The following is a 62395-nucleotide window of genomic DNA, read 5'->3' as shown; positions in this document are numbered from 1 at the left end:
CCACAGAAAATGTAAAATATCAATGGCCTCCTGGGGCACCTTAACTTGATGATATATGGCTTCTGTGTCAGACTTTAAGGCAACACGTTCATGGCTGAACCTTGTTAACACTCCACACAATGTACTTGTGAGGTTAGGACCTTGATCTGTAGCAGTTCTGAGTTCAAAGATTTGCCTTGATGTTCATCAAGTACTTTAACTGCAAAGCATTTGTTGAGCAAGTTCACCATAAAGGCTTGATATTCTTTATGGAACTCCTTATTCTTAATGAACTTGTATTTCGGATTTGTTGCTCGATGTACAGCTATATTTCGACTGTTTGACATCACAATAGATTTATTTCTCAAGGGTAAGCCTATACTGTAATGTCCATCAGTCTTTGTAACTGTACTGGAAAGAGAATCCATGAACATAATATCTTCTTGAGACACTTCCTGTTTCTCTTCACTGCCTCTCTCTGGAAAGTCATGGTTAAACCGTTGTAGCAGCAGGATTTCAACATCGGCAATAAGAGATGCGTTTGACTGAAATGTTTGACAGTAGCTATTAAAGTTTTCTCCTTTAAGAGCCTAGACCCAACTCAGCCTAGAACTGTCATACTGCATATGGATCATCATCTTTACTATGAATGATTTCCTATGGTTCCATTACATTCCACTAAGTGACCAACATCTGTATCTATGCGTGGCAACGGACTTCCATGCAGATGAGGCCAGTTATCTACATTCTGATTTGTCCTTCTTGCTTCCTGGAATATTTGAGTGTGTGAAAACATCAGATATGTCCAGCTAAGTGTTCTCAGTTACACCACATACCTCCAAATCTGACAACAAATAACTTGGCACTGATTTCTCCGGTTCTCCATTGTACAAAGCGAGATGTACATTCTCCTTCCCTGAATCCTAACTTGCTTCATTATACTCTATCGCTTTGTTATTCTTTGTTGACTTGATGCGTACAGGTACCATTGGGTCCGCCCTGAATATATCAGGGTTCTGACAGAAAAAATAATATACAACTCTATATCAAGAGAGATACATTCCCAAAAACACAGAGCTTGAAAATTTCCATCCTCCCACTCCAGTACTTCAAAGTACTTCAAAAGAGCAGATCCAAATGGATTTGTAATGCAAATTTGTCCAAAAACTCTAATTCCACTAGTGTTTGATACTTGCATAACAAGGTGATTCTCAGAGACGTGCTAGTGGAAATGAGCACACTGTAAAAAACTAATAATAATAGTTGCATACAGTAAATCATGATGTACACCGTGTGAACAATACATCTCTTCAGTTTTATGTCACTCTTCAAACTCGGCAAGGCCTTTACTGAACCCACCCTTCAGCAGCCGAAAACCGAAGCAAGCTGGAACTGTGCTGTAACTGGTGTCTCTTCGCAGTATGGCGTTGGCTTTCCTGTACGCCAGTGGAAAGCGGCGTATGAAAAAGGGGACCCTAGACTGACAGGTGGAGTACAAAACAGGAGGGTGGGAGGAGCTGGTAGGAGGGACTGGGACGAACCTACACACAAAGAACAAAGCAAGGACCAGCACTACAACAAACGCTACCTAAACTAATATCCACAATGACTATCACTTTATCCTAATGACAACCACGATGACAGATCTGGGGAAGGAGGCAATGACAGGCACATACGTATATACAGCAAACACAATTAACAAACTCAAGACAGGTGTGGATGGTTAAGACATTAGGGCTGGGAACAATCCTATGATTACGAGGAGGCCAGCGACCTCTGCTGGCCAAACGGAGACATGAGGGAGGTGGATCATGACAGAATCAAAGCAGCTGGGTCAAAATAATCCAGATATCCTGTCCGATATTGATCTAGCGCTGGGTTGTCAGTTGACTCAGGTCAGGTTCTTCTTAACCCAGATTTTTTTTTAGAGTATAGGTGAAAGATTCTGTGAACTCTTTGAAACCTGGGTTAATGACCCGGTGGCAGTACAAACCGATAGGACACTTACCTCTAAATGTGTAATCTGACCTAATGTGGTCTGCTGTACACAAGTCAAGCTCCCCTGACTGAAGTAATCAGAGTCAGGGCCCGGTCTTTTCCAAGTATTTTCCCGGAGTTATTCGGATGTAAGATATAACTAACACTGGATCTAAGGGGAGCATCGCATCATGAATGAAATTAGTGACGGACTCTATTAGTCATTGTTTTGTTCTCGGTCTTATTGAGAGTAAACTGTAGATAACGTAAGTATTTCTTTGGCATATTGGATTTTTTTTTCCAATATTTGCGAGTTTATTTTTCATTTAAAATTTTTCATTTTGTTTTATAAAATATATTTATAAAATATATAAAGGAACAATGCCTGGATCAGTTACCCTACGCAGCATCAAAAACGTTGGGCAGGATAACAGAGCTTACAACGTGTCTGATCCAGGTAAGGAATCAGCTATTTATTAATAGTGCTGCTATTCGTAAGGAATGTTCTAGAAGATTTGTAAGAAGCTGCCTGCAAATCATTTGTCCTATTGTCCATTTTATCTCGGCAATAATAACAGAAACCCTACAGTAAACTACATTTTACATATAAAATTGAAAGAATTTGATTTAGGCGTCACACTGTGGGTTCAACTTCCAGCTAACTTGCAGTTAGTTCAGTTTCATCCCACGAATTACCTTTAATATGCAATTATCTGTGAGTTCTGTGATATTCAGGCAGATCAGCCAGCAGGTCCCTTGCATCGTACCCTGGCCCTTTGGGATAGATTTCAGATGCACTTTAACCATGTAGTGGAGGAAATGCATGCCAAACGGTTGATGACTATATTATAATACCACTGGTACTGAGTTAATATAAACCTAATACAGACAAAATATGCATGAATGGTTTAAGCATTAACACCTGGGTAATATATCTTTTCATTTTTGTTTTTCAGTAACAGAAAACGATGGCGTTTACATGTAAGTTGAATGATTAATTACATAACCGGGGTACTATTAATTCCGCATAAAGTGATCAGATTTCAAGAGTGTATTCCCTGTATCCTTCCACAGGACAATGAAAGGCCCCGGAATTAATAAAACGTAAGTGAAATACTCTTTCTTCCGTTATTCGGTTTTTATTGTTGCGTTTAAAGATACGATTTTCTCATGGTAGAACAAAAAGGACGAAGGAAGCGGCGGCGATCAGGATCGGTTTCTTCCAGCTGGTAATATCAGTTTCATCATAGTGGAAAGCACTTGTTTGCAAGCTGTATTTCAAGCCAACTGGGTCTCTGATCCTCCTTGTCCAGTTTCGCTTCGCAGGATGCCGGGAGGTCCTGATGATGGTGGCCGGGAGCATCTGCGCTGTGCTCCACGGTGCCGCACAGCCCCTGATGCTGCTAGTGTTTGGGCTGCTGACAGACACCTTCATCCAGTACGACATTGAGCTGCAGGAGCTGAATGATCCTCAAAAGCACTGTTACAACAATACAATACAGTATAAAAACCTGTCGGCCAATGACAACCTGAACATGACAAGAAAATGCGGGTAAGATGGTCCAAGAATGGGTTGAGTAATTCTAAGTACAGTAACTCATTAACGTAGAACTTTCCAGCGTGACAAGGTTCATGTAAGCCTACAAATGAGAAAAATCTGTTGAATTTACATTTACAGTAGAATGATAAGCATAACACAAAAATATTACTGATGCACAAAATACAAAGTACGCAGATACACTGTATATGAATTTATGTTGTATTCTGCTTGAATTAATTATTTTTCTAATTTTTGAAAATTAATTTCAGGATGTTGGACATTGAGTATGAAATGACATATTTTGCCTACTATTACCTTGGTATCGGAGTAGCAGTTTTTCTCTTAGGCTACTGCCAGGTAAGTTACTCTTCCTTAATGTGTTTTTTTAAAAAAATAAAATAAATAAAAGGCTTGTGGCGAGGGGAGAAAAGACAGGAGACAGCTTGTTCTTGTGAAAGCGAATGAAAAACTTTATTAATAACAAAAAAAAGTAAAAAAAGAAGCATATCCGGTTGCCACTAAAGCGCAAAAAAACTCAAGGAAGAAAAACACAACTTTAAAATAAAAGCACACCTGCCCTTGGAATTCTGAGCAGCTGCACTACAGGCTAAAAATTGTTATTATGAACTTGGGCACCCGTTCAAAATACGGAAAACCAGAACTCATTACACAAATCTGTTTGCGTTTAACTGCGGGAAACCTTACGGGCAGCTTTTGTCTTTTGGTTGTTCTGTCCCAACAGATCTTCTTGTGGGTGGCTGCAGCGGCTCGTCAAATTCATATAATCAGGTCGATGTATTTCCGGAAGGTTATGAGAATGGAGATAGGGTGGTTTGATTGCAGTTCGGTCGGGGAACTCAACACCCGCATGTCCGAGTAAGTGGAACGCAGCCTAAACACCCATCTCAGCTAATCCGAAGACTCTTCTTGACCTCTGATTAGATGGTAATGCTATCATAAGGGAACCTGTATACTTCACACATTTAAGTCAGTGGGTTGTAAAACAAACATAATTAAACACAAATATCCATGGTGTATGTCTGTGTGTGATTTGTGTGTATATTACATAACACCAACTCTCCCCACAATGTGATAAATACCTGTTATTTTGCTGTTGTGGGGATCACTGTTTTGGTCCCCACAAAGGGAAACGCAATTTTATAAAAATCTGTGACTGCAGTCAAAACATTAAAAAAGTCTCGTATTTAATTTGGTTACTTATGGTTAAGGTTAGGGCTGGTTAGGGGTTAAGGTCGTCATGTTGGGGTTAGAGTTTTCCCCCATAGAAATGAATGGAGAGTCCCCACAAAGATATAATTACAAACATGTGTGTGTGTGTGTGTGTGTGTGTGTGTCATCGACTGGTATCCTATCCATGGTATTCCCTTGCCTTGATACGTATGCCTCCTGGAATGGGCTGCAGAATCTACATGACCATTTACTGGGTATGATGGGAGGATGTTTACATATATACAGTATTTTTACACAATGCTAAAGCAAAATTACAGAAACGAGCTTCATTCTGCACCAATAAACATGGCAGACAGGAAAGCACTTTGGACATAAGGCAGCTCGTGTAGATTCTGAATAGGGCATGAGCTTTGTGATCCTTGCCTCATGGGCTAACCGATAACACTGCCACATGATGTGTATAACCTGAAGTGCTTATCTATAACATGTCTATAACATGCTCACACAGCAGATATTCGCTACACAGATGCTACATGCTACACAGCTTTAACAACATCAAAGTGTCACCCCAGACCCTTTATTAGCACAAAGAAAAGGTCTGTTTTACCCATCCAATGCACTTTATAATATAAACTTCAAATTCTTTAGAAGCACTTTGATGTGAACATTATTGACTGATTGTTGACACATCACAGCAGGACAACAACATGTATCCTTTGCCTTTAACCCATATGTGACATATAGCAGTAGTGGGCAGCTATTATTTAGTACCGAGGGACCAGTACCCTGCTCAGGGTACCACGGTGGCACCTTGCTGGTCAGGGAATTGAACCAACAACCTTTCACCACAAGCACACTTCCCTAGTGATTAGATTACCACTGCCTCACTATGTGGTATAAATATGGAAAAGACTGACATCGTTTATGCACTACGTGATATTCAGGCGTCATACGTTTCTGTATTTTATTCTTTGAAAGATGACTTAATGCCCGTTTGTCTCACAGTGACATCAATAAGATAAATGATGCCATCTCGGATCAAGTCAGCATATTTCTGCAGCGGTTCACCACCTTTGTGTGTGGCTTCTTCATGGGCTTTGTGAAAGGATGGAAGTTGACTCTGGTCATAATCGCAGTCAGCCCTTTGATTGGACTTGGAGCTGCGCTCATGGCATTAGTGAGTCTGTAACGCTCCGGGGCTCTCGTCGGGATGTTCTCAGCCAAGTCTTACCACCCCATTCTCTGCTTCCTTGCATTTTTTCTCGCTTGCAGTTTGTGTCAAAGCTGACGGGGCGGGAGCTGCAGGCCTACGCCAAAGCCGGCGCCGTGGCTGACGAAGTTCTGTCGTCCATCAGGACCGTGGCGGCTTTTGGAGGGGAAAAGAAGGAGGTTGAACGGTGAAGCTGAAGGAAATTGTTAACTGCAAATTAGACCTTTTCGGATTTTTTCCATCCACCCTTTACAATAGCCAATACAAGTCAAGCACGAATGTGTCAATATTAAGTACATTTTTAAATTTACTTGTCGATTTTTGACTTTCGGAACGCTGGCAACCGCATGTATTTGTATTTCGAGGGCCGGGCTGGCAATTTGAGTTTACTCATCAGTTCATTTTGTGGTGCGATGCTTCCGCGAGCTTTGATTGTGAACACACCGTTGGTGGACATCTGCTGGGTGTCGGCCATCGCAGAAGCTATCCAGAAATGATAGATCTTCTATTCCTAATACAGAGCGGGTTTTCAGCAATGTAGATACATAACTCCATCTATCCATGCAGATATGACAGAAACCTGATCTCTGCCCAGAGCTGGGGGATTCGTAAAGGCTTAATAATGGGACTTTTCACGGGATACCTGTGGCTCATCATCTTCCTGTGCTATGCCCTTGCCTTCTGGTATGGCTCCAAACTTGTGCTGGATACAGAGGAGTACAGCCCAGGAACATTATTACAGGTAGATATATGTACATCTCTGGCAACAAGTAATAATGCAGAAAGATACTGAACTGTATTCCTCAATCTCTTGATTTTCCTATTTGAAATACAATTAAAACCGCAATCATGGTTAGTAAACATTGTGCACTACATGCTTATTGTAGTAGGAAGCTAAATCCATTAAAAGATTTTTCATTTTCACGATATAGCATTAGTAGTGTATTTATGACAAAAAGTTGTGGGTTTACATAACTCCCCATCCAAAAAATTTGACTGGTCTTATACTTTCTAAGAACTTCTTTAAAATATGGCAAAACTTTAGCCGGCTGTATTTATCAGTGAAATGTGTTGATTTACAGTACTTAGGTAATCTTATAGCGGGTGATAACTGTAGATGTTTTATATTATGTTTAACCACCCTCTCTAGTATCTTCCAGCAAAAACTGGAAAAGGAAATGTCTTGTTGTCCTCCAGCACAGATGAGAAACTGTTCTCTGAAATAGCTTGGTGTTGACAGAGCTTACTGACAGGAATGAGCCCTGATTACAGGTGTTCTTGGGCGTGTTAATAGCAGCCTTGAACCTGGGCCAGGCCTCTCCATGCTTGGAGGCTTTCGCCTCTGGGAGAGGCGCTGCCACTATCATCTTTGAGACCATTGACAGAGTGAGTCTGCATGAGCTGGCAAATGTTAATCTATAGCATGTGCAGTGCAAAACTTACTTTACATGTGAGGGCATTGGCTAATGTGTTTTAAGAGTTCTAAATATGTATATGTAATGCATGTGATTTAATAAATGGGTCACCATTAAGACCCTAGACATTCTAACCATTTGCCATTAACTTATTGGATGAATGTAAGAAAATCCCATTAACACAGAACTAAGGTTGTCACTTTTTTCAAAAGGCAAGTTTGAACAAACTTCAAATGTCACGCAATTTGTATAAATATATTGGAATACCTGTTACTCCCCACCCCACCCCACCCCCAAAAATCATGGGGGCCATAAGAGGTCTGGGTGGGAAAATATTTTTTGAAATACTTTTGCAAACCCTCGCAATAGTTTTGCATTACTAATAATGACTGTACTGGGTGCTTTTAAAGTACAAAATATAGAATTAATGGACTAATAAGTATAAACCTACATGATACAGACATGTCCAGTTAAGTGTCTTTTAAGCATTTAAGTATTGTGGACAAGGTACACCATGTAACATTCATATATGTTTTATACATATTTATTACTTACTGCACTGTGTCCATTTACCATCAGTGACTGTAAACAAGACAGCTGGGCTACTGAATGTTTATTTAGTTATTATTTAGGTGATGACACTTAAAAATTCAAATGTGACAATTATAGTTCGAATATGAATTTTTCACATAATTTTTGAATGAATGTTCAAATATTGGTTAAAAAGTGACAGCCGTACACAGACCTCTGAACAAAATACTGTTATAAGTATATAAGGCTTTTCTCTTTTGTTTTTATGCACAGGAACCAGAAATTGACTGCCTGTCAGAAACTGGCTATAAACTGGACAGAGTAAAAGGGGATATTGAGTTTCATCATGTAACCTTCAACTACCCTTCTAGGCCTGAAGTTATGGTACAGTTCTTGAGAGTTTTTTGGATGTTATAGCTGTAAAAAAAAGTTAATCAAACAAAATTCTTAAATGATTAGATACATGGTATTCTAAAAGACTATCTTTCTTCGTTTAAGGGTGAAGTAAAATCACGAAATATCCTAAAAAAAGCTTCTCATATAAGTCAAAGAAAATGGTATTATTTAATATCTATTTATAATAATTTGCCTATAATTATGCATTTAAGGATAGGGACATTGCTTTTTAAAAAGAAAAAAGAAAAAAAAAAAAATAAAATATATATATATATATATATATATATATATATACACACACACACACACACACACACAAGACCAAGTAACAAATACAGATATTATTTAACAGATATTAGACCAGCTAAGTGTGCTGGTGAAGTCTGGGGAGACTACAGCTTTTGTGGGGGCCAGTGGTGCTGGGAAGAGCACTGCAATTCAGCTTATCCAACGCTTTTATGACCCTAACGAGGGCATGGTACGTCATGGCACCTCACCTTATCTTAATATCAATCATGTAAAGTCTCCTGATATCTTGCATATGGAGCACAGTAGATCAATTCCTCGATCTACTGTCAGGTGACATTGGACGGCCATGACATCCGGGGACTGAACATCCAGTGGCTTCGATCCCTGATCGGGATTGTGGAGCAGGAGCCCGTGCTGTTTGCCACGACCATCGCTGAGAACATCCGCTACGGCCGGCCGGGCGTCTCCATGGAGGACATCGTGAAAGCAGCCAAGGAGGCCAACGCTTACAACTTCATCATGGATTTACCGCAGGTACTGCGAGCATCCCGGAGATGATGATCTTTAATCGCATGCATTCACGCCACTTGACCATGACGACCTTGTGACATCAGAGATTCGAGACGCTGGTGGGAGAGGGCGGGGGTCAGATGAGCGGCGGTCAGAAGCAGAGGATCGCCATCGCTCGCGCTCTGGTCCGAAACCCCAGGATCCTGTTGCTGGACATGGCTACCTCTGCCCTGGACAACGAGAGTGAGGCTGTGGTGCAGGAGGCCCTGGATAAAGTGAGAGCTGCTCAGGCAAACATACTGGTGGTAGTTGTACTGCAACATAGTATGAAGCTACTAACCACTAGCAATGATAAACTCATGAAGGAAGAAATTTCTCGAAGTCGGATGTTTAAGTGTTTGACAAACTTTATTATCTGATGAGCTCAAAGGGACCAGACACTCAGCAATCATGCGTCTCGTGTTCTGCTCCCCGAACAACAAGTGCATACATCTCTTATAGCCAAAAATGCAGTCATCAGACAGTTCAAAGAAAAGGATCAGGTGTCTGTAGACACCAGGCACTTCTGCTTATTGAGGCTTATCGGCTCAGAACAGGGCAACCTGAGCGAAATTTTCCTTTGCAATTTCATACTGTGTCGAGTTAAATTTATCCAGTTACCCAGTTACTACTTTATCTCACTTCCAGGTCATGCTGACCCAGGCCCTTGCTGAGCAAGCTTTATTATGGCAAACGTTAGTTCCTTCATAGAAAATATAAATCCCTTTACTTACGCAAGCTTGCATTAGTACATTGTGCTTGATACATCAGACTGATTCAAGTGAGGTTATATTGTTTCAATCATTATAGGTAAATCAACAGCACCATTAAAAGTTCTATTATTAATTACTGATTAGATATGTATATATATTTGCATAATCATGAATTTTCTATAACACTACTGAAATGCTATCACAGGAAAAGTACTGTAGTCTGACTTCATAAGGATGTAAACTTCTGGGTCATTTAATTACTATAGAAGGTACGTGGACTTGCAATGTGGATTCAGTTTGTCTGATCTGCAGTCTTGCTCCTCATTCAAGGTACGCATGGGCCGTACGACCATATCGATAGCCCACCGATTGTCGACAGTGAAGAATGCAGATATAATTGTGGGTTTTGAACATGGTCGTGCTGTAGAGAGGGGGAAACATGATGAGCTTTTAGACCGGAAGGGGGTATACTTCATGCTGGTGACCTTGCAGAGCCAGGGAGACAAAGCCCTCAGTGAAAAAGCCAAGCAAAGTGAGTCCAAAGCATTCAGACCTTCTCAAAAATGATATGTCCTGAGACCTTGCAGAAAGGCAGTTAAAAAGACATAATCTTCTGTTTGTTTCTCCTTGACGTGATTTTTTTATGATCAATAGTGGCTGGAGAAGAACAAGCAGGAGACATGGAGCCTTCTCAAAAAAGCCTTTCTCGAGCTGGTAGTTACAGAGCAAGCCTGAGGTTGGTATCCTAAAAAGTACCAAACCTCATCAGCGAATACCGGCCGATTATCTCCGCTTACTGGTGATCCCTAGACATTGTTATTCACCTGAAGGTTTACTTGAGTGGTAAATACTCTGTCTGCAGAGCTTCTATCCGTCAAAGAACTAGATCTCAGCTGTCAAATGTCATCCCTGAGGCCTCTGTGCCCATCACCACAGACACAGAGTCCTTCATGTCTGGAGGCAACAAGGGTGAGGTTAGTCCAGATGAAGGGTGTTGAATATTAAGGTGTTTGAGAACTTCCCCTGGTTTCTTTTGGTGCTTGACCTTTTTTATCATTTCATACTCAGAGCGCTCTACCAGAAGAAGAGGAGCCAGTACAGCCAGCCCCTGTTGCCAGAATCCTGAAATATAATGCCCCTGAATGGCCATACATGCTCTTTGGCTCCATAGGAGCTGCAGTGAACGGTGGGGTCAATCCCATATATTCACTGCTATTTAGCCAGATTCTCTCCGTAAGTTACTAAGAAGTCATGTTCAGTAGGTACGCAATGTGGACCACAACGTCAGTGATTGGCAGCTGTCTCTGTGCTTCCGTAGACATTCTCCATGTCTGATTCGGTGGCTCAGAGGAAGGAGATCGATGGCATTTGCTTGTTCTTTGCCCTCGTCGGACTGGTTTCGTTCTTCACGCAGCTGCTGCAGGTGCTACGCCCCTGAAATGTCAGTCTTGGTGTTTAGACAGTTATCTAAATGCCGCAGGCTCTTACTTGGGGTCTGCCTGCTGTGTCTTAGGGCTACTCCTTCTCCAAGTCTGGCGAGCTGCTGACACGTCGATTGCGACGCCTGGGTTTCCATGCCATGCTGGGCCAGGAGATCGGCTGGTTCGATGACCGCAGGAATAGCCCCGGCGCGCTGACAACACGCCTGGCCACAGATGCTTCTCAGGTCCAAGGGGTGAGTGAGAACATCTGCATTGAACTGCCAGTCGCTGCTGAAGCACTTTTGCTCTGTGTTGTACAAATTTCTGCATTCAGCAGTCAGCAGTACACATAGGTGGGCCTCTAATGAGACAAAGAAAGGAGAATAGACCAGTTTATCTTTTCTTATGTCAGGAAGCACCAATGAGCATGTAATGTACATCTTTTGCTAGCTAATGGGCATAAACATTGATTTATACGGTAAGTATGTGGAATTGCTATTCAGTCACAAAGCGGTTACTGTTTCATGAAAAACAGCAGCATCGTTTATGTATAATACGGGTACCACAAAATCAGAGAGAAAACTAATAGTTTTTCTCTCGCATCCTGTTTTATCTTTTAATTTGTTGAGTGTTTTCCAAACGTTGGTCACCTACACTTCACCGGCCACGGAAGAATGCCAACCGTCATTGTTTCCATATTCTCTGCTGTTTAGCCATTCAGGTGTACTAGTCCCAGGTCCTGTGTTGTGCTTTCAGGCTACTGGCTCTCAGATAGGGATGATTGTGAACTCCCTGACCAACATTGGTGTGGCCATCATCATCTCATTCTACTTCAGCTGGAAGCTGACCCTAGTCATCTTGTGTTTCCTGCCCTTCCTGGCCCTTTCTGGAGGGTTCCAGGCCAAGATGCTTACGACGTTTGCCAAGCAAGACAAACAAGCAATGGAAGCTGCTGGACAGGTGGGCTTCCTACATGTTAAATTTCCATTCGAAATAAATTTCATATAAACGCTTTTGACCCATTTCAGAGTCCCTAGGTGTGGCAGAAAAATTATAAATCAACCTCTCTGATAATTTTAGTTGAGATACTTAGAATAAGACTCTGGACATCTCGGTTGGTGAGTAAAGTAATGTCTTTTATTCCAGCAATCCAGCAAAGTGCTCCTATCACACTCTGGCACTAGGTACCAAGTCACCTCGAGCTCAAAGCAACCAGTTGATAAACCATAACTCCCAATTCCCTATAAATACTTCTAAATCCTGATTGGTCGCTAAACACCAACAAACCGAGCTCAAACGTATAACAAACACAATTCTCCTGCTCTATTGGTTCACCTTGCCAGCAAGATAAAATCCACCCATCTTGCTCAATTTACCGGAATCTAGACTCTATTTGAGATATGTATTTATATGATTAACATATTGACATATTGTCAAATTGTCATTGAATCACTGCAAATACATGGTTAACATATGATTAGTATGATTAATGTAACCATTACTTATACATTTGCACTACCCTGTAACATATTGTATATTGTCGACTGCAACTATTTTATAACTATAACTCTTTGTGCACCAGTTGGAGCTGCTTCGAATCCCTTCTTGCAGATGCTTTCTCACCCCCCTTGCTCCACTGTCTGTCTCTCCAAGGTCTGATCTCTCTTCAGGGTCTGTGGAACTAACCGTAGGCAATTATCACCAAGCGAGGTCACACAGTATTCAAAAGAATCTCTTCTTGCCTAAGGCCTAAGATATAACAGACCCAATATACCTCCCCTCCCGGGCCAACCAATGTCCAATTTTCCTTCCACATAGGTCTCTGGCGTCCAAATATGTATTTTTTAACCATTTTGAAATAATATGAAATAATTATCAAAAATTTCATTAACTATAATTTTACATATCAGGGACTAGGAATCTCAAGGACTACATGTTAAACTGGGATGATAGGTATGATGAACACATATGTGCTGGAAGCTGAAATTTTTATGTTTCACAATGCAGATTTCAGGCGAGGCGCTCAGCAACATCCGCACAGTTGCAGGTCTGGGCAAAGAGAAGAGCTTTGTGGATATGTACGAAGCCCAGCTCGATGGTCCCCACAAGGCGGCCATAAAGAAAGCCCATGTATATGGAGCCTGTTACGGCTTTGCCCAGTGTGTGATCTTCCTGACCAACTCCGCCTCCTACAGGTTTGGAGGCTATCTGGTACGGCAAGAAGGGCTTCACTTCAGCGTGGTTTTCAGGTGAAGGTCCAACTTGGTTTATTCGTCTTTGTATCTTTTCTAATATTATTCAGTTTGAGTGTTAAAAATCTCAGACTTATGGAAATGCTTCAGTAATTCCTAATTGCATCCTGCAGCGCTCGCATTGTTTGCTGATCATCTCGCATTTTTACAGGGTCATCTCTGCTATAGTTACAAGTGGAACAGCCCTTGGTCGTGCATCGTCCTACACCCCAGATTATGCCAAAGCAAAGATTTCAGCAGCAAGGTTTTTCCAACTCTTAGACCGTGTCCCCAAAATCAAAGTTTACAGTGAAGAGGGAGAGAAATGGGTGAGTGTTGATGTTATTTCTGATATTTCATTAGTTACTGTAGTTTATCATTTGGTAGGGTTAGGAGAGGCCTGTTTCCTAAACGTTTTCCTAAACGTGTGTTTCAGTGGTGTGACGTCACTAGCTGTTATTGACAATGATGATGTCGCTTACAGTACCTTCAGAATCCAGCCACACGGTTCTGTAAGGATGTCAGAGCAGCTGCAGCTAATAAGAATTAATTGCAAACCCTCTGCTCACTGCTATGTTGCCACGGTATTAGAAGTTGTACTCTCCCAAAATATCGTCCACGAAACCAGACATACCCACAGAAACATTTAAATGGCTGTCCCCTCGGGCTGTGTAACTTAGCACAGTGAGACAGCTGTTTCAATGCAAAACAGTGACCACAAAATCACTGCAATTCTGCAAAAAAAACCCTTCAGACTTTTAACGAATTAACTTGCTTAATATAAGATTTATTCAAATAAATTAAAATAAATGAATTACACCCATGGGTGGCATGGTGGTGCAGTGGTTAGCACTGTTGCCTCACACCTCTGGGACCCGGGTTCAAGTCTCCGCCTGGGTTACATGTGTGTGGAGTTTGCATGTTCTCCCCATGTTGTCGTGGGGTTTCCTCCGGTACTCCGGTTTCCCCCCACAGTCCAAAAACATGCTGAGGCTAATTGGAGTTGCTAAATTGCCCATAGGTGTGCATGCGTGAGTGAATGGTGTGTGAGTGTGCCCTGCGATGGGCTGGCCCCCCATCCTGGGCTGTTCCCTGCCTCATGCCCATTGCTTCCGGGATATGCTCCGGACCCCCCGTGACCCAGTAGGATAAGCGGTTTGGAAAATGGATGGATGGAGTTACACACACTTTGAGAGACTTAGTCATACACTTGTTGTACACTAATAGTACACTAGTTGAAGACTCATTTTAAGCTTAATACTTGGCTGGTTATCAAATACTCCATAACAAAATTTCCCCCTTAAATTAGACTCACTCTGTTGGATGAAACTGTAGGCAGTACAGTGGATAGACGGTTCACAGCCACATTCTATCTCAGCCTTTAATTTTGTCTCTAAGCACAACAATGGCTCTCTGGTTTGCAGGGTCCTAATGGGATTTCAGTTTCCTCTCAGTCTTCGCTGAATTTGGTCATGAATTTGTTGCACTGCGAAAGGTTGTTTACCTTCTCTCTCTCCCCCCCCCTCACCTACAGGCAGATTTCAAAGGTGATATTGAATTCATCGACTGCAAGTTCACATACCCCTCCCGGCCTGACATTCGTGTGCTGAACGGGCTGAACGTGTCGGTGAGGTCAGGCCAGACCTTGGCTTTCGTCGGCAGCAGTGGTTGTGGGAAGAGCACCAGCATCCAGCTGCTGGAGAGATTCTATGACCCGGATGAAGGCAAAGTGGTGAGTGAGGATATTTTAGTAACTATAGTAGTTCAACAAGAAAAACATTGTGCTAACAACACAAAACTTGTTGGTTCAAATCCCAAGGAGCATATATAAACTGTGACCCTCTCCTATACTGTTACTTTGGATAAAAGCATCAGGTAAATGCATAAAAAGGTTTTGAGGCTGTATGATTTATGGTACAACTAGACCCCGGTTAGCACACCCCCTATGGTTGTGGGTTCAAACCCCTCCTTGGCTTCTTATGGAGTTTGTATGTTCTATTCGTGTTCTCTGAATTCTCTTGTTCTATCCCACAGACTAAAAACATGTGGCTGGCAGAATTGGGGTCTCTAAATTGACTATAGTGTGTGAATGTGTTCCTTGTAATGGACTGGATTCTAGCCAGAGAGCCTCCTGTTGGTGTTTCCTGGGATAGGCTGTGCGACTCTGCCCCGGATAAGCGATTTTGAAAATAAGGATAAGCGGTTATGAAAAAAGACATGCTCTTTCAGGATGCTACAAAATGAAATGGCTTCCTCTGGTTTACAAATGTTATTTATCGAAGAGCAGACTGTAATTAATGCACTGGCATAATTGTCATGGATCCGGGCGGGTTTGGAGCGGGGCATAGTGCAGGTTGGAACAGAAATGGACGACCCGCTGGCGGCTCACAGGACAAATGGGGATTTATTAAACAGAGCAGAAATGACTAAGAACACTACGAAAAAACCAAAAGGACCACAAGGGGATAAACAAGGACTAAATTTACAAGGGGGGGGGGGGGGGGGCAGGTAAGCAGGTGGCAAACACAAACCATCACAAACAATGAACTACTAAGGGACCGAACTCAGACAGGGACTTAAATACTAAAACTGAACTGGGTAACGAGACAGCATTAGTGGGACATACAGTTAACCAATAGGGGAAGGTGCAGGACAATGAGCAATCAGGGAAACACACAAGGGCAGGTACAAGAAGGGGCAACAGGTGAAACTAATCAACTCAGGGAACTGGGAGGGGAAAACTAAGACTGACAGAAAGGAGGAAACAGAATCTGCTCTAAGGAAACAGACATGTAGAAACAAGCACAAGACATGAAACCAAAACCAAATACAAATCACAAGACAAAGGAACAAGAAAACTCATACAATGAAACACTAGGGAACAAAATACAAAAACAGGTGAGGTGGGATTCAAACACATGACAAAGGGATTATATTCTGGTGAATCTTTTCATTCTGCAATGCCTGCTGGCCAAAACGGGGAAGGGACACAGGGTGGAACAACCGGGGCTGATCCTGACGATAATGTATTTAAAAGCAATTGTTGGAAATTGTCTATGTCTAAGATCCTTTGCTAAGTTCATGATTCTAGGTGAAGCAATAACTAGCCATATTCATCTGGGGGTGCTTTAAGGTCCTTTAAGGGGTGCAGCTTAAATGTGAAAAGTGATGTTATTTCTTATGTGCGAAGGAGATTTATACACATAATTAATGTAAAGTTTATAAGTTTTCATGTATTTACTGGTACTTGCTTTTTCCTGTGTAGTATGAAAGATCTTTTATTATTTAAATTAGTTAGGAAATGTAAGCATTCAATAGACCAAAATGAAATATTTCAATTATTATACGGAAAGCAAGTTAGATCATGTCTTGTTGCTTGTGCTTAAAGTGTAAACAATCCAATGACTGACATAATGTTGATGTGTTACAAAACAGCTGATTGACGGCCACGACTCCTCCAAGGCCAATGTGCCGTTTCTGCGCTCAAAGATCGGCATCGTCTCCCAGGAACCCATCCTGTTCGACTGCAGCATCGCTGACAACATCAAGTATGGGGACAACTTGCGGGAGGTCAGCATGGACGATGTCATTTTCGCAGCAAAGGAGGCCCAGCTGCATGACTTTGTCATGTCCCTGCCAGAGGTACTGGCCGTTGCATATAATTAATGAATATATATATATCAGGCCTGGCATTTCATAGATGTGCTATTCCACCTGCTTCAGGAGTTTCTTTTGGCTGCCAACAATGCATTAGTTTATACTGTTTCATACTATTTCAATTTTCAACCTGCCGAGGCGATCTGCTTTGTTCATTTCACTATTTTGCCATCTTTTAATTCAGAAATATGCAACCAACGTGGGCTCCCAGGGCTCCCAGCTGTCCCGGGGGCAGAAGCAGCGCATCGCCATCGCCCGGGCCATCGTCAGAAACCCCAAGATCTTGCTGCTGGATGAAGCTACGTCAGCCCTAGATACCGAGAGTGAAAAGGTACCGGTTGCATTTTGAATTGGGGGCCCCGGGTGTGCATCTGCTTGGGTTTTGTCTGCAGTCTGATCTAGAGAAATAAACCTCAACATGTCATTTGTGCTACAGACTGTTCAAGAAGCACTGGACAAAGCGAGAGAGGGCCGTACCTGCATTGTTATCGCTCACCGCCTCTCCACGATACAGCACTCTGACATCATCGCGGTGATGTCACGGGGCTGCATCATCGAAAAGGGCACCCATGACCAGCTCATGGCCCTCAAGGGTGCCTATTATAAACTGGTCACAACTGGGGCGCCCATCAGCTAAACATGTTGGGACTGAACAGGGCTCCGGTTGACAAGCACCACTGACTGGGAAACACTGAAAAGCTCTCAAGGCGTTGGGATCACTGGTTATGACAATTGTGAATGTTTAAGTTGGAAACTAAGTAAGAAAACACATTTAAATTTGATATAGGGAAAGAGGAAACAGTCTGAGGGACAAAATTTCTGACAAATACAAAGACAGAAGGGAACTGCTGATTATTTACTTTCATGTAAATATTAAGTATTTAAATTAAAAGTAATCTTATAAAATATACTTCCTTTGATTTACTGTAATGTTTCAAATGTTACTTTTGAGTAATTACACATTGTAATTAATTATTGTCTTTTTTGCTATATTAATTAAGTAAAGAATTCTGGATCCATTCACTGTGTAGAGCTGACTTATTAAAATGCTTTGTAAATGCAAATAAAGACCATACAAGACATAATTTTGTATTTAAATATTTTCAATTTTTTTTTCTTTTTACCTCATTAATTATAAGGTTTAAATGTTTAAGATCAATAAAAAAAACATGTTATGTTTTTTCATGTTTGTATTTAACATACTGCAGAATACATGTGCAGATATATAAGTACATATATGAAACTTAAAATTATTCATAAAAAGTCTTCTAGGGTTATGTGGTAGCTAAGTGGTGAAGCATGTGAAGAACATACTTCCATGGTTGTGGGTGTGATTGTTATCCCAAGCTTAGTGTGTGGTGTTTGCATTTTCTCCCCATGTTGTTAAGGATTCCCTCCTCCATTCCAAGAACATACATTTCTGTGCAAGGACTGGCCTCTTGTCAAGGCTGTGTCATGTACTTCCTGGGATATGGTTTGTGCTTCTATTAAATTAGTGGTTCAAAATAATGGATCGTTAAAATACGTGTCATGCCCGGCTCGTCCGCTCCTCGTGTGTGCCACGCCCCCTGATTACCCACGTGTGCTTCCCTGATCGTCTCCAGCTTTGTCCAATTACTTTGATCAGTCTTGTCTTATTTAAGTCCTAGTCGTGCTTGTCTCCCTTGTCCGTCATTGTGGTTTGACGGTTGTAGATGTCCCCTGCTCCCAGTTCCCGTAATAAACCCCTAGTTTTGCCCTGATTTCGGCTTGTCTGCCTGTTCCTGCCGACCCGCAAGATCACCGCTCGCCTCGCGCTTGATCGTGACAGTGACGTATCTACGTTATTTCAAATTGCTACTGTATATCTTTCAGTAATATGACAAACAAAAAGCTCATATAACTTTCAATTCTTAGTCAATTTCAAATATTTAGAAAGTAATGGGCATTACAATGTATCTAGGGTTGCCAAGTTTGGTCAGCTGGCTGGAGTGAAATTCTCAAGTCGAGACAAGTCTGCATACACATTTATATGTATGTAACAGTTTTAATGCCTTGTAAATAGTTTGTGGGGTTTACAAATTACCCCATAGTTTTTGATGTAGCTAATTTTTGGTTTATAATGGAGTGATATTTCTACCCGTGAGCCTGAGTCTGAAAGCATGAGTCACGCCAGATGTGTGAGACTTGGCAGCCCTGTGTAACCAATATATTTGGCAATCAGTGCGAAGCAGCATGCAGCAGACTTTAGCCCTTCGCATTTGCGCACTTTCTGCTTGCCTGTAGTTCACACTACCGCCACTAAGCGGCCTCAACTTGCTTCTACACAACAAAGCGGTGGATCTTGGGAAACCATACCACATGTGTTTTTTAGTATTAAGTCGCCAAAAAGGCGACGTTATTTCCATGTATCTTACATAAAACGTTGAGAGCGTGTACATTAGTACATATATGATTGTGGTCAAATTTTACGCGACCGTTCGGTTACTAGTTACATTTTTAAATTTCACTAAGCACAACCCTTTATCGTCACTTCCGGTTAAATTAAATTCACGCGCGCACTGACTGGCTGAAAACTCTTTCAGTTTCGTATAAATAAAACATACAGTAAATAATAAATTCGGTTGCTACCAATTTTCGGAACAAGCTGTTTGCTTAATAAATACATTTCCTGTAAGTATGTTTTGTTATATGCTTTGTTATATCAAACTAGCTGTTTTGCTTTTGTTTTGTCGGTTTTCTCACTGCTAACGTTACATGTCAGTCAGGAAACGGTTGTAAAACTTTGTTTAGCAAACTACTATATGGCACTTAATTTAATAAATGCATGTTCTACAATGTGACATTCGCTGTAATTTTTCGCATTAACCGTGTTTCTGTTACAATATCTTTAGCTAATCAGATGGTATGCAAACTGGCAGTAATGTCAACATAACCAGGCGTTTGCGTTTGTAAGACTTCGCATAGTCACGTACTTATGAAATTGATTAGTGGCTTTTGTTTTAAAATGTAACTTTTGTCAAGGTTCATGATTTGTGTTCGAGTTAACTAACAAACTACTACAAGGCATATATCTGCTAACTGAGTCTGGGATTTTCGTTTTTAACTTAACCTACTTACTTATTTTTAAAATCACGTGTGATAATGATATGATCTTTTCCTTGGCACTGTCTTGAGATCCTCTGTTCTTATACCGTCTGTTTTAGGGATTAAATATGACCAGCGTGAAAGATCCAGACGCCAATCAGCATTTCAGCAACAAGCTGGAAGACATATGGAACAGGCTGCTGGTGCAGCCTATGCGCGAAATGGTAGACACGGAGATGGAGTTGTGTCAAGCTCACAAGGAGTTTTTTAAACCTATCAAAGGTATGGGCTTACCTTCAAGGTCTTTATATAAACACAGAACAGTGACAGCTGGTGTTTGTAGTAATGATTTCTTTTGCTTCATAGACATATGTTCAAAGAAATGCAAAGAGGATGAATCCATGTTTGAAATGATTCAGAAATACAGAAAGGGTATGTGGGACCTTTAATTGCAATTTGCAGATGTAAAGCCACTTTGTAATGCTTTTATAAAGCTTTTGGATATGCTATTATGTTTTCAGATATCGGACAAAGTCAAACCCTTTGTAAAGAGACTGGAGATTCAATCCCAGACATATTGTCAGAAATAGAGGAAAAGGGCGCTGAGAAAGAAATGATGATGCAGAAAATCAACAAGCTGAGGCAGGAGCAGGCCAGGAAGAAGGAGTGTAAGTCTGGGGCAGAAGCACATTCTGACCACCTTTGTTTACATTGTTTGGCTGCATTTTGTGGTGCTGCATCTAAATCAGGCGTATGTTTGTTTCCCTGTATCATCCATCCATCCATCTCCCCACTGTTTATAATGGTCTAGCTTACATAGGGTCCTCGAGTCTATCTCGGGTAGCACAGGGATTGTAATCCATTGCTATATTGCAGGGCAGATCTCTCTCACACACACACACGCCCTCCCACCCTGGAAGTAATGCTCGTAGTGCTGCTTACCTTGTCGCCCCTTGTATTATCTTGTGTGTTCTCAAGTTTTAAATTGTTTTTTTGTATTAAAAATTTTGTTCAGTTTAACTTTCTTGAAATGGGTCTAATTACTTGTCTGTTTTACAGCGATGATTTCTCAAAACAAAGCAAATAAGGACAAGCTGAAAAATCTGAGTAAAGTCAAGCAGGTTTTCCAGGACTGGCTTGGTCTGGAAATCCGAAAAATTCATGGTAAGGCACCCTTTATAGTAACACTGTACAGTTACAACCTTTAATTACCTTTTAGTTAATGGGTGATTAATACCAGGCAAAAACCATATCGCTGAATGATGAGAAATCGAGAACAGACTGGAATTTTCCCAGATAGGAATTATTTACTGTGCAGGACTCTCCTCGTTCTTTAATGTCTGGTCCTTCTGTGTGTGATTTCTTTTGTGTGTGTGTGTGTGTATTCAGTGCTGGCTGTTAGATGACTTTTGGCTGGGAAATGACATATTGACCTTGAATGCATCATTGAATCTGTGTATATAGTTTTACGTTAATATGCTTGCATGCATTTGGGCCTGCAAAATAGCTCTATAAAGTCATTCCTGGGGGGTAAGGAGTAATATTTAACAAAATGACTGTGTGTTTGTCGTGAGTTCCTACTGGTTGAGGCGATTAGTCTATTTTGGTATATGAGGAGAAGCATAAAGCAAACATTAGGTGTAGCTGAGATGCAGGTGTTGTGTGCACATTTGGCCTCATTTGACAAGAACCTTTGAGGCAGCTGATCATCTTCCAGTGTCTCAGTTGTTCCCCTCCGTTGCTTTTCTTGTTCCTATGAATGTTATGTAATTTCCCGCCTGAAGGGGAGAGGCTGCAGTTCATATTCCGAGGCATTAACAGCAGTGATCCTGAGGGTGTGCACACATTCATCCTCCGGCTCAGCGAAGAGGGCTTGTATCAAGGTTAGCCCACTCATTTTATTTTTTATTATTATTATTATTATTATTATTATTATTATTATTTTGCATTGTGTTACTCGTGTTTTTATACAATATTGCTAGGACTTTGGGGCTTATAGGAAGTCCAAGGCTGACAAAGGTGGATTATATCTGACCATGTTCTTCAAGCTACCTTTTTCAAGGAGCAGTGCATGGGATCAGTACCCTGCCTAGGATACCTCAGTGGTGCCTTGTTAGTCAGGGATCCGAACCAGCAACCAGTAGTTTAGTTAATACACACCAAAATTGCTAAATCATTGTGTTTTCTAATAAGTCAAATGGGCATTAACATGATTTTTAGTATGTGGGGAAAAAAACGCAAAATATGGTGGTATATTTTTGTTGGAAAAGATATAATTGCTAATTAAATGAATGGGAATTGGGGGGGGGGGGGTAACAATGACTCCAATATTACAAGGCCTGTTACATGCACAACAATAGCCTGTTCTGGGCTCCAGGGCAGGAATATTTGAAGTTGTCATTGCGCAGGTGTCTGTTACTTATTACAAAGATTTGGTTAGTAACATGATTCCTGTTTGCTAGATTGTTACACATCGGGTCCATTTCTTATGCTTTCTAAAACTGGATACACACAGGAGATACACACAGGATATCAGGATACACACAGGAGAGTTGAGTTGACTTGGGGTTGTAACTGCCTTTCTCATTGTTCCAGTTGTCTCATGTGACCCCCCATTGGAGTGCATGGCTCACTTGGAAAAACGGCTGCTTGAGACCAACAACTTCTCTGCTTTCCTTGCCAATGTCAGGAAAGAATTTGCTGCTTTACCTAAGACCTGATGGGGAAACCAATTGACTGTCTCAAACTGTAGTAACAATCTGTAGTAATTCTGAACCCTGTCAAATGCCAATGCTAACTCCTCTGTGTTTTGTTCTTATTTTTTTGGTTAAAAAAAAAATAGCAGCGATATTAAATACCTTTCTGCATTTATGCTGTATGACGTTGCCTTACCGCCACATTTTTTTTGAATAATCATCTGCCACAGTTTACTTTCTCGTGTACCTTTTCATCCTGCAGATTATTGCTTATTGTAGCTACATGTGCATTGCGATCTGAACTCTTTGGAGATTGTTTTGAATTGAGTTTGAATAATGGCTTTGTGATCACTACAAATTTATGAGACAAGTACTGTCAAATTGATGAAAGATTTTTTTATTTATAAATTTGTTTTTTGGGTGTTTATTGGGAAAAACCTTAGACCAAGTAGACAGTATGATGCTTGATAATAGACAGAGGTTCGTTCAGAGCCTTTGTCCAAAATCATGCCTCTTGGAACATTTTTGAGGGCTGCAGAAAGTGGGATGTTCTGACCTGGAGCGATTACTGTCAACTTTAAATCCTCCTTCGCAGGAAAGTAGGTAAACATTCAGGTTTTTAGCATTTTTCTTTTAGTGTCTGAAAGACTTCATTTTTCCTAGAACTCCAATATAATGACAATCAAGGACACTCACCTTTCCGTGCTTCATTTATCTGCAGTATCTTCATGACAGGTGTAGCATTTGGGAGGGGGGGGGGGAGAGCCGTTCAGTACCTTTAGCCATAATAACCTTAATTTTCTTTTTGGTAAATCCAATGATTTAATTGTAACTCATCAGTACAAATTCCACTTTTTTTAAACTACAAAATCTTAATGTAAAAAACATACACAAAACTAGTATTTTGAATCTCTGATTTTAAAAAAAGTGTATTTGTGTTCAGTAATGATTTAATATGATGTATATAATCCTACAAAATTTACACAATACTCGCATCCTCCTGTAACAATGCAGCTGTCATATTTTGAGATCTGCAACAGGTCATACAGTTTCAGCTTTATTAATTTTCATTGCTTGTTTATATACAAAATGGTAATTACGGAATATGGTTAAGCAGATTCATGCTAATTTGCTTTTAACGAAAACTGAAAGCACTTGTGAAATGTTTGTCAATGGAATTTGAGGGCCCGAAAAATTTCACACGTCAGAAGATTTTGTGATGTCAATGGTTGGAAGCTCCTCCACGTAAGTTGATGGGAAGTGGCCTCTCTGGTTATTCAGGACCCCATACCACCAACCGCTCTGGTCCTTTGCTAAGATGTCCAAGAGGTCACCTGTGGATTTAAACAAAAAAAAATAAAAAGCACTGCATCTGATTGGGAAACGTCAGCCAATGTCCTGCACAGTCACTAATCACTCACCTTCTTTTAGGTTTAACTCATCGTCTCTGTCTGATATGAAGTTATATAGTGCTTTGCATTTGCCAATGCTGAGAAGCTCTGCACCTAGTGGGAGAGAATAAGAATTTGTCTTCAATAGTCACCTAGTACTGGTGTAAAATATCTAATATGCGATTTACATTCAATTATATGCATTTTATGTGTTATATTTTACTGTATTGAAGTTTGTCCTTGGCAAGTTTAAATACATTCTGCTAAAATGCACTATACTATCATTTCTTTAGTCAAGCAGTATAAAATTCAACAAACACTTTATCCCCCCCCTCCAAATAGAATACTCCATTATCTTTTTGCCTGCTATGTCAGTGATGTTTACCTGGTTCGTCAGTAAACTGAGAGCTGTGTCCGTTTTGCTGTCTCTCTAAGCTCTCAGTAGAGGCAGCAGAGTCCATATCACTAGAGCACGTCTCTGCAGTTGAAGCGTTCCAGCTGGGAGTCAGCAGCATGGACACCCTGGACCTGTACGGAGACCTCCTTATCTTAATGGGACGTGTCAGCTGCACTGTGCTATGCTCGGAGTCCTGCACAAAGAACACACTGGCTGATGTTACCTGTGCATCTTGATACAGGGGTGCTTCAGGGAGACGTGCCATATCTACACAGGGTTTCATAATTTGTTCGTCACTTTTAGTGAGCAGGTAAGTATCCGTGAGTCTCCTCCCTCCTCCAGGGGGACTTGCCATGATATCTTATGCTGTTTTAGTAACATCTGCAAGGTTAGATGCTTGTAGCTTTTATGATCGGTACCTTATCTTTCCATTTCGCAATGCTGTTGACGAAACGATGTGAAGGCTTTGGCCTCCCTTCTAAGTCAGCCATGCTGCAGGAGAGTTTCCAGTATGTAGCTTCAAGGAGATCCAGCTTCAGTGTGGCCTGCGAAATGTCCACAGCATTCCGTCGTAAATGAAACCTTGAAGTTAAACGTACTTTGCCTGTGGCAGAGCTTAAATGGCGCCACCGAAATGCACCACGCCTGAGAGGTTGTATGTATTTTTACGAGATCACCTCATCCAGTAACTGCTCCGTCTCTTCCAGATTCTTCTTGTTTGAGAAGGAGGGATTTTCCATGTAGGTTTTCAACAGCTTCTCCAAACCTGAAAAAAGTAGAATTTTTTTCTTTTTTAAACATGTATGAGATTTGAAAACTGATGAACCTCCACTCGCACATTTCCATATTTAATACTAGTACACACTTACCCTCCTGGTCTTTCTTTGTTTTTGTGATGCTCTCCTGAAGCCGCTGAAGTTTTGTCCTTATGCCCTCCCTTCGTCTCTCTTTCCCCATTATGGTTTTACCGTCCTCTTCCTGTCCAATGTGAGACATTGATATAGAAGATATACAGGAAGCTGCAACGGTATCTATAGTTCTGTGTGAACCTGAATAATCCAGGCCATTAATATTATATGCAAAAGCTTAACTGATTAACTTAGAAAAATGAGAAAATTAAAAACTGACAAAATAGTCAGGTAGCAGGAACTCGGTCTTATTATCTTCTGAAGTAGCACTTGTCTGCTGAACCAGCATCTCTATGTCCATTTCAACGTTCACTCTCTTTATGGCTTGGTCTATCTGCTTCTGACACTGTAAGAAACATAAAAGGCATTTGCAGTACGGCAGAGAATTATAATGTCTCTGCTCAGCATTGCTCTAAATCAGTTTCCCATTCTGGTCCTTGGAGACCCACAGACAATCCACGTTTTTGCTGGTAGGGAGCTCAGAGAGAGCCAAAACGTGGACTGGATGTAGGCCCCTGCAGAGCGGATTGGGAAACACTGCTCAAGAAGGCAAGGAGGAACTCACATGGATGAGGGTCTGTCCAAAGCTGGACATGTGTAAGTTGTACTTGTTCAGTATATTACAGAGTATTTCTATGCGATGTTTCTCCATCTCCTGAACGACCTAAACAATGGAAACAACAGCTTGTCTACACTCAATTCAAGGACACTTTACACTCCAGAAGGACACCAGGAGAACTGAAGTCGATAATCCTTATATAAAACCATGAATACAAAATCTATATCAATATGAATGTGTAATTGAAAGCATTCAACAGAATCATACTGTAAGATTTTCACATGGTTCAAATGAGTTACATTAAGGCTAAGGGTTTGGTGTCGCCCTTATATCGTAAAAACAAAGCATGTGATGGTAGCTGCTGGTCACCTGGTAGCAGTTCTTCAGTGTGGCTTCCCATTTGAGCCTGAACTGAAGGCCTGCCAGGTTGGTGTTGAAGTATTCTTCATCTGCCTTTACTTGCAGTTCTGCAGACTTTGTCAGACGGTTCAGCATCTAGTAGGATAACATGGTCAACACTGCTTTTACATCAATAGGAGAATAAACCAGCATGTGTTATGATGAAATGCAATGTCACATTCTGTTTTATGTTAAATATATAACAGTTTTGTTAATGTAATTCCATTACCTTCTGTTTTTCTTTCTCTGTAGAGATTTGTTTGTTGTTCTCCACAAAACTGAAAAGGGCTTCATGCTCTCTTGTTAACCCAATTAATTTCTTCTTGCTCTGTGGAGAAACAGCCTCTGTTATGTACAAGACTGCCTTCCTTAAATGTCACAATTTTAGAATTAACTTTTAGGCAATAAGATTGTGAGGCTCCATCAGTAAGTCTAGGCTTAATGAAGTATACTTCATATACAATGTTATTTAAATACAATTTCAAAAACTGAAATTTGCATTTAAGCAATGGTTTTGCCTAAAGGACACTCTAGGAATTATACATCTAATTTAGATGGAAAAGTTTTCAATTGACACGAACCGTACTTTTGTCATAATTATCCACAGTAAATAGTTTTTTAGCTGAATGACAGGAAAAATATGTTATAAATACTCTACTGCATAATGGACTTTCTCACTAATTTAAAATAATGAATTATTCAGAATCATACTTTGGTCTCACCTTTAATTGTTCATTCCAATTTATAACCACAAGCTTCCCTGTCTTGTCAACAGCATTGTCTAGCTATGGAGGAAAAGTTGAAAGATATCAAATGAGAAAATTTGGTGTAAACAAAATGTCTGGTAGACAGAAGTAGATTAAATGGCACATTAACAGAAGAATGAAATGACTGTCATGGCAGTGAAAGATGAGATATCCTCAGTGGTCACATACTGGCCTCTTCCTCTTGGTATGTTCATCTAGAACTTGACGGATTTCCTGAATGGCTTCTTGTTGAAAAGCATTTCCCAGTGTTCTGTTAAAAAAAAAAATCTCATTCGGTGATTTAATGATGCATGTTTCAGAGTTGCTGCTTATGTTGCAGAACCCATGTTATGGATGCTTTGATTACCACAAACCACCCAAACGTAATATTCTGGTCTCATCCTTCTATTTTACTCCTCAGCTATGCATTAACTACAGAAATTCATGCTAAGTACCTGTTTAAAATGCACATCAGCAGTTACTCGTAGATTCAAACTCAAATGCTTTGCCCAGTATGTAAAACATATACAGTAAGTAGTGCAATGCACTTAACAGACCACAAATTTATATATGTTATATATACTGAACCAGGCAAAAGTTTGGACACACCTACCCATCGAAAGATTTTTTTGTATTATTCCCTAAATTTTAGAATTGAGACATGAAAACTATAAAATATCATACATAGAATTATGTGCTGATCAAAAAATAATTACAAAAAATAATTAGTTTGGGGGGGGGGGGGGGGGGCAGCTCTGTGAGTTAGGACTCAGCAGAAGGTTGCTGGTGCAAATCCCATGGTAGGGAGAATGATCCCACCAATGGGCATTTGAGCAAGGCCCTTAATCCCAACTATATTATACTCCATGGACTGGCTGACCTTACTGTCTCCTCTATGCCAGCTTCATGAGGTGGCCTCCTGTGATGCTTTTCCAACTATCCTGAAGGAGGTCCCACATATGCTGAGCTCTCATTGTTTTTTCTTCACTCTCATGTCAAACTCCTCTAAAACCCTTTCTGTTGTGTTTAGGTCAGGTGGCCAGGTCATGTGATGCGGTACTATCACTTTCCTTTGCAGGCGGCTTGGCGTGTCCAAACTTTTGACTAGTGTTGTATGTATAGTGAAAACGATTGTCCTTGCCTTAATGCAGTGATCATTACCTGTGAATGTCCGCTGTGGAACACATTTCATCTGAGATGTGTGCCCAGGCATTGTAAGTGGAGCTGGAAAATGAGAGAAATTATGGTGAATCTTGAGCTCACCAACTTCTGCATCTGGTCTGTAGCTCTACTTATAATTCTGCACAGTAAGCTATGTGGCAGCAGAGGGCCTGGCTTTCCATTTGTCCTTTTGTTTCCATTTGTTTTACCGCTCAGATATCCACTAAGTAAGTTTAGGAACATTCCTACGTAGCCTAGAGAGGCTAATGAGCACACAGAGTCATGTGACATCAAATGCACTCACTTCCGGATCATTCCGCTGGATGCTTTGATGAGTTTGCCCGCCAGCTTCTGCAGGCCTTTGGCGTAACTGATTTCTAGCTCAGCCCTGCAATTCAAGATCATGATCATCACATGTCCCATATACGCCTCGTAGCGAGATAAAGATCAAGGTCCACGGCGGAATTTTATTAACAGCTAACAATACACACACTTCAGGTAGCCTAGCTCTACAGATTTAATACAATTCAATTTTATTTGGCAGCTGAGGTTTTTGAAAGTTAATCATTTTCTCTGTTTGGCGTAAGTTCTGGCATGTTTCCTAATTCTGAAGCAGGACAAAAAGGATAAGGAAAGGTCTAAATTTTCTCCACACAATTCCGCTACAGCCCATAGGAAAAAGCCCACTGTAATCACTTTCATGAGCGGTAACCTTATCAAACTACCTTCCTGAAAAATCCTGTTAATGCAAACAAAAGCCCATTTGTCTAATCTCTCAGGTTTGCTCTCCTTGTATACCCTTTGCAATCCAGTAATTCAAAGATGTGTTGCTGCACTAAGCGTTCTGTTGGGTTGCTAAGTAGACTAGAGTCTGGAAAAACAGGTTTCAGTCCTGCAGGAAGAACAAGTGGAAAAGTAACTGGGTTTATTAAAGAGTAACTCAAAGGCTCAGATCCCCAGTGTGCAGGGTTTTTGCTACACAGAATTCTCTCGCAATATCACTGAGCACATCATAATTTATAAACAGTGTTTGTTTATTAGCCTGCTAAATAAATTAATAACAGCAATCCAATGTGAATACCTTTGCTGGAAGACCGACATAAGTTCCTTGCAGAAATACTCCCCATTTTTTGAAAACTTCTTAAGGTCTTGGTACAGCAGGTTGTACTGTAAAACACAGCCGCACATCCAGAGCTACATCAGAGGTTGTCGGAGTATCTTCACTTCAGGAGTCAGGGGTAAACTCCATTAGCTTGAAACGAATGGTTTGATTTTCAACACATGAAAAGATCTCTCCTTAAAAAAATAAGGCTAGCAGGAATACTCACGGTGCATCCATTGAGTGGGTCCTTCATCTTGCTTCCGTCTGGGCCGATTTATTGACTCTGCACTTTGAAACTTTGACCACCCTTCCAGTCATGCATGCGGAAGTTATTTACATTCATATAGCTCTGCTGCTCCACTGGCACTTTCCATCTGGGTATAAAAGCTGCCCGATTGTTCCCTCACCCTCCACTATGCTCTCTACAGTGAAATAGCAGGACGACTCTCAGTTCTCCGTCTTCTGCCTCCACCTATTTGCATTTCGAAACCAAAGTCCATTGTACATATAATCAAAACTGTGGATTATATTAATATAAGCAGTTCAGCAATCTAAAATGTTTTACTTCCACTGCCAAAATCACATTACATATCTGTCACAGGGTTGTGCTTAATCTGTAACTGACCTACTGGTGTTTAAAATATAGATTACTAGGATGGGAGAAATAAAAGCCACTTAATTATCTTGTGATTATTTGAGTTCTTATTCCATTCTAAACAGAACACAATTAATAGAATCAATATTAACTTCAAAAAAACTAAAGCTTATGGCATGTAATCTGGAGGTGATGAATAAAACCTTGCAAATCTATATTGAACTGTATATCTATATATACATACCATCTGTGAATTAACCTGATATATGTAAATGCAATGTTTTTGTAATATGATCAAGAAGAAATTTCGAATAAGACTTTAAAAACACATGGAAATATGCAGCATGTTGGCTTAAAAGTGTTTATTAAAAATGTATAGCAACACTTGCTGACATATTGGTTTCCTATGACTTTTAGGGGTTTGAAACACTGAGATCATCTTTGGCGCAGGTGATATGCTTCAGTGGTGGACATCTGATGCATGATCAGCTATTTGCACATCTGCGCCTGGATTCCAGTGAGAGATGGAGAGTATCTGTGTTTATACTCTACAACTGTAGCAGCTGCAGAGAGTCTTCAGAACACACACACGTACGGTATACCTATCCTTATGGGGCCCGCTCATTCATTTCTATGAGAAAAATGCTAATGCTAACTTTGACAACCTTAACCCCCACCCTGCCCTAAACATAATCATAAGTAACCAAGCAAAATGCAAGAGTTTTTGAATTTTTAGTTTTTTCATAGCAGTCACCGATTTTTATAAAATACAGTTTTCCCTTATGGGGACCAGGAAACACCATAAGGGAAAAAAAACACGTTATGGGGACATTGTGTCCCTATAAGGATAGGTATACCCGCTCACACACACACACACACACACACACACACACACACACTAAGTTATAAGCAAGATATTTGACAGTTTATCCGTCTGCCTAAAAACAAGTAGGAGAAATGAGGTATAATGGTATGTGCAAAATAATGTGCTTAAATGATTATTGAAAGCAGATGGATGGATCAAAACAAGCTGAAAAACACACCAGAGGTATTGGGTAATAAATCTGTATAACTACTGACCACATCACACAACAGCATGCAGAGAAGCATCTGGTCCTGGCAGTGAGCTGATAGAGCACTTAAAGTTCTGGCCTCAGAGAAGAACATTTATATAAAACTAATAAAAACAGTGAAGATCAACCAGGCGGCTTCAGTGAAAGCAGTGCAACACCAAGCCACTGCGAACTGATTGAATGGTCTATTTAACCCACTTCAGACTGATTTATTCACAGACTTTTGGGGTCTTCAAGAAATGGCATATAAATGTTATGTTATGCTAATTTATCTAGAAATGACAGTCAGTCAGGGTGACATGAACGTGCGGCGCATAGAGTGCCGATCCAAGCCTGGAATTTGTCTTGATCACTTACTTCATTTGGAAAACGACTAATTAATGGTAAGGGTGACACCGTATAATACTCACAGGGCAGCATTACACAACTACAGCTCTCTAGATCCGAGCGGATCGGGGGAATCTGCAAAGCAATGACACTCGTGATGACGACCTCCAAAACTACACACATGACTGGCAATCTTAAAGTGGCGTTTCTTAAATTAGAAATCTGTTGAGAATTAAAACAATAGACATGTCTTCCTACAAATTTCAGTGCACTACTAATCAATATGCTGCAAGTATTTTCATCTTTTTGGACCAAAAAGATATATATTGGTTTTGTTACAGACCATAAATTTTTGATTTCTTGGATAAGCACTAGCAAATATGCTCTAATAGGATAATTACATTTCTTCTGAAATAACAGCAAGTCATTCCCAATAACTATAATAATCATAACAATAGTCAATCATGTCAGAATAACAACAGTAACTGACAAATTAAAAACATTTGAAAAACCTTCAGACTTCATTTAGTGTTTACAACTGCTTGATGAAATTTTCTGTAACAGCCATAAATGTATCTTTATCAAATACATACAAGTAATTCTGTTATTAGTGCCAGCCTTTTAAAAATAATTATTACAAAAATCGGAGTAGTAGATTATAACTGTAAATGTTTAACATCTCAAATCAATTGTGTGATCAACCAGAGACAAGCATTATATCAACCTTACTGAACTGAACTGACTGAATACTGAATAAAATAACGGCCAGATTGTGAACTCAGTCTGCAGCGCCACTGATAATCCAGTGATTAAAATGCATTGGAACCAAAGTAAAATCCCTTCTGTCAACAGTTTTTGAACATATAAGAATAAATAAGATTAAAGCGAGCAAAAATTCCCAGTTTTGCAATGTAAAATATCAACACACAGCCTGTGTGCATGAAAGACCTGGGATGCCTTCATTAAATTGTAAAAACAGTTGCTGCACAAGAATGCTTCAATGGTCTATTTAAATTTGACTTAAAGTATATAAACCGAAAAATGAAAGAGAAAGGAAACATGAAAGGGAAACCAGACTGTATTAGCAAAAGCTGCCAGGAGTTTCTGGTGTGAAACGGCTACTGGTGTGAAACGAATAATGACGTCTGCAGTAACTTCCACAGATGGGGCTAGTCAGTGTTCGTCCAGAGAAACTGGTCCCAAGAGACAGCCGTTGGTCCCGTTTGTAGCTTCCGGGGTGCCGTGATGGAGCTTCTCAGCGACGACGGAAACATCGTCTTCTTCAGAGCTGGACTCCGCGTGAGCAGACATCCTGGAAGATGACTGGAAAGGTCCACAAAATAAAAGATGATTTATAAAGTGCCGATAAAGTATGTTTATAATGTGAGCGAAAAAGTTCTATATCGCTCAAAAAGCTATTTTACTGTGTTTCAATCTAGAAAAAGTGTGAACTGACAAAAATTCATGCTAATGAATTACTAAATTAACGAGAGTTCTAAAATATTAAATACTGAACGGGTAAATGGAGAATCTCAAGGAGTAGTGTTACTTGCAGTCAAATACTGAGGTTGGACTTCCTGTCCTACTTACATGTAAGGGATTCCACTTCCCCACCTTTGAAGAGAAAAAGAAATGTGAAAGCATGTCATGGGAACACCGCAGTAACTGTACTCACCTATGATCACATGACAAATTACCAAAGGTTAAACATTCAGTTATTACCCAGTAAGCTTCTGCCAATGCAATAAATATAGATGCTCCTCGCTTTACCGTGGCTTAAGTTGTGAGATTTACGCTTTACGATGGGGCAGATTCATCTTTTTCAACTTTGAATTTTTATCAGTTCCCAGGCCAGCGATATGCTGTACGACATTCTCTACCGACGCCGGGCAATAGCAGCATCCACGCAGCATCTCTAGCGCTTGTGAGCGTAAACATTTAGTGTTTAACGTTTAGTACAACGTATTTTTTTCTGTGTGACCAAATAAACTTGTCTGAATTTATTTACTTTTCAGTTATATCATCATAGCTAATTCTGACTGACATTTTGATCAAAATGCAATTTTTATCCCAAACAGTATTTAAAAACGTACCTTGCAGTTTTTTTTCCTTCAGTAAAAAAAACCCCACAGACACATGCAAGTATTGATTGCCTTGGACATGTTGACAATCCCTGATTACAATAAAATTTCGACATTCAAACAACTTGTCTGCATTACTCACCAGTACATATACTGCTAAATACGCACTATTCATAACATAACATATCTCCCAGTAAGTACATCAATTCGTCATTCCCAAATTGCACGTCAAGCCACTTAGAGGCTCCACAGCGACACTGCACCGGTTTTGCATGTAATGCACGTAATGCACGTAATGCGGGAATGCTGAGGAGCACTCACCTTGCCTCTGGAGACTGCCCTGCAGAGGAGCCTCACTATGAGGTAAAACCAGAAGACATGTAACACCTGTAGTAACAGCAACAGGGAGTTGAACACCCACCAGGATGGGTACGGGCCTATGATCTCCCAGCTTTCAAACAAGGTAGTGTTTAAAATCCTGAAGGAAAGAAACAACAGTCGTTGACCTTTGTGACGTGTGACCTTGCACTGTGGCATGCACTGATGCACACATATGCACAATGTCAAAACATTTTTCTTAATATTAAGCCTGAAGTAGTGGTAAAATTTTCTGAAATGTCTTTCTCTTGTCTTACAGATGATGGTCAATGAGCTACACATAATCTCCAACAATGAGAGCGTGAAAAAAAATAAATAAATTAGGAAATATGTTCTGTTGGTCAGTGTACACAGGTGTGAAGTAGGATTTACTCATGGTCATTGTAGTTATATTTAATGAAAGCTTCTCATACTCCTTGGTTATGTTTCATTATGTATGACAATAAGAAAAATATGTACTATGCTCGATAAATTTCTTATTCATTGCATGCTTAATTAGAAATATCTAAAAACTCTGTGCCTAAAAGAAGAGGACAAATGGGGGTTTTTCTCTCCAGGGTAAGATCCAATAGGAGCCAGAAGATATACAGACATCTACCTTCTGAGGACAACAAAAAAAGAAAAAAGATCCCAAGTTTTGAAACCATGGCAACAGAGTCGTGCTGGTTTACACTGAGCATGCATTTCAACAAAATAATTAAAAAATAAGGACACGGGGATTAAAATAATGAAATCAGGATCTCAGAGATTCTTACAGATCTTGTCAAAGGCATGATGCCACCATCCGCCCCGACAACCATTGAATGTTAGCATTATTCATCGCTCTCCTGTGTTGGTTCGTGAGACCCCTGGGTATTGAGCAGGTAAGTAGATAGGTATTAAAACTACAGGTTTGAAACCCCCTGCTGCCAAAATCCTATTGGTGGGGTTGCCGGACACCCCCTGACTTATTTTTGGCTACATGTTTGGAATTCAGGCTACATGTTTGGAATTCAGAACGCTCTGCACATGAGTGCAGCCAACCCATTTCATAGTGCAGAGCTGCCTAGAAGTGACTGGGGTGCAGTAAGAGCACAAATAATATGACATACATTGCTAGGAAAAATAACTGTGAATAGTCCTCGGCGTCGATGTATTTTCACAACTGGCTGCCAGCCGACTCGCACCCTCCCCGTGCGACGCGCTGAGTAAGGGCCAAACAGTCAGCTCCCTCTGAACACTGGCTAACAGGAAAGTCCCCCATTCCCTTGTCCCTGCTTCACAAACAAATTCAGCTACCGAACCCACACCTGCAATGGTTGGGCGGGGGGGTGGGGTGGGATCTGTCTCTGATGAGGGTGCATGTAGAAGGCAGCATTTGTTGGGTACCTAGGAAACCGCGATGCGTCACATTTGGTGACTATAGCCTAGTTCTTTCTCGCTGGCAGTCAGTGAGGAGGTTAGTGTACAAAATACAAATATGCCTACAAGCATTAATGTCCCTGACGAGTACAAATTCAAATACCTTACACCTAAACTTCCGAATGAGTTAATATCCATAATAAACCGTTAAACCCACTTATCCAATGTAGGGTCACTGGCAGGGGCCTGGCCCTTAAGTCAGCCAGCACAGGGCATAAGGCAGGGGTGCACTGGGGACTGGTTTACAGGCCATCGAAAGGCACACAAACAAAATCATTGACTGCAGGCATTTTAGACATAACAATTCACCAAACTGCATGTATTGGGACTGGGGATGGAAACGGAAGAGACAAGACAAGCACATGCAAAAGCCATAAAGAGTGGAGATAGGATTCAAAGCCACACTTCAGTCACAGAGGTGTGAAGCCGCCCCCTCCCTCACAGCACCACCCTATGTATTTTATATCTAACCCACTGTTAGAAACATCTGACAGACTTTTACACAAGAATACACAAAAACAGGGCTGATGGCACACATTAAAAAAATATTTAACAGACGCTTTCGTCCAAAGCGGTGCAAGTACGGCAAACAGCACATTACAAACTAGGCATAAATTTAGCTAGGCTGAGCTTCCAATGAATGCACAGGTACAAGTGTAAGCAGTATTGGGGCAGGCACTACATGGCAACATCTAATAAGCACGACCCTAATAAGACTATTCAAGGAGCAGAACTGCAACATAAGAGCATTCAGGGAACGTAAACAGGCATCAGGCTAGTAGAGGAAGAGTGTGGCAGATATTCGTATGCAACTACTGATGGTTCCCCGACGAATAGCATCTAAGAGTGGGCACCCCAAACTTAATTAGCTTTACATCAAAGGCATTATGTGGCAGGGTGGCTGTCAGCTTAAGGGGTGGCGAATCCTGCTCGTGCTCTGCATGCTTGCGGAACACGTTCTCCCCCGTGTACCGCAGGTTTCCTTTGGTTCCCTGGTTGCTCGCAGCCCGCAGATACATAGTTAGGCCAACTGGCATGAAATGATTATGAAAGTAAGAGTGTGGCCAGTGAAGGGCAGGTATTTCATCCATATCTCTGGGATAGGCTCCAGACCCCTCCCTGCAACCTTGGGGGATGGATGGATGGATGGAGGTAAAGATATCACCATTGTACTTCACTTACCAAATAGGATACACAACCAGTCTGGAACTTACAAAGACCAAGGCAAATATGACAAACACGACATCGCACACTCTTTGGCATTTTGCGTAGTTCGCCATTTTAGCTGCCTGCAAATGCATAAAACATAAACACGTTAATATAAATGAAAGGGGGTTATCTAAAAGTCACACAATTAACCTAAAGCCCTCTTTTCAAGTGAGCAGCCTAAAGACAGACATGGGTTTATAATGCATCTCCCCTTGAAAGGCACTATTTCGTTTAAAACAATTATTCTATGTAATTTCAAAAATACAAAAAATGATTGCATTCATCACGGGATGCGATATCAACATATTGTGTATAATAATAATGGAAATAATAATAACAACAACACAACAATAATAATAAATAATACATGGACTGTGTGACCTACTGTATGTGACACACGTCCTGAAAAGTACCAGGTAAATCCTGGCGCCTCTCTGGCAAGTAGAGACACACAGGAGGGCTCACCTCCATCAGGACATCAGCAGCATCATGGAGACACATGACCAGGGATCCCACGCGCACCATGTTATTAACATAGGAAAAGGTAACCAGCAAAATGGTTGCCAGGTGATGCATCAGGATGAGTAAAAAGTCCTGGGAGAAACAGACAGAGCAAGAGAGGGGCCCTCAGTTAAAAATACTTTTTTTATATATTAATTTGAGGGAAAGACACATGCACAGCGAACATTAGTGACCTTTTTTGTGTTCCCTGTGAAGTCTTGACAAGACCTTTACAATTCTGCGATTACCAGCGTGATATTATCACATTCCATTTCATTCATGGTATTTTCAAAAAGTCAAAACTGTCATGAAAGAAAGAGAGGTGACGGAACATCAATACATAGAAATGATATTTCCATCGTCTGCAGAGTTACAGGCTGGACTGTTTATGTTGGCCTGAAACCTGGAGAGTACAATGTTTAGCCTACAATGTTAGGCTTTCTTAACACGGCTATATGTACATTTATTTATTTGATGCTCTTATCTAAAGTGGTGCACATTTGAGAAAGCAGAGTCAGACTGAGTCCTTGAATTAAATGGCGTCTTGCTGAAAGGTCAGTGGGCCCCTATGCCAACCACGGGATTTGAACCAACAACCTTCTTGATCACAGGCACAATGTCCCAACCCACTATGCCAGACACTGCCCTCCCCCCCATGGCATGACTATTAAAATAACCACTTTCTAGTTTCTAGTATGTTACTGGGGAGCTGTCATGTATGTTTTTTTGTTTGGCAGAAGGGGAGACAGCTGGGGCAGCTGATATGGGATGCCAGTGTGTCTCTGCTCTCACATCTCAGCATGTTTCATGTCCTACTCCTCTCCAGTCTAGGTACTGGGTCTGATCAGGTTGCAGTAATAGGTCATTGAAACAGTGTTGAGAAGCACAGTATGGATGAAAGGGCAAAATGATTCGCAGGGAGGCAGAAAACCAAGACAGGATTTGGAATTTTAATTACTAAAATTAGTATGTTCCTCCCACGATGCTGCATAGGATAAGAGACTAAAAGATGGGAGGCTATTCATGCCGTCGCCCTGATACGTGGCATGATTTTTACAAAACTGAACCGTACCCAACTCTCATTATGGGTAAATTGTCGGTAGTGCCAGTGATGTTCACTTAAATCCTACTCACACAATGCAGATGAGAGCCAAGGTAAAGTAAAAGCAGAATTTCCATCCATGAATGTGGTAAACTAGAGTTTTACAAATGATGACTTGAGAGACGGGGGCGGTGGTGCAGAGGTTAGCACTGTTGACTCACACCTCTGGGACCCGGGTTCGAGTCTCCGACCTGGGTTACATGTGTGTGGAGTTTGCATGTTCTCCCCATGTCGTCGTGGGGTTTCCTCCAGGTGCTCCAGTTTCCCCCCACAGTCCAAAAACATGCTGAGGCTAATTGGACTTGCTAAATTGCCCGTAGGAGTGAATAGTGTGAGTGTGCCCTGCGATGGGCTGGCCCCCCATCCTGTGTTGTTCCCTGCCTCATGCCCATTGCTTCTGGGATAGGCTCCGGACCCAGTAGGATAAGCGGTTTGGAAAATGGATGGATGGATGGACTTGAGAGGGAAAATGTTAATAACTTCATTAAAACCCCATTTAAGTGTCTAACTAAAGTTCTAAACTTAAAGACCTTATGGAAATAGTTCTAGACATAAAAAGGTACAGATAATTAATTTCATTGTGTGGAAGTGCACACACTTTACACCTGTACAGGGATTTTCATTATTAAACCGAATACCTTTATAGTGTACAAAAGAAGAGAGAACATTCCAGATAAAAGCCAAGAAAACTTAAATATTCAAGAGCAGAGCAGTTGTCAGGGACAACGTGTTTATTCCAGAGAATAAAAATGACAACGAAAGAAAAATAAACAGCAGTGAGCAGCAAATGGACCAGAAATGCAAAATGAAATGTCGGTGTCAGATACATTTTAATAAATATATAAAAATGCACCTTTCGATTATCATGAAGACATTGGGACGAGAACACGAGTGACCTGCCTCATGAATGAATGACATTCACCTATGGGTTTGGAGATGTGGGAAGCTCTTTTAGGAATACAGATCAGAGACATGCGGTATTTATGAATCCACGAGGTCCGAGCCAAAATGAACTGCCGTACCTTCTTCCTGATGTCTGCAAACTGCATGAACAGCATGGACAAATAGAAGGAAAGCTGGAGGATATAGTAGTAGTGAAGATCCACAGTCAGAGGCTGTGAAAGAATCAAACAAGACACATAAACAGACCTGGATTAACAGAAGCTGTAAAGGAAGCCTTTTGGAGGGGTTGGCACTAGAAGAGGCACTGAAGAATATTAATATTCTCACCTGATAAGGGTAACTGTACCAGCAATATTTGGTATTCCATATCCATGTGGTCTCAATAGGAAAGAGAGAGGGTACGTGAATATGGATGTAAAAACAGTGTCATAACAGTTATAACAGTGTCATAACAGTGTCATAACAGTGTCATAAGAAAGGAAATCGGGATGTGGCAAATACAGACTTGCGTTATAGCTTGATACACAATTCTATTCAAATTTCAGTACTAGATTTTTGGTTGTTAGCAAAATAAACATTACAAACTTTGGCAATTAATTACATAGTGATCATAGTAGAGCATTTGGTAACAGTGCAGAGTAAAAGTTTTGGCACATTAGTAACCTGGGAGTAAAAATTCGTTTCGTTTGTCGGTCTGGATGAGCTTAGCGAAACGTGTCACTGTTTTGTGTGGTTATCACCCTGCAACACAAATCTGGGCTGTGACATCCGTGACATAAACAGTCCATAAATTGTAGCTTTTATGGGTAAACTCCATAAAATTTCTGAAAAATTGGGAAATAAATCAAAACCTCAGACAGAAGCCGAGTTACACCAAGAACCCGAGTGCTGAGGAACCACTGTGGCCTTTAAAGTGGGGTAGAATCTGGAATACTGTGAATATTAAATACAAAGAACTTTAATTATTTAAACAGATGTGCAGTCTGCATGAGTATGCATATGGTCTTCTGAAGCCCCCCAACTCGCCCTCCCCCCCAATCTGGCGACTGGTCACACCACTTCAAGTTAATAACTAACTTGGTCGTGTGTTATTTTTAGAATGGACTTACTGTGAAATTTTAATTATTTACTACCATTACCATTAATACGAGTATAAAATACCTTGCAAGCCTGATTATCTTCCACACATAGCAAGAGTATAATTCATAGCATTTTGACTGTGGATGGCTGTAAGTTACAGAAGGGGAGTTTTGAGCATGAACCAATTGTCTGGAGAAATTCTTTCAGCCTACAAGCTGATGTCATTTCTGGGCCATGATTGTTTACACAGAATTATTTCAAGGATAGTACTCTATAGGCTTGTGCCGGGGACTGGACCACCAGCCCTGTAATTTTCTTGACAGAATTCAGCCAGATGACACCAGAGTTATGGTGCAAATGAAGGAATGACTGAATAATGGCCTTGAGTAGCTGGTTAACTCTCAGTCTTATGAAAGTCCACACTGTATATTATGTTGCTACCCCGTTCCCAAATATCTGTGTGATATGGTCACATTCCCCCCTCCGTAAGCCTGATTTGTTGTGGGGGAAAAAAGAACACCTCTAATTCCCTCCCACTGATGACCACGATGACTCTCAAAGTAGTCCGAGACATTCAGAACCACTTGATTAAATTGTGCTTTCTGTTGCTTAACAACCAGTCAAAAGCCTATGTTTCCTGCCTGCGGGGGCTTTTTCGACCCCCATGGCAACCTTTGTTTCAAGCACCTGCATCTATTGTCAGATAAACCTGTACTGAAGTAACGCACTTCTGAGTAAATTAGCAGGAAGACAACAATAAAAAATTGAATGGCAGAAATTGACATAAAAAACCGTTATGATTCTGCCATTTTCTCTGAGAATGGTTTTAAAATGTCTGTAAATTGGCAATTAAAATGACACTTTACTTAAAATAAAAAAATATGGAGAATTCATTGAAATTTAAAAGATTTTAAAGGCAGATAAGCTAAAAAAAATGAGCAAAAATAAACGCAAGGCTAACTATTGTTTAAAATAAGCATAAAACGCTTTGGACATTTAGCTGAGCAGACGCCTTGCAGGAATGAGAGTGACGAGGCCGCTTGTCTTTGTGGCAGAAGCGCTGGCCCCCATTGCTGAGGAAACTCCGCGGCTGTGCTTTCATACAGGTGCTCGCGTTACTGCAAACCCGCTAGTTAGGATGCACAGGCACGACTGGCCGATATTGGCCAGACCGATCCTCCGTTTCTCTCTGTTTTTTTGTAAGTTTTGACAAGATAGAAAGGCAATATCAGCATGAATAATTAAAAGCGTATTTGCCGCCCATGTTTCATCTCTTAAATCTGCCACCAAAATAAATAAACAAACTCCTCCTTAGCCGTGCAGAACGGTCAGTCGATAAATCCAGTAACGGGACTGAGCTCGCTGACAAGCATGGGCACATCTTTAAACATTTGTATTCGGCTCTGGATCCTGATTGGGTAAAGTCCCGTCAAGAGGTCTTCATCACACAGTGATGTTCACTCACCATAACCTCAGCTTGTCTTGTTTTTCAACACTTTCACATAATGTAAGTTTTATTTTTGACTTGACCATTTAATGCAGTTCCTTTCAATAAAAGACACAAAAGAAAAAATAACAATAAACTTAATAAGCTGTCAAGAAATTCTGCTAAATCGCACGCAACAGTCTACAGATTCTACCATCCATAAAACACTCAGAACCAGGCAGATGCAATTATGCAGAACTCCTGTGTGACAACTTGACAGGACATTTCAAATATGAACAAAGTTTAATTCAGGGGGAGTTTTTCCAGTCTGAAATTTGAACTGAAAAATGTTGCCCTTACCTTGTTCAGGAATTGTACTCCGTAGGTGAATATGTAGAGGTAAAATGTGAATCTCCACCTGTATTGAAAAATGGATAAAAATGTGGAGAACCAGCCAAAAACACATTAAAAAAAAAAGATTTAATAAGTGCAAACCGATTAACGTAAATAGAAAAAACTATAGAGAACACAAAGCTAGGAATGCCAATATCTGGAAATTGCTTCATGGTACTGTTTGCTAAGTCAGTATCGACTAAGTTCTCTTTGTGTGAGTATAAGCTTTCAGCTTTTTGTCATTAATTTCATTACTGTGTCAAACTGCATGACTCAGAATGATGATGGATAGGGGAGTGTTTCCAAGGCCATGTGACCTGAGACAGTTAGTTGTCCACTCTTTTCATACTGCACAGCGAGTAAGGGAGCATTTCCAGATTCAACCACAAGCATCTCTGTGAATTTTTCCTGCACCCACCTAGCAAAACCATGCAGGATCACTGCTGTAAGACAGCCTTGGCACCTATATCCTGGACATGTATGAACTTAGGTGACTGACTCCTTGAAGAGGGAATGAAATGCTTCTTGTGGCTTGGTAACAACAAAGAAGCATAAGTAATCAACCAAACCATGAGCTACAGTGGGATTAGTGAAACAGACATTATGATGGTTTGCTTGGTGGTTTAACAAATTCTGGATTTTGGCACATAATGGTCAACCAACCCAGGTCAGAGAGCCTCCTATTAAGCTGTCAGGTGGTGTATCTTTATAAAAAGCACACAATTACTATTGCAGCCTACAACATTCTCAGGGTGTCAGACTGCACATGCGCTGCCACAACTTACTTTCTCAAAGTCTGTGTTCCTGGGGGAGTTGCCCTGTCATTGTATCCCAATGCACTGCCCCACAGCCCCCAAAGGGGGCGCCATTACTCAAGCAAACCCTACTTAAATAGTCTAAGGGATGCAGCTCATGCCAAGAACTGCCCTCCCTTAATTTTCTTTAGAAGTCTAGATTGTCATGAACGATCCCAGTCAAATCCTCTGACGCCATACTCAATCTTAAACCAGACGTAACATATCGATTCCTTAATGTCCACAGTGAAGCACGGGCAACACCCTAAATGGCAGAGTAGACCTCTCTCTCTGTCTCTCTCTCTCTCTCTCTCTCTCTCTCTCTCTCTCACATATGCACACACACATTTGTATTCATATCATTGTGGGGACTCTCCATTCATTTCTATGGGGAAAACTCATTTTAGCAGGTTATCACATTGTTGGGGATTGCATGTCCTAGGACCCGTGAACTTGGAGTAAAAACAACTCAGGCAGATCATGTGACCTCCACATGGGTGTGCTTCAAAAATGTGTCTGTCCCGCCCCACCCCCACAAAAAAAGCATTGCCCAGTAATGTCAAACAAGGTAAAACCATGTCTGACAAAGTGCCAAAGCCTAAGCCTTTCAGATGTCGATAAGGAGCTGGAAGCAATTTGTCCTCAAAAATAATAGAAGCACAGGACATAAACCCCAGAGGACCTTGAAAGTGTGTTTACTACTTGGATGTGTTTGCTTGATGTAACTGACAACCAAAGGGTCTCTTCTCGGTGCTCCAGGTCATTTACCTTCCCTGAACTGAGGGTCCTGCTTCTTCTCTAGCAATTAAGATGTTACACGTTTAGCAAAATAGCCAAATTCATATTGACAGGATACCAACCGGACAATTCAGCATCGATACCCTCCCCCTGCAAGAGGCAGCATAATCATTTGTTTGTAATATTATGACCCCAATTCTTGATGACACCAAAATGCATTACTGTCAGCATACATTAATATGATTAATGCAACAGCCAGCCATCCACAGCAATGAATTTATGCAAAATAGATCTGTTCCAACAATAATTTAAGAATCCCAGCCTAATTTGGACTCCTTTTTAATATATAAGGACATAAACTACACTGATGCAAGATTATGTGGAAAGGTGACCCCATAGAAATGGCTTCCAGACTGCAGAATCCACAATGCAGCTTTAAAATAAATAAGACCATGGCTTAGCTCTGTAAGAGCTGCGAGATCATGCCCAGATCTGTCCTCTTTCTGCATGTAAAGCAAAATGCTGCAGCTTCTCAGTGTTGCTGGAGCTTACAGCCATATGCTCAGCCCACCGGCCACTCTCTGACTCCCACTAGCTATCGTACTCATTCACACACTCACACAATCCCCCCCCCATTCTCTGCAGTTTGGCACTACTGCTCAATGTCTAATTGAGACTGAGACTTTTCATTTGCTTACGACTTAAAAAGCTACACTAATTTCGATATTTCAAAATCACTCTCAAATAGCCCAATTCGCTCTAGCTATGTCAATGGTTGCCTGTGTTACATTTTTTTGCTAATTTCTGTTGTCACCAGTTTGTACAGCCATAACACTAAGCAGCTCATTTGATCTTGATGATTCTGGTGCTCAATATTTAACCCCAGTGGCACAAACAAGAGGGAAAGGGAGGGAAAGCTGAAGATTTCTAACATTTTTTCACTACAGCATTATCCAGAAATGGAATTTACTTAAGAATCGAACGTGTATTGAGGCATCTAAGAACCTACAGTTCGCATCTGAAGTGACATATGATTGGGTTAAACAGCTAATAAAAAGGTAGCTAGTAAGTAAATAAATAAAATCAGTCAATCATAGGTGCAGAGGATTTCTTTCCACCAACATTTGGCACTTGTGCTCGAAAGCACAATGCCGGCCATCCAATTCTGCCGGAGTCTGTGAAGCAGGCTCAGAGATAAGCCCTTGGGGCAGGAATTAAAGGAGCTCACTGCCCTCATGTCTGACAGCATCAGGTCGGCTTTCCCGGTGCTGTGTGACAGGTCAGACGTGCCTGCGTATCCTTCCGAGACAGTGATGGAAATTTACTGCTGGTTCTGCAAACTCTCCCAGAAAGAGAAACCTAGGTTCTGTGCTTACGAAGGTGGCTTTATTACATCTCCGTCAGACCTACTTTTCAAAAGAGGTCTTCTTAATGCCTATTTATGTTTACTGGCTTTATAAGACAATTGATGATCCTCAATGCTTTCTAAATAGCTATATTGGTATAGGGAATTTACATTACCTCATTTATCTGGTGGGTTTATTCAAAGCAACTTACAAAATAGGGAAGGGTTACATTTTATCTGTGCTCCCCAGAATCTGAACCCATGGCCTTTGCATTGCTTAAATGCTCTACTTGTCGAGGGCAGAAGCAACACTTTGCTTTTAGCATTTGGTGACATAACTGTTTATGAGCTCCCCATTTTCTAAGGGTTATACCTGCTGGTCATTGGTCATACCTGGCTCAATGATTATCTCTGCCTCAGCAACCCTGCCTGTTATTTGTCATTCAAAGCTCCTTCCTATTGGTCACAACTAAACTGATCAGCCCTTTTCCAGAAATGCATGACATGCATAATATGCATATATGTGTTAAATTAATCTGGGTTAAATTATTTCAGTAACTGGCTGATACTGATATAGAGTGAACCTGTCCTTAGATTCCTGTTAGCCATTAAAAATGAATCAAGTTTAGCTGGTTTTTAGCCACCAGTCCTAACTTGTGCAACACAAGCACCTCTGTGGCCACTGCAGGCCAGCTAGTGCACTCCTGACAAGTCTGACAAGATGAAGAGAGTCTCCTACATGCTCTCGCAGAACAGCGTCAAGGTGCTGGGCTTCTCCTGGTTGCGCCGCTGTCGAAACCAGCGCTGAATGGTCCGCACGTCCCAGTCAAGCTGTTTGGAGAGGCCCTCCAGCCTCTTCTCGTCCGGGTGCTGGACAGGAGATAAGTAGACTTGAGTAGAATGACCCACCAACACTGACCGACGGGTGCTAGCAGAAAACCAGAATGTTCACAGAAAGAAAATAAAAGTACGTTGGGATGACAGTGACACACCGACTGAGGATGAGCCAGAACTTCAGCCTTGCTGAATTCACAGCAGAAATGTGACAAGCAGAAAGCACGGCCCGCCTGCTGACAGAACTATCAGGCCTCATGAAGCGGTGAGCATTCTGGAGAGGAGCAATGTTATGCTAGGTTATTCTAAAAGCAAACCCATTAAAAGTTGCCAAGGAAGCCCCTCTCCATAGTCAGAAATAACCCCAAATGCCTCGGGGGAGAGGCCTACATATTAAATCAGCAGAGCTGGGAGGGTGGTCTAAAATTTAACGTCTGCGATCGCAAGGATTATGACCCAATTGACAATTATCCACAATAAGATGGTGCATCTTCTAATGGGATTTGAAATGCCGTAGCAGTATAAGAATATAAGATCTGGAAAACTTACCTCAGAGAAGCGTAATGAAATGTTAAATACATCCAGTGCTGAATGCACTGTAAATAAATAGGGTTATAGCATTACCCTGCCAGGGTATTCTGAAGAAGTCTGGCTCTGACAGAACTGCAGTCAGCAGAAAGGTCGATAGAAAATTAGCCCACCCTCAGAATCACTGATGGTTCATTTAATGATGCTAAAACTGCATGTTTCTAATTTAGCTGCCAGTCGAAAGCTGCTCCTACCTTGGTGATTGCAGTGAAGACCTTCTCCAGAATGGCATTGTGCTGGGCTCCCTGCGGTCCACTGCCTTGTATCTGTAACCCCAAGGCACAAGGCCTTGCAATAAACCTGCATGGAACGAAAGCGTGGAATTTAATGTCGTAAAACTTATATATCAGCATTATATATTGGCTGAAGTGTTAGCAAAATTAAGAAACCGATGTTACAAGGGTAAATCTGAATCAAATTTAAGTCAATTTCGCACGATACTAAAACAGTTTAAGTAGTATTGCATAACTACCAGTCAAGTACATTTTAAACCTATATTATTTTAATATACTGCTGAATGTTATGGCCAAAAAAATATTACCACGGTATTTAACATTCTAGTGGTGTCAGAGTATATCACTTCACCCTTCCAGTTCACCCTTACCTTGGCAACAAGTGGTTAAATCAATAAAATACATTTACAAATGTTTTTAAAAAGGTGTCCTTTTATGCATTGCTATAAAAAATAATTTACACTTAGCTTGATAGTAACCAACATATTTTATTAAATTATTTGTGTATATTTGGCTAGATAGTGGCAGGTTTTATCGATTGTATCTGTGAAATTAGCTTGGTAGCAACATATTTGCTTAACTGGTATAATTTCAATAATTATTAGAATAGAATAGAATAGAATAGAATAGAATAGAATAGAATAGAATAACTATTGTCATTGCACATTTTCTTGCACAAAATTTACAGAACAGTCCCTAGGATGTGCTTATATCTAGTCACTACAACATAAAAACACAGATAAAAAAAAAAAAGAATTAGTAGCTATATATGGAGAATTGTTGTATTATGAAGTTATAACTGTTAGTAAGAAGAGTATACACAGTGAACAGGGGTCCCCTCTCAATAGACTCTGCATACCGATATTTTAATGTTGTAATAAAGTAAAATGCAACATCCATACATTCATGTGCTGAGTGAATTGAATCTATACAGAAGCTCATGGTATTTCTAAATAAGAAATGCTGACTGAAAAGAGCACCTCAGTGCAGGCCTGCTGCTGTTTAATGCATCACAACGGTTCCATATTTAATTCGAACATGTATTTCTGCATCAATGCACTTCATCTTAAAGGATGTTATAAACTGACCTGGGACACTGTTACAACTGTGACACCTCTTATATACACTTTGAGCTTATTATAATATTTAGATGCATTTTGATGATGTGGGAAATAAACCAAAAGATGGGTGTAACTTTTTAAAATTTTGTTGGTCTATTGCAAATTCTACAAGAGTAATTGAGCGAAATGCAAAGAATATTCCCACCATCCCCAGCTTACCCTATTGGAGTTGTATAATACATACACATATGACAATAGTTCCATTTTAATTTGAGCATATTACTGCATCAATGCACTTTCTGTAAAGTCTGATCTCTTCTGGTCATGTAGGATATATAATGACAGTTTATTGATTTCAGTTAGAAGTGCACTATGAATTAGGTGCCGCTGTCATCTTCGTATAATTAAAGGAAAATGCCACGATTCGAAATACCTCTAGGGAAACAAGATGTGCCTCATGTGGAACAAAATGTACAATGAGTTAGACAATGATTTCATCTACTGGCATTTATGCAGTCAATTCAGAAAACACAGTTTATAGGGGACAGTCCATGGAAAAACAGAAACATAGAAGACAAGCAGATTTGGATCTCAAATGTCGTTACGCCATGCTATCAGTCCAGAAGTCTAGTGGTGTTTCTATAAAGAGTTTGACGCTCTCTAAATGTCAAGGCGCACGTCCATCATAAATAAACCAAAACGGGAGACATTTTATACATGGCATACAGACTTAAACTGTAATAAACCCAGAATATAGGCGGCCAGAACACCACTAGTGAGTCAATAGCCTCTTAGGACTATCCACAAGCAGATATAAAGGATGAATGCACTTTATCTCATTAAACAATTAAAGGTCCCACCAAACTGTGCACACTCAATCCTGGGATAGTTACAGCACTGGACAGAATGCTGCACGCTCAAATTCCAGAAACGAATGAGTGCACTGCAGAGAGATAGAGGCATCCCGCTCACATCAAATTGACAGGTTCGGTCAAAGGTCGTGAAGATCAAAGGATTGGGGTCAAAAGTGGGCGGGGCCAGGCCAGGGGCCAGGCCAGGGCCCAGGCAAGGTCCAGGTGTGGGCCATGTGACGTCACAAATATTGTTCATGGTTGATAATTTTTCCAGATGTTGGGGTATATATGAAATTAGTTATGGTTCGTTATTATTTATTCAATTTGATTTAATTCAGTCGTGTGCTTATGGATATGAGTGTGATTGTGTCTGAAATGCTATAGCCTGTGTTATGAGGGTGACCGTCTGCCGCCGGGGTCTGCCGATGCACCTGTTATTTTCTCCCGTCGTAGATCATCCCTGGGGTCGATCTTACCGTCGGTGTCTGCGCATAACTACAAACGAAAAAAACACCGTGACGATCAAAAAAATTAGGAATCCCCGGTCACCTAAAACTTGACACGACATTAAAGAATCCTAAGAAAAAAGTTTGTCTACCGCAAAAGATGCATGTTGGGAGTGCCACGCCCCCAGAGGGCCGTGGGTAATATAACAAGCTTCGAGCAGTAGGCCTAACAGTAAGAGGTAATACAGAGAATATAGATACAGACATGTCCGGCACGCCCAAAATGAAAGATTCTACAGCACGGTCAAAGATTCAGGAGGAGGAGGATGGTGTATGGCCTCCGGGGGCTCCCAGGAAGATTCGTACGGCACGTAAACGGGTACCTACGGTGCAAGCGTCGGGGTACCTGAGGGGTACCTGGGGGATGCCCAACGGGGATGAAGTGATCTGGCTCTTTGACGACGATGAGGAGGAACTGCACATGTTTCATTTACAGCCACAGAGGACTGTAGTATCCGCAACATTTCCAGGCTCTGGACCGGAATCATTCACCTTCCAACACGGCAGATCCATCGGGGGCACCAGCAGCAGACGGTCACACTCGATCATTTTGAGCCTCATAGCACAGGCCATAGCATTTCAGACACAATCACACTCATATCCATAAGCACACAATTGAATTAAATCAAATTTAATAAAATAAATAATAACCAACCATAGCCAATTTCATATGTCCACCATCTGGAAAAATTATTAACCATGAACAATATTTGTGACGTCACATAGCCCATGCCTGAGCCTTGCCTGGCCCCGCCCCCTTTTGACCCCAATCCTTTGATCTTCGCGACCTTTGACCCAACCTGTCAATTTGATGTGAGTGCAGTCTCACTGCAGTCAAGAAGTCACTCCACTACACAGAACAGTGCGATCTAGCATACAGTGCATTTCATCAGTAATAAGGCATGCCACCTTGGCTGTCCTCTCCGGTATTTTGACAAGGACAATGAGTTAATTTGGCATTTCCCCACCATGTGCAAACTATGCAATTTCCCAATGGTGGGATGCACTGCAAAATCTGTAAAATGCACCCAAACTGAACAATGGGATTTGGGGTTTGCACCAAAGATTACATGTTAAATGCTTATGGAGATATTCTTAGCTGTTCATTCCAAAATCTCAGTTAGTAGTGGAAGTAATGGTCAACATCACTGACGTGTGCATATTATACATTCCTTTGGAAAGCAAACAGCCACTGTGCAGAATAATTATAGCCTCAGATTGTCATGCAACTTAGTATTTAAACATAACTATATTGATGCATGGCATCTGTGTGCAAAAATGTGCTTTTCACTGCTGTAGTGTACAACAATTTTCAGTATTGCTTGGCACCATTTATTCCTTTTTTTTCCATCCTTTTCCACAACTGCCTGTTTCGTGCCTCTGTTCACAGGCCTTTATTTGCCACGTCATCATACAATAAGAGCAATTTAAGTAAGAACTGGTGAAAGAAAAAAGTAACAATCAAAATATAACCCCGATCAATACTCGCACAATCAATGCACCTCTCAGATGCAAACGTTGTAGATTTATACACATCTGAAAACATCACAACTAATACATATTTAGCCTGATGACTCAGAGTTCATATAATCTGAAATTAACAACACATTTTTCCATCTGAAGTGGATTAAAGCAGAGGTGTTTGGAAGGTAAATTAAAATTGATTTGGTCCCTCATAGCAGATGGAGTGTTATGCACAACAGATCGAAATGTGATTACATGTAGTACGGCGAGCATCAGCTTTGTAACTTACATTCCTGTTACTTCCACCATCAGCAAACAGGATTAAAGAATGGGTTTCACAGTAATAACCATTCAGACTCTACAGTGCAGTTTACTAAAAATAGAGCCTATACTGACTTGACAGTGTATTATCCTCAAGCTTTTTTAAAAGATTGTTTTTTTTGTTTTGTTTGAGGTCTAACAGCAGCCCTGTTTTCCATTCCTCCAAACTCCTGGATACGTCTCGTTCAAGAAGCATCACCATTGCTCAGTGTAATTCAAATACATGTTCATCCACATAAATTCACTGCCTAGGTACTACAAAGATGAGATAAATATAACGGCATCTTACCCTAAGCACCAAGCCCTGGAGGTCAGAAGCAACAGTTCTTACAAGTGAACACTGCCTAAATATTACACTACTTTTCACTGCTAAACTGAGACGTATAATAAAAACACGTATCAGTAATTTCCCCTTTGATAACATGAGCATGTTGTAACATTTCATTGACAAAAAAACCTATAATGGCCAGATAAATCCTCATTTCAGTCTCTCGTTAGGGTAAGCATGGCCAACTTTGAAATTATCTGCAGGAAAACAACCCAGATTGAACAGCATTTCAGAGACAAACATCTTAAACATCATCATCATCTTCTAACGTAACACGAATAATCTTAGACAAATACATGAACATTTGAAGATGACCCATAGAGGTGAAAATTCAATATACGGCAAGTCACAAATAATCAAAATACTGACATCGGTTGTTTAAGAAATGCTGTTATCTTACATAGGAAACGGCATCTTCACGAAAGTAAGATAAATGAAGAATTAGGGCTAGTTGTGCCTTTATAAGCCTGAGTTTATACATCCATCCATTTTCCAAACCGCTTATCCTACTGGGTCACGGAGCCTATCCTGGAAGCAACGGGCATGAGGCAGGGAACAACCCAGGATGGGGGGCCAGCCCATCGCAGGGCACACTCACACACCATTCACTCACACACCTACAGGCAATTTAGCCAGTCCAATCAGCATCAGCATGTCTTTGGACTGTGGGGGAAAACCGGAGTACCCGGAGGAAACCCCATGACGACATGGGGAGAACATGCAAACTCCGCACACATGTGACCCAGGCGGAGACTCGAACCCAGGTCCCAGAGGTGTGAGGCAAGAGTGCTAACCACTGCATCACCATGCCGCCCCATGAGTTTATGCAATATATCCTAATTTGGTTAAATTCCACATCATGAATGAAATAAATGACCATAATTACTGTGTTAAACATCGGTTACAACAACAGTAAAACATGACTTTCAGGCACGATATATGTTAACAGTCAGTTCAAGCTTGATATCATATTTTGTATTAACTTAATAGGTACGGTATTATGTTTTCATCTAAGTTCCTGAGTAGGCTCTTAATCGAACCATGGCATCTATTCAGTCGGAAGAACCCATGGCATTATTTCTGAAGGAACATTTAGGAGATTATGTCTTGTAACCGAGATGTTTGAGTAGGAGGACTGAAGGCATGCTTTAATGTCGACATTTCAAAACTGTACTTATATTATTGTCTTGTACTCTTACTAGCAAAAAACAACTGTCAGACAATGAATTTGTAGGTAAAACTGCTGATTTTCCTGTGCTCTTAATAAACAGACTAGTACTCATCTATCAATATTCCAAGAAAGTCAAAGAGCTCACACCAATCTTTGAGGTTCTAGATCACAGAACTCACTGCCTGGGTTATGGGCATGTGCATGCATGTACTGATTCTCTGGAGGCTACTACATTTTGCCTATAATTGCACAATGTTCCACAGGGAAAGAGCGACAGAAGGTGAAAGGGTAACATGATAGGAGAGATGATTACAGGTTCACCTGAGATACCATCTTCTAACTCCTCAGGGGCCACACCCATGTGTGTCAAATATTCATACAGTCCGACGTACAGTAGCATTCCACCCTTTCAAACTGCAAGACCCGCAAAACTAATTACAAGCTATAGTACAAGCAATCACTGAACAAATAAAGCGGACTCATTATAAACAAATCATAATGCATTCGATCAATAAACGCAATCATTTAAGTTAAAATAACAGCAGGCGGCTGTTAATTTAACAGGTACAGGAACAACATGATTCATTAGCACAAACTACTCACCGGAGAATCACGCTTCTTGGTTTCTTGTACTTTCTGAAACACTGGAATAGATCTGCAGATATAGGTGCATATTTCTGTTTTTAAATTTAAATGTAACGCACACTAGTAGGTGAAGATTAGAAACAAACTGAATGTAAAAAAACAGTTTATTTGTCTGATACCCTGTACATCACTAGAGACAATCAGCAGAACAGATCAGGCTTTTGCCTGGGATGCAAAAGGCTCCCTTTGCCATTGACGGTAAAGTCATAATAACAATGCATCTTGCTAAATTGATGTATTTATTACTTATAGCCTACTGTGAAATGTTGGGGGGGGGGGGGGGGGCTACAGTATATGTAATAAATCTCTTAATCCTCTTAATCGTGGAATTAAGCTGTTTCATTCAGACCCACTGCCACAGGTGTATAAGATCAGGCACCCAGCCATGATTATACTAGCAAGTCAGATCTACAATCCTTTGTGAAAGAACGGGGTCGTTCTGAAGAGCTCAGTGAATTCAAGCGTGGTAACTGTCATAGGATGCCACCTTTGCAATTAGTCAGCCTGTGAAATTTCTTCCCTGCTAGATATTCCACGGTCAACTGTAAGTGGCATAATTGCAAAGTAGAGCCATTCAGTAACAACAGAAACTCAGCCAGGAAGTGGCAAACCACGTAAAGTAACAGAAAGAGGTTTCCGGGTGCTGAGGAGCAGAGTGTGTAAAAGGCTCCAATGCTCTGTTCAGTCAATAACTGCAGAGTTCCAAACTCTTAATGCTTCAGCATATCAAGACATTTTGGACAATTCTATGCTTCCAACTTTGTGGGAACAGTTTGGGGAAGGACCTTTTCTGTTCCAGGATGACTGTACCCCAGTGCACAAAGCAAGGTCCATAAAGACGTGGATGGGTGAATTTGGTGTGATAGAACTTGACTGCCTGCACTGAACCCAGACCTCAACCCCATCAAACAGGTTTGGGATGAACTAGAATTGAGATTGTAATCCAGGTCTTCCTGTCCCAACATCAGTATTTGACCTCACTAATGCTATTCTGGCTGAATGGGAAAAAAATTTCCACACACTCCATAAACTTCCCAGATGAGTGGCAGCTGTTATAGCAGCAAAGGGGGGGGGGCAACGCCATATTGATGCCTATAGATTTACAATGGGATGTCTTATAGGTGTAATAACCAGGTGTGCCAATACTTTTGTGCATATAGTCTATATGTGGTATAAATAAAAGTTCCATAAATAAATGGGTGGAGTCCAAACTCTGTCAAATGCCTGTGGAAGTAATGATCATCAGCACTGACGTCGTGTGCATATTATACATTCTTTGGAAAGCAAACAGTCGCTGTGTAGAATAATGCTAGCCCCAGATCATCATGTAACTAGACTCTTCACGGTCGGCCACGATGCCCACTCAAATATTATATCTCTGCCAACGTCTTCTGGAATCATTATGCGGCAAATCATTTCAGGATTTTAAAGGCAATTTAATAAATTGTGAACAGCCGGAGTAAGCGCAATGCACAAACCACAAGGTCAATATTACTTGGCCAACATGAATTAAAATTACTTTTGGGATAATCCATTAATATTATGGGTATGATGAAAACAAAGACAATCCAGTCATTTCAGGCATTAAAGACAAATGCACTAAGACCGGTCAACATCACTTTAGAAATTCCCCTTCTTTAAACATCATTAATCACGAGACTATTAACGCAACAAGTGCATTAAGATACGTGGTAGGCAAAGCTGCCGCCAGTCATACCCATCATAACAAGCGTTAGATGTAATAAGGTTAGACACCGGAACCCCATATGTGCGGGATAAATCTCAGTATAAGTAATGAATGAAAATCAGGCGTGAGTTGTATTACAAGTTACAATCGGGGAAAAATACAAATATATTTAATAATGCATTTGTTTAAGTTAATATAATGGGGAAATACAGAAATCCTTAAATCCACGTTTCGTATTGTATAATGACGGACACGGTACAGTAGGGACTCTCAATAGGCGTAATGACCACGAGTCATCGCAGGACCAAAACAACTTTAATTCACCTTAAAAATAATTAAAATTTATAAATGTTTACAAGTTCCCTGGCTGACACTGCCGGGGGAAATAGGTGCGAAGATGCTGCACCGCAGTATTTGTTGTATGAGTGTAGCAAAAAGGGCAGAACTGGCCAAAATAAGGAGCAAACATCACACTTCCGACTCCTAGTAACTGATTCAACTCATGGCCAGCATGCAAGGCCATCTGGGTGCTTTTGCATGGAAAAATCTGCTAGCAAAATATAGACAGGAATAGCATCTGTACTTTTATTGACGCTGAAATATTATCTGAATCTTAAATCGCTGAATAGTTTGGTTGCGCAGAGCATAAGTGTATAAAACTATTCTGCGAAAACAATGTCCTACAGAACACTTTATAATCATGTCAGATCGTAATACTTTGCAGTGATGACTCCAGATGGCTGAAACATCCCTACCAAGATTTATAGTGGGCGGTTATACTAGCAAAAAGTTCAATGCGCTTACCTTTCAAAGAGCAAGCGGACCATGAAGATGCAGGACGCCAAAGGGATGGCCAGGTACAGATCCTCGGCTTGGGGGAAGGTCGCCTCATCTGTGCTTTTTAAATCTGCCCAGGTTACATTGTGAGGGAGCCAGAATCTTTCATTCCAAAACCAAGTGACTATACCTGCCATTTCTATGCTGACTTTATGTTTCCCCTCCGTTAGCCCGAGCAGCAGCGCTTCACGCTGGAGCCGCTGGTGGCAACTTGAAATGCTCTCTGGTGGCTGATCTTCGCAGGTTTCAATGTGGTGCGATTGGGTTTTGCACTCCCTGTATTTTCTTCTTCTTCTTCTTCTTCTTCTTCTTCTTCTTCTTCTTCTTCTTCTTCTTCTGTATCTATCTCTATCTAACCAGCGAGGGGAAGTAGTTACTATCAATCGCTGACTATGAGAGACTGGTGCAGTTACATGTCACACGCAGAGTGCAATCGGCGCACTTTAGGTTATAGGTATTTAAGGCGCATTTCAAGCTGCGATATTTTTGTATGCGAGATGCGCGTTTTCTGAGTCATCGGAGTTTTTTTTTTTGATCAGTTAAGTAGGACTTTCCTTTTCATATGGTGCGGCATACGTATGCAGCAGAAACCATATTGGGCTACAAGATTACAATAAAGTTAATTGTTTGAGTCGTATTAATATGAACCATATTAAAACTGTTTGAACTCGTATTTTCACGTTATAGCGCACGTTTATTCCGCACACACGAAGAATGGCCACTCATTTAGACAATTGTAATATTTAATCATTAGAGATTTGATCATTAGAGAAACAAGTTCAGGTTAACCCGACTGATCCATCAGTGACTTTCGACTGATTCACATACATTACACACGATGTGAAGTGCTTCTGAATTAATGATGATTCAAAGATGCTATGTTGCCATCTGCTGGAAAATGCTGATTTTCTGCATAGATTTATTTTGTTAATGTTAAGGGTGATACATAGGCTAATTTAGGCCAATGTGGCATACGGCTAATACTTTTTAAACTTTCAAAAGTTTCACCCGACCATGCAGGATCTGCATACATACTACGCATAGCGCAGATTTATTAAAATAATACTATTGATAATCATAGAATAAAAGCAAAAGAGTCATATCACTAAACACTGGCAAGCCCCCTTTATCGACAGAGAAAACAGTTTTTTTTTATTATTATTCATCCATACGTCTAAATCCATGCACGCTTGCAATGCGCTACTCGTAGTAGTTTCCTATAGTCATACTTCCATCCACCCATCCATCCATCCACTCATCCATCCATCCATCTTTTAACCACTTATTCCCGTCCTAGGTACAACGCAGGGGCACCCATTAGACAGCACGCTTCGCCGCAAGGCGAGTCGTTTAGTCATTTAGCCCTAAATGTTTAAAAAAAATGAAGAAAGGAAAAACGCTAAACGTATGAAAACATATATGACGGTTTCAGTAGTCATTTTCATATTGCGTTATTCTTTCTCCATTTAGAATAATTATTTAAGTAAAACGGCAATTCTTTTAACATTTCTCATTTATAATGTTTTAATGATCTTATTCAATAGCCAATGCGACACCTACTGGGCCATAACGGTATCGCTGTTCTCATAAAGTCATTTTTATTGTTTTGGGAAAAGGACGGTGAGATTGCAGTGGGAGCAATTTTGTGTATACAACCACCATAGAAATATTCTGAAACCATGTTGCAGGATGTCAGCCTCTTCAGATATGAGCTTTACCTAAACTGATAAAACCATGTTAGCTGTATAAGAAGAATACCATCAGAGGCCTCCAGTACAACAGAGTGCCAGTTAAGGAGGAGAGAATTTAAAAATATTAAATCTAATATTAAATATTATATTATTGGGGACATTCTGAATAGATGAATAAACGATGTTAATACTTAGTATCCTTGAATTGCGGACTATAAATGACCACAGTTGTCAAAGATAAACATAAAAACATGAGGTCCATATTTACATATTGATGGGAGGTGAAGAAATGGTCTCACTGTTCGTTATGCAAATCCCTTCATGTGCAATACTGACAGATATCCAGCCACTGGTCAGGGTTACAGGAGGCCTGAACTCTTTCCCAACAGGCAGCACAGAGACACACCCTGGATGGGATTTCAAATGCTAATTAGACTAATTGCATGTCTCTGGGCATAGAAACTGTGTGACACTGCAGGGGACTGTGAACTCCACACACAGAGAGGCGGATTCTAACCCAGAGTGCTTATGATGCCTGTTTCATATATCTGTGGTTTCTATGGCTGTTGTAGTTATTTTTTTCATCACAGGGTCAGCACTCACCAGATAATTGGAAAAGGTCTCCACAGTTACTTGCTGTTTTGTAAAAGTGTGATTTAAGCCATTATGAATGACTGGAACCTCCAGCTGTCCTTTAAATTACGTCACTCTAGGCCTCACAATTACAGTGCAGTTTTGCACATTCAAAACATGGCTTTTAGTTTAAACAAAGTATTCTCTATCTTTCTTCCATTTCCCTTTTCGCTTCCAGAAATACTTTTTTTGTGATAATGTGTGGTAGATGGTTGTCACAATGGGCTGGACAGATGAGGCAGTGTTTACTCAGGACTAATTAAATGAACTTGTAACGAGGCTTTTAAGAGGAACTAAAACATTAAAATCATTCAAAGAACCATAAACAGAAATGCAAATATGAAACAAACCATTAGTAAAAACAAATTCTCCATGGAATAGAAACCCCACTGATTCCTCATTGCTAGCTTTAGTCAGAGCACATTTACCTAAAAGATAAGCTGTTATATATTTATACAAGTTCATAATTTCCAGAAGAAAATTTTGATATTTATTTTTTTATAGTGTACAACAATTTTGGAGTTAACACTGAAGAGAAAACTCCAGTTTCTTCACCGGAAGTACCTACTGTTGTCAGGGCCAGCACCCAACCGACCCTGTCCTGTATATTCCGTTTTGACCAGCAGGTGGTGATTGCCATCCTGTTTCTTCTTCCATCTTGTCCCTTAGCCCTAGTGTGTTTTCCTATTCCCCAGGCTGGCCCATAGTTCAGTGGGTTGATCATGTGGCTCCCAGCCCATTAATCCTCTGCTCATGGGTTTGAGGTTGGCCAGGGGCCACCTTTATTTCTAATTATTGTTTTTGTGCCCCCAGTATTCATTACTTTGTCGCAGTTACAGGTTTGCTTTGCTTTTGTCCTGTTCACGTCCATTCCTGTTTGTATTTTGGTTCCATGTTACATATCCTAGTGTAGTAATTCCCAGTGTGTGAGTAGTGTTTCTTACTGTCAGTGTTTGTTGGAGTTTCCCTAGTCTTTTGTTCATTAGAATAAGTTATTGCACCCATTTCCTGTTTTTCCTGCACCGTTGTTATTGGTTAATTGTCTTTTGTGTCACATCTCCCTCTTCGTTTGCTCGGTTGTCTGTTGTATTTAAGTGCTTGACCTTTTTCTGTTCCTTGCCTATTCATTGTTGATGTTACTGTGTGTTTGTCATCCTGCTCTGTTGCCTAGTCCCGGTCCCTGTGTCCTGCCTAGTTCTGCAGTTGTGTTTATTCTCTGGTTTTTAGTTAAATCCTATTTTTTTTCCCAGTTGTTTGTCTGACTCCTCATGGTCCTTTTGTTTTGTAGTTTTACGCAGTAAGTTGAGTTTCCCAAGTAAGTCCCTTTGTCTTGGAGTTTTTAAGTGGACCATCACCTGTTTTCCCTGCCCGCGCCGTGCCGCACCACAACATACCTTAATCACATCTTATACCTCACCTGCAATAAACACACATCAGTATATGCCAGCTCAGGGGCCTGTACCATCAAGCAAGGTCTGTTAGTTAGCTAGCTTAATTGTCGGATTTAAAGTAGCCCAATTTAAATGGACTTCATCTTTGTTTACTTCCATTTAGCCCAGATAACTTGTCAGATTTAAGGTAATCTGGCTAATTTAAGGATGATAAATAACAACAGGTCCATCCAGGTTGGGGAGCATGTACTGATACAAGGTGTTGCTGCACCCATCACATGATGAAACACCTTGGGATGATGGTTGGCGATCCCCCAGGCTGACATGTGGTCCAGTCCCACTCTCCAGAAGTGCCCATCTATCTATAGCAGCCAGGTGTTACATGGGCGTCTCCTTGGCCTGGTCCAGGCCCACATAGGTCCTCAGCAATAGTGAGTAGTGCCATAACTGATGCTCCCTCACAATGAAGGTAATGTGCCTTATTCAAGATTCCCTGAGCAGCCACTCATTCGACACAAGTCAAACCAGAGGTATCCAAGGATTCTCTGAAGAGACACAATATCAAAGGAGTCCAGTCTTTATTTCAGCTGTATAGCAAGACAGGGAGCACCAGAATTCTAAAGACCTGAACCTTCGTCCTACTTCAAAGATAACAGGAGTGCCACACACCCCTTTCCAGTGACCTCATGACCCTCCATGTTCATCCAGTCCATCTACTGATTTCATAGGAAGAGTCATCAGAGACATGAATGTTGCTGCCAAGGTAATTGAACCACTCGACAAGGTCAACACTCTCTCCGTAGACAGACTCACTGCTGATGGCTGTGCCCAAGAGGTCATTAAAAGACTTGATCTTGGTTTTGATCCAGGACACTCTCAAAACCAGACTCCTCGCTCAGTCTCTTGAGAGCCCCGAACAGAACCTCTATTGACTCCGTGAAGATCACAGAAACTTCGGCAAAGTCAAGATCAGTAAATCTTTCCTCACCAACAGATGCCCCAAAGTCTCTAGACCCCATTACCCTGCCCTGTACCTGCATGCACCTCCACTCTGCACAGCAGAGTACTGAGACCGGTGTTATCTCCCTGTGGCTGCTGCAGTCCAGGTGATTACCCTTCCCTTTCCAGACAAGGACAACAAATCCCGATTTCCAGTCAGTTGGGATGATGCAAAGATTGCTCACCACGCCAGGAGGACAGCCTTTCCAGCAGTATGGAGAAGTTCACCTTAGATACCACAGATCCTTGTGGCCTTCACAATTTTGTTGGATAGCAAATCAAAGGATCAGCCCCAAAAACTGTGGACCCAGAGATGTTCAACATCTTAGCCGGAGGATCCACTTGAAACAGCTGCTCAAAGTAGCCGGCCCGGCGGGTCACAACTGCAGTGTCATCCGTAAGGACTGCTCCATCGCCTGCCCTCATTTGCGACTCGCTGAGGAACAGATTCGGATATACGTAGCACTTCAGTTCCTCTGTGAGCAGGACGTGGGTCACTAGACCCACAGAGTTTTCATTACTATGACTTAACCTTTCTTTCCTGTTTCAGCAGAGTCCTGACAAATGATAACACATTAAGACAAACTAGTAATAAACCGGTGAAGTTGCATGTTTGATTTAACTTTTTACCCATTTCATAGCCTGAAATCTTCATGTTCTTCTCAAGTAGTGTGACTGAAGTTACCTTCTCCCTCTGGCTACAACAGCAGAATGTTTGGAATGTACAGATATGTTTTTAAATAGCTGAAGCCAGACTGCGGCTTAGCCATTTATTTTTATCATCAATGTTTCAGCACCACGGCATTGTTGTCTTCTTCGGTTTTCATTCACCGAGCAGAGGCCATGACTGTAAAGCCAGCAAACAAGCAGCAGTAAACATGGGCGGACCTGTGATATTTAAGCAAATACCAAACGTGCTGGCTGCTTCCCCGCATTGTTTTTGTCTGCAGTGAACTGAATGGGACTTCAACATAACAGGAGAGCCTTGCAGAATGTTGCATTTACCATAATTGCTGCGTTCTTATATTTGTGTGTGTCCTCTACTTGAGTAATTATTGTGCAAACACAATGTGGAATGTTCAGCAATTACAGTTGCCTTAATGTTTAAGGTTAGAGACAAGATGGACTCATTCGTAATGGGGATTGATTAGAAACAGTACCTTACATTAATATATAATGTCATACAATCATAGTTTGATTGTGGTTGTTATCTCTCATGCAGACAGTTCTCATCAAGTCCTTTAAGAAAAGTGAATCTAAAAATCAGTAATTTGTCCTATAAATGCTAATCTATGCTTTCACAACAATCTCTGATATTTTCTTGCAGGCGTCAACCGGGTGAAAATTGCAATACCGCCTCTGATATTTAGAAGGAGGAGGGATTAGGGGGTGGAATGTAGAGTTCTCTGTAAATTAGTTTTTGTGGTGCAAAAAAATGAGAAGTTAGAACCGTCGAGTAGCTTTGTGGCTGTTCTCTCACATGGCAGTGATCCGCTAGAAAGAGCAGCATTTTTCCCGAGCTGAGGGTGTAATTATGTGCATGCAGTTCTTTTTCTACACTGCACCAAGTTTTCTCATTCTTTTCCTAAATGACACTTTGAGACGAGAAGCGTCAGTCTTGAAATTAAAGGAAAAAATTGAGAAAATTTTCCAGAGAACATTTTCTGCAGGTTGGGTGTCATGCCGTTTTGAACGACATTAAAAAACTTGAAATCTTTACACAGAAGTCTATTTCAGTTGGCTGTTGACTTAATACTAGCAGAATGTTTTTAACATATTAATTGAGAATTTGCAATTAGGGCTTTTTCATATTAGGTCCAACATTTTATGACCAAGAGATTATCTGTTCTCTAAAAATAAAGTAAAATTAAAGTGAGCTCCAGCTGAGTGAGGCTGAAGTGGTGTGGATGAGAATCAGCACCTTGAAATCCAACAGCCATGGGGAATGTGAGATTGACAGCTGGTTTGGTTCAGTGACTGCAGTTTTTTGGGCACTGAGGAAGACCGTGGTGTTGAAGCCAGACTTAAGAAATAAGATCGGAAGAACAAGGTTGTGAAGAGAGGAAATGAGGTCTCACTGCTAGGCTCTGGACTCACACTCTGTGACAGGGTAAGCAGTTCAGCAATCTGTGGGGGGGGGGGGGGGGTCTCAAAACAGGGGCATGGCTCTTCTGGATTGAGAGGAGTTGAGCTGAGATGGTTCGGGCATCTTATGAAGATGCCACCTGCACAGCTGTCAGTGTGGCTGTATCCAGGTACGTCCCACTGAGTGGAGGACATGCTGCAGGTTCTGTATCACGCGGATGGCTCGGGAATATCTGT

At 40.9% G+C, this 62395-nt stretch overlaps 4 protein-coding genes across 7 annotated transcripts; 2 read left to right on the top strand and 2 right to left on the bottom strand.

The window, feature by feature from the left end:
• Positions 1-1995: 1995 nt before the first annotated feature.
• On the top strand, positions 1996-18144 carry LOC125715004 (bile salt export pump-like). Of its 2 annotated transcripts, XM_048986220.1 has the most exons (29): positions 1997-2222; positions 2333-2413; positions 2913-2937; positions 3031-3060; positions 3134-3185; positions 3270-3508; positions 3766-3853; positions 4239-4372; positions 5693-5864; positions 5960-6084; positions 6465-6639; positions 7170-7283; positions 8117-8227; positions 8592-8717; positions 8819-9022; positions 9103-9273; positions 10081-10282; positions 10405-10486; positions 10613-10724; positions 10819-10983; positions 11069-11173; positions 11264-11425; positions 11928-12131; positions 13179-13420; positions 13575-13731; positions 14937-15134; positions 16838-17044; positions 17244-17390; positions 17496-18144. In XM_048986220.1, exons 2-29 carry the CDS (start codon positions 2338-2340, stop codon positions 17694-17696), a joined length of 4026 nt encoding a protein of 1341 aa, XP_048842177.1. In that variant the 5' UTR covers positions 1997-2222; positions 2333-2337; the 3' UTR covers positions 17697-18144. The 2 variants fall into 2 exon arrangements, with proteins under 2 accessions (XP_048842261.1, XP_048842177.1); XM_048986304.1 differs by lacking the exons at positions 16838-17044; positions 17244-17390; positions 17496-18144 and having other exon boundaries at positions 1996-2222; positions 13367-13420; positions 14937-15077.
• Positions 18145-19401: 1257 nt separating this feature from the next.
• On the top strand, positions 19402-23003 carry spc25 (SPC25 component of NDC80 kinetochore complex). Its single transcript, XM_048987181.1, has 7 exons — positions 19402-19711; positions 20245-20407; positions 20492-20557; positions 20647-20793; positions 21185-21289; positions 21910-22008; positions 22721-23003. The coding sequence occupies exons 2-7, from the start codon at positions 20254-20256 to the stop codon at positions 22843-22845; spliced, it is 696 nt and encodes a 231-aa protein (XP_048843138.1). The 5' UTR covers positions 19402-19711; positions 20245-20253; the 3' UTR covers positions 22846-23003.
• Positions 23004-23865: 862 nt separating this feature from the next.
• Positions 23866-32607, bottom strand: nostrin (nitric oxide synthase trafficking). Of its 3 annotated transcripts, XM_048986534.1 has the most exons (18): positions 31160-32607; positions 29711-29906; positions 29464-29549; positions 29181-29274; positions 28687-28770; positions 28383-28445; positions 27411-27492; positions 27198-27260; positions 26705-26803; positions 26446-26571; positions 26083-26181; positions 25738-25863; positions 25479-25587; positions 25287-25375; positions 25029-25154; positions 24598-24802; positions 24243-24326; positions 23866-24155 (listed from the first exon to the last, which is right to left on the bottom strand). In XM_048986534.1, the coding sequence occupies exons 2-18, from the start codon at positions 29719-29721 to the stop codon at positions 24019-24021; spliced, it is 1683 nt and encodes a 560-aa protein (XP_048842491.1). In that variant the 5' UTR covers positions 29722-29906; positions 31160-32607; the 3' UTR covers positions 23866-24018. The 3 variants fall into 3 exon arrangements, with proteins under 3 accessions (XP_048842491.1, XP_048842560.1, XP_048842620.1); XM_048986603.1 differs by lacking the exon at positions 29181-29274; XM_048986663.1 differs by lacking the exons at positions 29464-29549; positions 29711-29906; positions 31160-32607 and having other exon boundaries at positions 29108-29196.
• Positions 32608-32637: 30 nt separating this feature from the next.
• Positions 32638-55800, bottom strand: LOC125715366 (ceramide synthase 6-like). Its single transcript, XM_048986796.1, has 11 exons — positions 55327-55800; positions 46447-46552; positions 45570-45700; positions 41921-41978; positions 39382-39432; positions 39174-39266; positions 37014-37142; positions 36522-36628; positions 33882-34038; positions 33070-33093; positions 32638-32802 (listed from the first exon to the last, which is right to left on the bottom strand). The coding sequence occupies exons 1-11, from the start codon at positions 55494-55496 to the stop codon at positions 32653-32655; spliced, it is 1176 nt and encodes a 391-aa protein (XP_048842753.1). The 5' UTR covers positions 55497-55800; the 3' UTR covers positions 32638-32652.
• Positions 55801-62395: the final 6595 nt, after the last annotated feature.

Source organism: Brienomyrus brachyistius, chromosome 1 (assembly GCF_023856365.1).
Source record: "Brienomyrus brachyistius isolate T26 chromosome 1, BBRACH_0.4, whole genome shotgun sequence".
NCBI lineage: Eukaryota > Metazoa > Chordata > Actinopteri > Osteoglossiformes > Mormyridae > Brienomyrus > Brienomyrus brachyistius.
The sequence above is the reverse complement of the archived record's forward strand: the minus strand, read 5'-3'. Positions and strand labels throughout refer to the sequence as shown.

Coding starts and splice junctions, on each gene's coding strand:
- LOC125715004 (XM_048986220.1), top strand. CDS start 2,338: ATGCCTGGATCAGTTACCCTACGCAGCATCAAAAACGTTGGGCAGGAT. Junction 4,373..5,692: donor CTCAACACCCGCATGTCCGA/GTAAGTGGAACG, acceptor TTTGTCTCACAG/TGACATCAATAAGATAAATG. Junction 9,274..10,080: donor TGCAGGAGGCCCTGGATAAA/GTGAGAGCTGCT, acceptor TCCTCATTCAAG/GTACGCATGGGCCGTACGAC.
- LOC125715366 (XM_048986796.1), bottom strand. CDS start 55,496: ATGGCAGGTATAGTCACTTGGTTTTGGAATGAAAGATTCTGGCTCCCT. Junction 41,979..45,569: donor ACGCTGTTCTGCGAGAGCAT/GTAGGAGACTCT, acceptor TTTTCAATACAG/GTGGAGATTCACATTTTACC. Junction 34,039..36,521: donor CTGGTTGTGTATCCTATTTG/GTAAGTGAAGTA, acceptor TCTTTCCTTCAG/GATTTTAAACACTACCTTGT.
- spc25 (XM_048987181.1), top strand. CDS start 20,254: ATGACCAGCGTGAAAGATCCAGACGCCAATCAGCATTTCAGCAACAAG. Junction 20,794..21,184: donor GCAGGCCAGGAAGAAGGAGT/GTAAGTCTGGGG, acceptor TCTGTTTTACAG/CGATGATTTCTCAAAACAAA. Junction 21,290..21,909: donor GGAAATCCGAAAAATTCATG/GTAAGGCACCCT, acceptor TCCCGCCTGAAG/GGGAGAGGCTGCAGTTCATA.
- nostrin (XM_048986534.1), bottom strand. Junction 27,261..27,410: donor ATACCAAGAGGAAGAGGCCA/GTATGTGACCAC, acceptor TTTCCTCCATAG/CTAGACAATGCTGTTGACAA. Junction 25,864..26,082: donor TTGGACAGACCCTCATCCAT/GTGAGTTCCTCC, acceptor TGTTTCTTACAG/TGTCAGAAGCAGATAGACCA.